At 34.3% G+C, this 72,089-nt stretch overlaps 3 protein-coding genes and 2 long non-coding RNA genes across 6 annotated transcripts in view; 4 read left to right on the forward strand and 1 right to left on the reverse strand.

Annotated features, from left to right (window-relative positions):
• Window positions 1–4,015, forward strand: part of LOC119369158 (uncharacterized) — a 9,532-nt gene extending 5,517 nt beyond the window's left edge. Inside the window, exon 2 of the mRNA XM_089719965.1 lies at window positions 3,741–4,015. Coding sequence (XP_089576091.1) covers window positions 3,741–4,015 — 275 coding nt within the window. The remainder of the gene's footprint in view (window positions 1–3,740) is intronic.
• Window positions 4,016–10,772: 6,757 nt separating this feature from the next.
• Window positions 10,773–13,442, reverse strand: LOC149496929 (uncharacterized). The gene is made up of 2 exons (XR_016320355.1): window positions 12,806–13,442; window positions 10,773–12,054 (listed from the first exon to the last, which is right to left on the reverse strand). It is a non-coding gene; the product is annotated as an uncharacterized LOC149496929 (long non-coding RNA).
• Window positions 13,443–14,517: 1,075 nt separating this feature from the next.
• Window positions 14,518–16,911, forward strand: LOC149496930 (uncharacterized). Its single transcript, XR_016320432.1, has 3 exons — window positions 14,518–14,895; window positions 14,966–15,032; window positions 16,675–16,911. It is a non-coding gene; the product is annotated as an uncharacterized LOC149496930 (long non-coding RNA).
• A 2,536-nt stretch (window positions 16,912–19,447) lies between these two features.
• Window positions 19,448–22,926, forward strand: LOC105638669 (hypothetical protein). 2 transcript variants are annotated; one of them, XM_089720882.1, is made up of 4 exons: window positions 19,448–19,564; window positions 19,783–20,594; window positions 20,726–20,824; window positions 22,638–22,926. In XM_089720882.1, exons 2-3 carry the CDS (start codon window positions 19,848–19,850, stop codon window positions 20,816–20,818), a joined length of 840 nt encoding a protein of 279 aa, XP_089577008.1. In that variant the 5' UTR covers window positions 19,448–19,564; window positions 19,783–19,847; the 3' UTR covers window positions 20,819–20,824; window positions 22,638–22,926. The 2 variants fall into 2 exon arrangements, with proteins under 2 accessions (XP_089577008.1, XP_012077893.1); XM_012222503.4 differs by lacking the exon at window positions 19,448–19,564 and having other exon boundaries at window positions 19,631–20,594.
• A 10,261-nt stretch (window positions 22,927–33,187) lies between these two features.
• LOC119370768 (uncharacterized) lies at window positions 33,188–59,155 on the forward strand. The gene is made up of 9 exons (XM_089719966.1): window positions 33,188–33,753; window positions 33,938–34,387; window positions 34,797–35,010; window positions 35,104–35,203; window positions 35,351–35,419; window positions 35,692–35,981; window positions 36,074–36,349; window positions 36,445–36,744; window positions 58,916–59,155. Exons 1-9 carry the CDS (start codon window positions 33,188–33,190, stop codon window positions 59,153–59,155), a joined length of 2,505 nt encoding a protein of 834 aa, XP_089576092.1.
• The last annotated feature ends 12,934 nt before the right edge of the window (window positions 59,156–72,089 follow it).

A 72,089-nucleotide genomic window follows, 5' to 3' on the forward strand; every position in this document is an offset into this window, starting at 1 on the left:
TCTATGCCAAAGTACAGCTGAGTTATCAATATTCAACTTTCTTTTGGTACCTCTTGTAGTAACATGCAGGGATTCATGATAACTAGTATCAATGTCTAACATATATAGATTATCACATTCATTCAAGCAACCAGTACCCAAAACTTTTGAATTCATAGATAAAGTAAATACACTGTCTCCAAAAGAACAATGAAAACCAGATTTGTCCAAAAAGGAAACAGAAATCAAATTCCTTCTAAAAGAGGGAATAACAAAAGTATCTATAAGATCCAAAAAATAGCCAGTACTTAAACATAATCTAAAATGTCCAATTGCCTCTACTTCAACCAGATCGCCATTTCCCACATAGACGTATCTTTCACCGTCAGTTGGCTTTCTGTAGTTGAGGCAGCCCCCTCTTTGCAAGCCAAATAGCAAATTTAGGACAGTCCTTTCTCAAGTGATCCGTCTTTCCACAAAAGAAGCATTTTGGCACATAAGGCTTCTTTTGTACTGGATCTACAGCAGTAGCAGCAGCAGGTTTCTCAATAGCCTTTTCAACAGTCTTTGCAAAAGGCCTCTTTCTTTTCTTGTTCTTGCCCTTCCCAGCTGAAGAAACAAAATGAGCACTCTCTCTTTTGTTAGAATTCATCTTTTCCTCCTCATCAACACAATGAGAAATGAGCTCGTTAAGAGTCCATTTATTCGGCTGACAATTATAGGAAGTCCTAATTTGTCCATACTGAGAAGGAAGAGAATTCATAACCATATGGACTAAAAGGTCATCTGGTAAAGCCATACCCAGCGCCTTCAGTCTCTTTGCAATCTGAGACATGCTAAGAATATGCTCCCGAACACCACCATTGCCAGCAAACTTCATGGAGGTTAATTTTCCTAAAAGTGTTCCCACTTCGGCTTTGTCATTCTTGACATAAGCCCTCTCCAGCTCGGCAAGATAGTTTTGAGCATTGTTCTTTTCAGCTGAGACAGAGTCTCGAACATGTTTTGGGACTCCTTTCTGCATGATCATTAGACCTAAGCGATTAGAACGCTCCCACTTCTCATACTGAACCCTTTGAACATCAGTGCTCGTATCAGTAAGAGGAGCAGGTTCGTCCATCCTGAATGCAAGATCCAAATCCATACAGCCCAGAAAGATCATAATATCTGATTTCCAAGACTCAAAATTTGATCCCTCAAGTTTAGGGACACAATCAGGATTAAATGACATGTTAGCTGACATCAGAGAAAATAAACAAATAGATAAGTATAAGCTCACAATCCACAAATGAAACAATTCACATAAGTAGAGATTAAAAAATGGAAATAAGATACAGACACAACATTAATATTCTCATCTTTGGATGTAAAACATTAACTTGTAATTAGTATCTCAATGCAGCAATCAAATATTGATAACATAGTCCTGACAAATAATAAATCTTCCTTTGGGCCGATATATCATTGTCATGGAAAATAATCAAACAATTATCACATATTTATTGCCAAACATGTATTCAAAACTCAGCCAGATAGCAACCTTCCTTTGGGCCGATTAACTATCCGCAACGAATTCTAATACACCTGTCTAATATTCTAAAATAAATCAATTCAAGCAATAGAGGTCACTTTGGTGACTTATTGATCAAATCAATTTATTTTAACAAATATCAAACACAATAGGAACTTAATCACTCCAAAATTTAATCTCAAGTCGACAAATTAAATCATTTAATTGTAATTAAAACAAAACAATTGCAATTAAATGAATTGATTGTCTAAATATTTAATAATCTAAAATTATTTAGTCCAAAAAAAATTATAATCTAGTCTTTAAGTCACTAAATTTGAGACTAAATTATAAAATAGGACTAAATATATTTGAATAAATAAAGTTCAGGGTCTAATCGAAAGAAAACAGAAAATTAAAGCCTAATCTGGAGTTACAGAAAATTTAGAGCCTAATCTGAAATTACAGAAAATTTAGGGCCTAATCTGAAATTACAGAAAATTTAGGGACCTAATCTGAAGTTACAGAAAATTTAGGGACCTAATCTGAAGTTACAGAAAATTAAAGGACCTAATCTGAAGTTATAGAAAATTAAGGGACCAATATGAAATTACAAAAAATTAAGGGACTAATACGAAAAAAATATAAAATTAGGGATCTAATATGAAATTTTCCAGGGACCTAACTGTTATTTTCCATCCCTAACCTAAAAAACAAAACGATAAGGGACGGAAAATAACAGGTTCCAGCCCCTTTCCGCCGCCAACAATGGAGGTTTTTTTTTTTTTTTTTTTTTTTTTTTTTTTTTTTTTAACAAGATCCAGCCAGCAAAGAAAAAAAAAAATACCAAACGAACAATTAATCGTTAATGGCGTTAGTTCAAAACCTCTTACCTGTTCTTGGGAATCCGAAGAACAGTGAGAACAAAAATATATATATACATTTTTTTTTTTTATTAAACAAAACCCTCAATGTATAAACAGTAAGGTAAACAAATAAATAAAAAAAAAATACGAAAAACCAATCTAAAATCTAGCAATTATGCACAAGGCTCTGATACCACTTGTAAGAATTAATCTCAAATAATTCAATAATAACCTAGATCGTGCAAACCACTAGATTCAACAAAATAGATTGAATAAGAAAAGGTTGCGTACCTGACATCGTTGTTCGTCGATCTTGATGTATAAAATTAGGTTTGCAGCCTTCCAGAGAATTGAAGAATCGATTTAGCGGAAGCAATACGAAAGGAACGTAAAACTGAATCGTATTCAACTCCTCTGGGGACCACGACCTTTATATACCTGTAGGGTTAGTACAATTCCTATTTCGGTCCTTTAACGAAATAGGAATTATATAATGGTCTCTACACTTAATATCTATAATTAGTTGATACCTCAATAGTCAATTATTCACAATCAAGACCACATTTAAAATTGACTTTACAATTGGACTGCTGTACATATTTAATTTTACATATTAAGCCCACAATAGAAAATTAAATCCAACATCAAATGCATATGCAAGTCATGGCACTCTTTGATCTCTAATAAAACTCAATTTGCCAAAATCCACCTTCAACATGCAAAGCAGGACACCAATGTCAACCGCCACAAGCTCTTTCTCTTCACTCTTCCTCCGAGATCTATAGATCACGAAGCATACTGTAATAATCCCGATGGTGATATTGTAACAAGAGAGCTGAGTCTTCGAACGAGAGAGCTGACTCCAGACAGCGATGTCCAATTTGTGGAATCATGTAATGGCTTGATTTGTATTGCTTTTGACTCTAAAATGATTGTGTGGAATTCATCTACTGGAGAGTCAAAGGATTTGCCTTCGACGATTTCGTTTCCAGATGATAACCTTTTTTTTGATTCCGATATGATTCGCGCCTTGATGATTATAAGATAGTAGGAGGAGTTCATTCTGGTTTGCGGAAGTTGAAATGGAGGTCTTGTCCTTAAAAGGAAACACATGGAGAACAATCCAAGTGTTAGCTCCTACAATTGTTTCACTGCAGGGCGAAGCAACTTCTCTTAACCACAAGGTTTTGCATTGGCCAAGTGAAGTAATGATCCATACAAAAAGTCTGTAATTGTTTCATTTGATTTGGCAAAGGAGAAATTCATGGAGATGACACCAATGCCAGATTATATTCCCCAAAAAATGGGGATATATTTAAAGGTTCTAGGAGGTTGCCTCTGTGTATGTGCTACTACTTATACATTATACTGTGAGGCATGGACAGTGGAGGGAAATGGAACCAGAGCTTCTTGGACTAGACTGTTCAAATTTAGCAGTGACCCATTATCTGGATGTAAATATTGGCTTGAGGTATTATGGGTTTCAAAGAATGGTAATGTTCTATTCAATCTTGATGGATGGGAATTAGTTTTATATAATCCTGAAGAGCAGACTTTAAAACAGTATAGAGTACCTAATGATGGAGACTGGTTTTTGGCGACTACTTACATGAAAACTCTTGTTTCCCCTAATGCTCCTGAAGGCTCAATAATGGAATAAAGCATGTTATACCCTTTCCTTTGTGTTCGAGTGCCTTGTTGGTTTTTATTTTACATTGCAAGCAAATGAATTTACTATAATATAGTGGTTTGCGTATCCATTAGTCAATAGTCATCTGTTGAGTATTTGCTCCGTATTGTCAATAATTCATTGAAATATATTTGTCAAATCATAATAAATTTACCATTATTTTTTGCCAAAAATTTGTATCGCTTTCAACTTCTATTTTAATCTATTAACACTTTAACTTATAAAAGTTCATATCTCTATTTATAGAACCATTCTATTAAAAAATTCTAATTTTAGAAATATAATAGATCCTTGCGAAATTAGAGCTATATAGTTTTTAAAGAAAATCACAGGGTTGAATTTATACCTCTGGCCTAAAATAATTTAATGTATGTGTTTGGTGTAAATACAAATCGGTCTTGTAAGTCTACCTTCTATTAGGCCGCTAAAATGGGTCATGGTGGATCGTTAACCAGAAATGGGCCGCTAAAGTGGCCTAGTTATTTCCTGGACTTTAATCTCATCGCTATCTAGATCACTCTAGCAGTTCCTAGAGACCTCAGACTCAAAATTCTAATGTTGACATCCTTACCATCTACCACCACGCACCACCACAACGCTTCAGGCTCTGATTCACGCGCTAAGGCATCAGCATTTTTTCCTGTGAATTTTCTGACCATTCAAGATACCAGCTAGGGTTATAAATAAGTCGAATTGAACTCAAACCTGTTAGGTTTAAAACTCAGTTCGATAGATTTATTTCAGCTTGAAACTTGACGAGTTTAAAAATTTTATGTTTGAGGCTCGAGTAAGCCTAAACTAAATATTATATATGTGTATATAAAAGCTTGACAAGGCTCGATGAGCTTTCAAGGGAAACATCATTAGGCTTGATTTTGACTCTTTTACTAAGCAAGCTGGTTGGAGCTCGAGTTTGAGATTTATTGAGCCAAATATTTTGAATTTTTTGAGCCAAGCTTGAACAATTTGCAAGCTGGCTTGGCTCAATACTAGTAGAGCCATCATCTTCAGGTAATCACTCCTACCCCTTTCTACAAGAAAATTAGTATTTACCGATAAAATATATTGAAAAAAAGTTTTTGTCGATATTTAGCGAAAGATTACTAACAATTTAACTCTAAAATAAAAAAGATTAGTGACAAATTACCATCAAATTACCGATAAAATTGAATTTTGTCGCTAATAAGGGCGCCTAATATTGGCGCCTAATTTTCCAAAAAATCAGTAACAAATTAGCAATAAAATTTAGTGACAAATATGAATTTTGCCAGTACAACTCGTGCCATAAATATGCCTGTATTTTCAAAGTTTACCATCAAATTATCGACAAATTAGTGATAAATTACCGATGAAATACTAACAAATTAGCAACAAATCTTTAAAAGTTTTAAAATTTTAGGCGAAAAATAATGAAATTTAGCAACAAATTACCAACAAATTAGTGATAATTATCTATAAAATATTTTTGTCGCTAATTTGTTGGTATTTAACGACATAATAGTGACAAAATTTGAAAAATTAAAACTTTACGCAAGATGAATTTTATCATCAAAAATTTTGTTTCTAAATGCCGAAATTTTATTTTTAAATACCAATTCTCTTCCTTTCTCTCATTCACTTTCTTCTTCCATTACTCCTTTTTCCTTCTTCTTCTTCCTTTTCTTCTACCACTCTACTTTTCTTTCTCCTTTTTTTCTTTCTTTCTTTTTTTCCTTCTTCTTCTTCTCTTTTTTTTCTTTTATTTTTACTTTTTTGTGCTTTTTTTTATTAATTTTTCTTTATTTATTTTAGCTATCAAAGTTTAATTAATATAATTATTAAAATATAATTAGTTTATTAATTTAAAAATCAATAATAAAAAATGTGACAAAATACTAATAAATTACCTACAAAATCAATTTATTTTATTAAAATATATATTAAAGTTAATGACAAAATAACAATAAATTAACAATAAAAAATTATATTTTTAAATTTTCATAATTAATTCAGCAACAAAATATTGACAAAACAGCGATAAAATAGCATAAAATACCAATAAAATAGCGACAAATAATTTTATAGATAAAATTTATCTAATTTTTACAACAACGGTAGCGATAAAGAAAAATAAAGTACAAAATTTTAACGCTCATTTACCGATAAAAATTTTTTTGTCACTATTTTTTATTGACAAGGGTTTTTACCAATAAAATTTTTTATTGGTAATACTAAATTAGCGACAACAAATAAGGAATTAGCATAAAATTTTTTGATGGTAATTCTTTTTTTTCTTATAGTGAAATGCAAGAACAATTCAAAAACTCATAACCAAACTCTATAAAGCATGCTAATCTCATAAATAGCTGAAGCCCCAAATCAAATCTATGAACAAAAACTAAACACAAAGAGCATGAAAACTACCTACGGGTTGTAGCTCGGTTGGCAACGTAGGCTGGGCATGTGGAAAGAGCTCTCTGGTTCGATCTCCACTAAACGCACCTGTAGGGAGGGGTAAAGAGTCTTAACCGTGACTAAGCCCCGATCTGAATTAAATAGTTCCTGATAATAATGTCCGGATATAGGTGGTTTACACAAAAAAAAAAAGAGCATGAAAACTTCTAGCTTTTTCTTGGAATTCCTTTAAGTTATGACCCTAAATCCTCTTATATGGCATGAATATTGCAAGAATCAATTTGAGGTTTGAGTATTTAGATGATTTAATGGTAATACATTAAGGAAATCAAGAAGATGAGATGGTGTTATTTTCTCCAATGTGGGCCATGAGAGGGAGAAAGAGAGGAAGAAGGAAGAAAGGGAAATAGCTTTGTAAACACAAAGACAAGACTTTGATTTTTCAACAACTTCCCTTAAAGTTGTTAAATTAAACCACATCATTTTGATCCAAGGGCCATGATTTCTTCACCTACAACTTCCATAAATTAGAATGTTTCCCACATAACTCTTAAACTTTGTTCAATAAATCCAACCTCTACACTTTATAATTTCTAATAAAATCTCCAAAGCACTATTCGCCTACAACTTAAATTCTCATGCGAAAATCACAACTTAGATTTTATTATTCTTAACTATTCATACTAAGTCTAAATCAACTTCATAAATATTATTTATGAATAATACCACTCGGGTCAGATAAAATACCATTTTCTTCTTGAGTGGTACTATACACGATCCAATTATGATGCTATTCATAACTCGAAAATTTTCAGGCGTTATAAGGTAAGAAGGAAAGATGAAGAGAGAGGCGGAAATAGTCGGAGGATTGAAAAAAAAGAGTGTAAAGCAACATTAAGAAATAAAAATAGAAAAAAAGATAGAGAGAAAGTAAATTTTATCTCTTTAATTGTTTTTAGTTTTTAGAATTGAATATGGCAACTATCGTTTCAAGAGTGTCTACCAAGGAGCTGCGTGATATGATTAACAAAACTTTGAGAAGGTAAAAGAAGCCATATATTTTTTTAGCTAAAGAAACCAAAATTGAAGCACTAAAAATATTTTTATGATAATAATAGGTAAAAGCCACGCATTGCGTGGGATTTTGATTTCTTTTAAAAAATAGATTTAGAGGAGTTATTTTATGAGTTTTGAAAATAGATTTTGATGACTTATCAATTATTGTTATCTGTGTTGATAAAATTAAAATTTTATAATTTTTATTAGGCTTTTTTTTTTTAAAAAAAAAACATCAATTATGTTTATTTTTCAATTTTAGAAAATTATAATTTTGGCAATTGATTTTATAATTTTTTTTATTCAAATCTTTTTGCAATTGCAAATAAAAGAAAAACCAAATTTATTTATTATTTTTTAAAATTAAAATCATAAAGTGAATATTAAATAATAAATGATACTTGTACCATATAGTTATTGCTAGAAAATTAAATTAATCATTTTCAAGTATGATGGTGATGATGAATAAAATTATTTTATCAAATATTTTATTTCACCAAATATGAATAAAATTATTTGACATACAAGTTGTTTTTACTAATCAACTTCAAGTATAATGGTGATGAAGATATATAGATATAAAAACAGATAATCATTATAAATAAATGGATATAAAATAAAATTTAAAAAATTCATAATTTAAATATAAATTAGATAATTATTTTGAATAAGTAATAAGTTTAAATTTTAGACTTAAAAAAGTATATTAAGTGATCTAATAAAAAATAAAAAATTTTAAAATTTAAAATTGAAAAATAGATATAGATGATTATTGTAAATGAATATTAATTTTAAAATATGATTATTAGATATAATTTTTTAATATTTAAATAATAAAAATAAAATTTAAAGGATATTTTAAATATAAATGGTATCTAAATTTATTTTTAATTTGATTTTTTTTAATTTATTAAATTTATTTTTTTTAATTTATTAGATGCTATCTTATAAGCACTCTTTGTTATTTTAAATGTATTCATTGAATTTAATATTTTTTTCTTTTAAATCATTTATGCAAATAATAATAATCTCCTACCTAGTAAGCAAAACAGATAAAATAAATGATAAAATAATAATAATAATAATAAATAAATAAATACTAACATTTCATTCATAAGCATAAAAACTACATAGACAAAGAAAAAACCTACTATTAAACATACTCTATATCATATAACTTATTGTACTTAATTGAAGAAGAAGAGTCGTGATATATATCGATTGAAGTTGCTAGTAGCATCATTTTGCAATTCAAAATCTGAAAAATAACAATAACAATATATATTAAAATAAAAAAATAAAAATTTATAGAGCACAATCAAAACTCAAAAAAATGAAAGCAAAAGAATCAAAAGAAACAACAAAGCAATATGAAAATAATTATTGTGAAAAAATCGTTAAAATTGAGAGATATTTATAAATATATGTATATAGCTATATAGATTTAGAAAAAAAAAATTCAAAAATTTTTAAAATTTTAAATTCAAAAGGTTTAAAGTTTTAAAATTTAATAATTTTAGATTTATTATTATTATTATTATTATTACAAAAACATTTAAAAGAATCATCCAATCAAAAATTTCAAAAAATAAGGTAGAAATTCAAAAATTTGTAAAAAAAAGAAATGTTAATGCTTGATCGAGAGTACCAAGTCAGATTCTTATATATTTTTTCTGTTTTAGGATAATATATATGCTAGTCGTGATCCGCGTTTCGTACACTGCATTTTTTTATATTTTATTTAAATAATTATTATTATTATAAAATATTGTATAATTAATTATATTTAAAATCTCAAAAGATACAATTGATTATTTGAAATTTTATAAAAGGATGTACATCAAAAGAAGGATTCTTGAAATTTTAAATATTCAATTTTTTATATAAATTTTAATTACATGTCTTTTTATTTATGTATTATCTCATACTTTTAGTTAATAATTTGTTGCTCACATGAGGTTTATAATCTGTTGTCATCATTAATATACAATACAAAAATATAGTAATTCATAATTTATTTTGCCAATGAACTAAACCTATATACAAAGGTATTAAATTAAATTGATTTGTCTCCGCAATATTTTAAATTCAAATGAATTCCAATAACCACAAATAGTAAGATATACTAGAGTCATATTTGAATACTATAACTACATTTTGTATTTATTTTGATTGATATATTGAAATTTTTTTTTAAAAATTATTTTTATTTTAACATTATAAAAACAAATCTAAAAAGCTCTTATGAATATCCTATTTTATTGGACTTTATCTTAAAATTATCTCAAGTGATCTAATCAAAGTGTAAAGAAAAATAGTCAAAAATTATATATATATGTGTGTGTATTAGATATTTTTCCCCTAAATTAATCATTAAAATAACTATTAGAGCAAACGCAGTGAATCTCTTTCATATTAGATGAATACTTTCATTAAAAAAACCAAATAAATAAACAATTTAGAACATTAGTATTAAACTATTAATATTGAATACAATAATCATTATATACATATTTTGATTTCACGTTTATGTGCATACAAAATTTTATTAATTATCCAATGTTGCATTTTCTCAAAAACATAAATACCAATTTGAAGATAAAGAGGGTAATGTATAACCATGAAAACCAAAAACTTAAAAAGAATAAAGATAACTGAAATTCTTCTAAAACATTTTTCCTCTAATAAATATTACTTAGATATGAAAAGAGTAATCTCACTGCCTCTACTCAAATTTATAGATTGTTCACAAAATAATATCGGTTTCAAATAATACCGTGTTCAATTAAATTTGCTAGATTTTAGAGTAAGTTAAAGTTCTAGTTGGATTAGGTTTCAAAAACTTATTAATTATCCATATCCATATAAATATTAAATTGAAAAATTATTTGAATTGACCAATCAAAATCCAGAAAAATTAGAAAAAATTTCAAATTTTCTAGAAAAAGAAAAATAGAATGCCAAACAAAGAGAACAGCTTTCATATATCTGTACTATATATAAATGTAGGAATAAGAGGAGAATAATGAGATTTTCGATATCATTCTCAATGAAATTTAGAATATTCTAAAATAGCCTTAGTCGTAGCCAATTCAAAAATTATATTTTTATACCAATGAGTGTTTGAATGAGTGGTTTGATACTGTCACGACCCGTTTCCGTGGGCCGGACCGGCACTAGGGCCCAGGTAAGCATAAGGCCCCCGAGGCCCGTAGTTAGCCTAATTACTCAACTATACATTCCATACCATTTAATAGAAACAGTAAGCCCATACAAGTTAAGATATAAATGTAAATAAATATTATACAACCCGGCCCAATTTTAATTATCTCCAATAAAATTTAGTTTGGGCCTAGTCATTATCAATCACGTTCATAATATGGGCATACTGATTCTCCTGTGTCTAATAATACAACCAACCGTTTATAAAACAACGCATACGGCAAGGCCCAATTGGAAATACACGACCCTATAACTGCGGAGTTCAATAATATTCTGATAATAGAATAATTTATACATCCAAAATTAAATGACAGAAATATAAAGTTTACATTTATAACTCTGCGGAGAAGATTGCAGAGCTTCAGTTGAATCCGCTGCTTCCTAGTACCTGAGAGGTTTATTGGGGGGGGTGAGTTTTGCAACTCAGTGAATAATAATAAATAATACACACCACATACATCAAGCAAAATGCACCCTAGTATACTGAATGAACACACAACAGTCAATCATATGGCATCACATCAGCACCCACAAACAATATCACCTTCAAATAATCACATCACGTGGAAATTAGTCAGTGGAGTCACCGAATCCCCGATGAGCCGTCCTCCCACATGGCTCATCCTCTCACATGTGCACCAGGGAGCCGATCCCCCATACTGGCCGACCGGTCTAATCCTCACTTGACCAGCCCTCTCATTGTTTTTCCATTCTCTCTTTTCTGTTCCATACCAACAGGAGGCAACCCGGTCGTCTCCATCAAATCTAGATCATCAGGCACTTACAACAGGAAGCCACCCTGCGGGCTGCGATCAAATCTAGATTATCCGGTGCGCCCAATAAAGAAGCCAACCTGTGGTTAACAGTAACGGTAACGGTAGGTGCACACGGGGGCGCCGATCTCCCATTTACCCGGCTAACAGAAACAGAATCAGGATCCATATAATAGAATCAGAATATAACAGAAATCAGAATCAGGATCCGTATAACAGAAACAGTCTCACAAACCCATGGTGACCCACTTCATCCCAATTCCACACAAACAAATCACAGTATAGTCACAGCACAAATAATCAAACATTTCATTCATCATAATACACCAATTTCATCCAAATGCACAATTATATATAAGTATAATTATAGTGATCGTAACATAATATATATATGATAAAATACTTATAATATATTGTAATATGTAAATAAAAATATAATGTTTATAAATAAATGATATGCAAATGCAGCGTTGATATGCATTATTTATTATTACTCACGGTGGTGGAGAGCGAAATTCTAGCTTTGATGTTGTCCTGGAGGAGCACTAGATGGACCCGGGCGATCTAAGCAAAGTAAGAATGACACAAAAAGAAATAACTCTATCAGACAAAATATTTCTTTACCCTTCTAATATTTTTATTTTATATTCTAAATTTTTCTACGTAATTTAATCTCGATATTTAATTTCTTTTCTGTAATAAATTTTTTTATTTCTCTAACTTTATTTCATTTATTTTCTTCTGAATTCTATTTTATTTCCTACTAAAATCTATTTTAATTTCTACCGAAATTTATTTTATTTTTCTATCGAAAGTTATTTTGTTTTCTACCGAAATTTATTTTATTTTCTGCCGAAATTTCGGCAGCATCTCCCCTAAAAATTGGACTATCTACCTGTTAAAATATCAACAATATACCAATAATTCCAAACCACACAGCCCATCCATCGGGCAATCAATCAATTCAATTTTTTCCATCCTCCATCCGAATAACAATATCAACATTACTTTCAACTCTTAATTTCTCATTTCATTCCACTCATAATATTATTATCAAAATTCCTCAATAAATTATTTAATACTGAATTTAAGTTTAACTAACTATTGTTTTTATTAATCAATAGTTACTTCACATTAATTAATCAATAACTATTTTGAATTAATTTTAACTAACTAAATAACTAAAATTACTAACTAAATATTTTTATTAATCAACAAATTAATACTACTTAAATTAATTTCACTACATAAAATTTAATTAACTACAATAATAAAATTAATTCAAGTAACTAAAATTATTAAAATTGATTTTTACCCCAAAATATAATTTTTGTCGAATTTTGCTAGATCGAGGATCGGAGCTACGCGCGCTGGAACTGCAAGCAAATGGCCGGATCTGACTGGCAGTGGCAGAGAGAGAATGAGGCGGCGCGATGAAGCTTGACAGACCCGTTCCTGGTGGTCGGAGGCGCGCTGGAGCGATGGCAGGGCAGTGGCGCGATAGATCGACTGTGGTGCTGCTCCTGTCAACTGTGCTCGCCTGAACGGGAACTGAGGAACGGTGCTGGCGGAGCTACTGCGACGGCGAGCGGCAGCGAGGTGGCGCGATCGACCTGGTGCCGCTGCTGCTGCTCTGTTTCTCGCCAGAAACGCAACGCAGGTGAAGAGAAAGGAGAAGGAAAGAAAGAAAAGAAGAGAAAGGAGGAAGAGAAGAAGAGGAGGTGGCAGTGGTGGCGCTGCTGGAGGTGTTGCAGAAATGGTGAGGGGAGGGTGAAGTTTGCGCTGGATATAGAGGGGAGAGGCTTCTAGAAGTGGTTTGGGCTGATTCGATTTGATTTCGATTCGATTCGGCCCAAATCTTGGTTTTTGTTTGATTTTTCAATTTTCAATTGGTTTTCGATTCGGTTTATCACTGTACAAATTATTAATTCACGTTTAAGTATTTAAATACATTTTCCACGCTGTCAGTTTATTAAATTTAAACGAAAAATCTTTGAAAATAAAAATTCTGGTTATTTCAGATACTCTTCTTCCTTAGATAGGTCAAGGTTTCGATCTTCATGGATTGACCAAATACTCGATGAGAGTGCTTTATCCTTTCTTGGGTCGACCTGGTACAAGCAGCATTTAGTTTTAGCCAAATAAGCTCGGGCTACCTGTGGTTAAGACGAAAAAAAGAAAAATTATAGTTTATTATTTGATTGGATATAATTTCTAAAAATTATTTTTTAAATAAATATATATATATATATATATATATATATATATATATATATATAAAATAAAAAAGAAAAAAATATGCTGTTCTTTTTTTTTTTTTTATGGTTGTAAGAAAAATTGTGGGTTTATTTGGAGAGGATGTAACATTTCTTTTATGTAATCTTTTTCTTATTACTTAATCAACTTATTTATTTATTTTAAATTTGCAACTTAGAACAATAGAGAAACAAAATACTTGAACAAACTCATTAACCAATCAATATTGGATCCTAGCATGATATGCGTTGTACTTTTTATTTATTGACTTGGCATTTTTTGGTCAATCAAAATCAAATTTAATTAAATTATAGCATTTTCAAAGTTATTTTTGAAATTGAAACTAGTAATTTTTTTAATATAATTTATTTCTTGTTATATGTTGAGTTCTTAAAAGAGTTTTATTATTAATAAAAATTTGTTATTTTTATTTTGTTTTTCGTTATTGAATTAATTTGTAACCACTGTCACTTTAATTTAGCAAGAGACTTATATCTCTCTTGCAAGAAATAGATGGCGTCCTGATTAAATATTTTTATTTTCTTAAAAGTTTTTCTTTTATATCCTAAATATATTTGACTTAAAAGAAAATAGTATTTATGAAATTAAAAAAAATTAGAGCTATATATTTTTATTTTGGATCATTTTTTGGGTTTCAAGAGTTTGATTATATGTTCATATATTCCTTTTTCTAATGTGTAACATCCTACTGAATCGAATCGTTGCATAGAGTCGAGTCGAGTTGGGCCGAACAAGAACCCGGTTCGAGCCATTTAAATCCAGAGTGGGGTAGAATGGGATGTAACTTAAATAAGTAAAAGAAGTGGACTTACTTGAATGAAACAAAAAGATCAAAGTATAAGGAGTAGGACTTACTTGCACTAAAATATAAAGTTTAGGTATTAAAATGTAACATATGGAAAATATAGGTACTATTTGGTAATTTTTAACACACAATCAAAGATAAATTTGGACTACACGAGACTTCCATTTCAGTTTGCCTTCTTCATTTTCTTCATCTTCATCTTCAACGTCTTCTTCATCTTCATCTTCCTCTTCATCTCCTTTCATCTTTCTCTTCATCTCCTTCCTTTCTCCATCCATTTTCATGTGATTTAAACACTAAATTCAACCTAGAACTCTATCCAAGTAAGTAGCCCTTCTTGATTTTCATACTTTTGTGATTTTTTAGATGATTTCTAAGAGTTATTATGTATAGGAGAGGGGAACTCAAAGTTGGAAGAAAAGGAAGCTAAGAAGAGGATTTAAAGCTCTTTTGGTTGAAGGTTTGATATCTCTTTTAGTTTTTCACATTTTCTTGCATGAAAACTTGTGTAGTGTGTTGATAATGAAAACATATATTGCTGAATGTTGAATTAGAGGTCTGTAAATGGTGATAAAGCATGGGATGAATTGAATGAATGAAGTAGATATTGATTTCATGCTGAACCCAGTTTGTTGGACCATTGACCAGAAACTTCACCCTGATTTTGACTCTGTTTAACGATGGAATTAGGAAGTGGTATAGAAGAGTTATTTGTTCCTCTATGTTTTATCTATCCATGAGTTTTTGAATCACCTAATTTGGAGTTATAAATTGAGAGATATGACCAAAATAGTACAGACTATGCAGGCTCGAAATCAACAGTCTGGACGGACTGGAAGTTGCTCATTTCGGTAAATATTTGCCTACCTTACCAACGTAATTAAGAGATGTGGTAGAAGACAAATTTGTATCCTAATGTGTTAGCTAACTATAGAAGGAAGAATCACCTAAATTGGAGTTATATATTGAGATCTGTGACCAAAATAGTATAACTTGTGCAGGCTGGAACCCAACAGCAGGGCAGACTGACAGTTGCTACTTGAGCTCAATGTTTGACTACCTTACCAACGTAATTAAGAGATGTGGTAGAAGACAAATTTGTAGCCTAATGTGTTATCTAACCATAGAATGTAGAATCACCTAAATTGGAGTTATAAATTGAGAGATATGACCAAAATAGTATAAACTGGGCAGGCTGGAAACCAACAGCAGGGCAGACTGGCAGTTGCTACTTGAGCTCAATATGTGACTACCTTGCCAACATAATTAAGAGATGTGATAGAAGAAAACTTTGTACCTTAAGATGTTAGCTAACCATAGAATTTAGAATAACCTAAATTGGACGTATACAGAAAGAGTTATGATAGGATTTGTGAAACATGTACAGGCTGTCTGGCAGATTTCAAGAACACATTAGAAATGATGTTGGAATGCATATGTAGATTCATTCACCCGAAAATTATTACTGCATTTTACCTTCTAAGTGAACTTAATTCAAACTAAGAATTTCCTTAATCTGAATGGTATAATTTAGTTACATAAATATTAGTAAGAATTGCATCGCGGGTGCAATAGCTAGAGTATTTCCATGCAAGTTACTTTATACATTATCAATGGTATGCATTATTCCTCATTAGATATTTTCTAAATAATTCTTGTATTATCACAATACACATAATATGCTCCATTAAGGTTAGGCAGAAACCACGTAGATAAGACTATGTCGCGACATAGGATAGCAGATCTGCGCCCCATACAGTTTGGTACTCCAGCTACAGGCTGTTGAGTGGATATGATTTATATACGGGCCATAACAGCCCAGCCATACAGTATTCATCCAGTTTTATACAGTTCATACAGTTTTTCTTATCACTTTGGTTTCACTATAACCTTATGGAGCCATGCAGTTATGTGATTTATTATTTATAAAGTATATACGATGGTTAATAAAAGTTGCAAAATTTATACAGCATCATGAACAGCAGGTAAAATCATGAAAGTATAATGATATGTGTGCTTATATGTTTATTGTTTTATTTCTTATTAAATTGAGATATCCACTGAGCATTATTTGCTCAGCGAGTTATTTATTTAACTCGTAGGTTTCGAGACTGGACCGTAGAGAATCAGCTTACAACTGCTGCAGTTCATCTGTGGAAGACTCAGTCTTCAGGGTAGCTATTCATTTGGATATTTTGATTCTTTCTATCCTTATCATGGCATGTACAGGGCACACAGTTGAGCCCATTTCATTTTGAAAATTAGTATCATGTCTTGTAAAAATATTAAGTACATATCTATATTTTCCTAATGTAAAAAGCAACAGCTTGACATCATAATCAGCATACAACATGATATTAGCATGAAAGGACATAGGTTCAACCAGATTGTAGCATCTCAGCTCGGTTCATTTGAGTTAACGGGTGAACCGGGAAGCGATGTTACATAATGCACTGGATAAAAAATACTATCATTACAGCCAAAATGATTACCATTATTAATGCATATCATCGTCTCATTTCTTTTCTTTTACTTATCAGTAAAAAAAAATTATTATTGTTTTTCATTATAGCTGTATATAGATATTGATTTGGGATTGAGGGCAAGAGTTGGAGATTGAGTGATAACTTGAGTTTCTTTTTGAGCACGTATCATAGTTTTAAGAGTCTGTATTTATAAACTAGAGACTAAATGATTAGTTATAAGGATTGCATTAAACTTTACTTTGAGACCACTTCATAACATAAAAATAGAATTAAGTACATAAGAAATAATATTGCAAGTAGTTTATACGGCAAAGTATAATACAAATTAACCAATTATATTTATTGTTATCTAAACAAAAACTTATGCTTTAATATTATATAGATAAAAAATTAAAAGAGTACAAAAAATGAAAATATAATGAGTATTGTCAACGTGTAACGCACGTCATAAAAAAGACTCTATATATATATGTGTGTGCACGCGCGCGTGTGTTAGCAGCTAGAATTTATTTATTTTTAATAAATGTAAAACAAAATGTTAGTTAAGCTAGAAAAATAAATCAATAAAAAGACATCAATGTCAACTACTTGCTTGAATATATAATATCACCCTTCAATTTGAATTGTGGATCAACTAAAATTTATTTGAATTGTGGATCAGTGCTGAACAATTCATATTTTATGGTAGTCAATTATTTTTTTTAATTTATTAAATTTAGTCAATTCTTTATTCTTTTTTAAAGATTATTTAGTCTTTTTTTATTCATATCTTAAAAAAAATATATTTAATACTATTATATACAAAAAGAATCCGATTTCCGGTTCAGTGAAACTATTTTTAACACATATTATATAAAACTTCCACATGCATACAAGATATTAAAAATATATTTAACAATATTATATAAAACTATTATATATAAAAAAATAGTCATTTCAAAATCATAAATTTTTATTTGACTATATAAATAAATAAAATTAAATAGAATATTTTATTTTCTAACATCATTATTATTATTATTATTATTATATATTTTTCAAAAATGGTTTATTATCATAATTACAATTCATAAAATTTTTAACTATATTTGTTAAATTAAATTTAAACATTGCAAATTATAAAGTTATTTATCTACAAATCAATTTAATATAAATTGAGATAAAGAAATTCTAATTAAATATTAAAAATTAATATTTATTAAATTATCTACACATAGCACAAATATATAATTATAGAACCAAAAAGGATTGCATCTTTTAATTGTCTATTAGTTGTAATTGATTTACATAAATAATTATCCCAATCAGTATATAATAAATGATTAATTATTATAAATATATTTATCATCATTTGAAATTGTTAATAATAAAAACTATTAATAAAAATTTAATTAAACAAAGGACTAAATGTTTTGATTTCAATTCAAGTCATTTAAAATTAATTTAAATAAATATTTTGCACAATAAACCACTTAGTAAATGTGATGAATGATATAATATATATAACAACATTTTAAATATAGTTTTTAAATAACTATAGTCAGAATATATTTTTCACAATGAGAGTTTCATAATACATTTTATTTTATTGTAAATTTTTAAATTGCAATTCACTAAATAGTTTTAAAGTTGAAACATTTATGATATGGTTTAGATTAGTTGAATTTTAACTGTGATTTGAATAATATAAAAAAAAAAAATTCAAATATAGCTTTGAAACAAATATAGTTGGAAAAAAATTATCACAATTAGTGTTTTATACTAAAAATGCATCTAACATTGTTTTAAATGTACTTTAACGAGAAAGAAAAAAAAAGAAAAAAAATACATATTCTAGACAAATAGAGCAATAAATTGGAATACAATTACACAATATGTTACAATAATAAGAAATCATTAATAATATTATAATTGATAAAATTTAAAATTAATAAAAAAATTATATATTAAAACCATGCATAGAATGGGTATAACGCTAGTGATTATTATTTCTTACTATATTCTTGATTATTGTGTCTTAGCATTTATGTTTGTATTTATTTACAAATTAAAGCATTTTGGAATCCTATCTAGCATAATTTAATTTTTCTAATCCTATGTGACAATAAGTAGCAATTTCACCACGTGGCAATACATAGCAATTTGACATAGCACTTTCTACAGAAAAGATGTCTGCTTTTTATATATTGATTAGCTTCATTTTCCTCCTGCTGGCCGAATAGCCGTTTGTATTTCAAGGCCAACGCATCATCAAAATATTAAAGACAGAAACGTGCCGACATGATTTCAGTTATAATATCTACCATTCTACAGGGCATGGTACGATAGTGGCGGTCTTCTCCAAGTTTAAAGTTTCCATATGCATACAACAAACAGTCTAAGAGACTTTATAGCGGAGACATGCTTCCACGTTCAAAGGGAATTATGTATCTGTCAAACAATTTAATAACCAACTAATATAGACAAAATAACTCCCAGTCTCCTCCATCTACCTTTCAACTTCAAGGTATTTCATCTTTTAATTCTCATATCACCTTTTCCTGTGGTTTAGATTACCGTATTTGTGATTTTTTTAGTGGGTAGTTACTCACTTGTCCTTATTTGACTTGTTTCCCTCTTTGTTGAGGAACTGGTATTGGGATTACTGATCTGAAATTCTAAAAGAAAGTAACAGTGGTGAAACTAATTCCTTGTGGTTATTATTGTTATTATTTTCATGTATAGGTATTTCTAGGAAGAGAAAGAGGGAGAGACATTCCTTTTCTTGCTGAATCAACAATTTCATAACCATGGAGGAATCTTCAAATGGGAAAATTGAGGAGACCCAGAAAGTGGAGGCAGAGGAAGAAGGTAACATAGCAGCGATCGAAGATGTTGAATCTGTGAGAGAAATTATTGTTCATGGGATTTCTGAGTGTCTGACAGAATTTTCTGAGGGAAATGATTTAAGTTCTGGTAATAACATAAGTCCAGAGGAAGAGGAAGAAGTAGTAGAGAAGAGTCCTCGAGGGATATTGGAAGAGGTAGAGAAAGAGGTTAATAACTCAACAGATGAGTCAGTCGAGCTTAATGTTCCTTTGCCGCAAGAACTGTCTACTCCTGTAGAATCATCAATTGAGGAATCAAGGGACTCAGATGTTGCTGAAGTAGAACCAAAAGAAACTGAAGAGAAAATCTCCTCTTCTTCAAATGAGAGCAATGTAGCAGATGGTGAATTTAATGGAATAAAGGAAACAGAAATTCCAGCTTCTGATGATAAAGATAGTTTGTCTGCAATCTTTACATATATTATGTCCAAAGAAGTTGAGGAGGAAGTGTTGCCGTCTTTGGATGATAATGGCAGGGTTTCTTCAGGTTTAACAGTTGTGGTGTCAAGAGGGATTGAAGAAGTAAACGTATCAGCTTTGGAGGGGAATAATGGAGAGCCCTATAGCATTGTTGATAAGGAATCTGCAGAAAATGATTCGTTGAATCCATCAACAAATGCTACTATTGTCTCAAGCAGTGATGCTTTTCCTGAGAGCACAGGAAATCCTGTCAGTAACTTTCTTTGAGATCTAATGGTCGAAATTCCTTTATTTTGTGCAAGTTCGTCCCTGCCCCCACAATTTTTGTCGGAACTTTTACTGAAAGGATATTGCTTTTTTGTTTTGACCTTGGTTTGCAGCAAGTCATATCTCTAGGTCAGCGCACAGTGCAACCTACGTCCTGGAAGAGTTGCTGTGGCCTTTTTGAAGTTCTCCGACGCTCAGATAGGTAACACAAGGTAAGCCATAATTATTTTCTGCACAAGGAACTGTGGGAATTCTGAAATTAGTTCAAAATGTTTCTTTTAAATTTTAGTCTGCGTTTGCTTCAATTGATTGGAAATTAGGTATGATCAGCGGCAATTGTATTGCTCGGCAATAATTAGAAGAATATTCTAGTTTTTTAATTGTTGCATTGAGTTTTGAATCTGCAAAACACACATCATTGATATCTTTTAACACTTGAATACAAAAGAGTTTACTTAATCTAGGCACAAAGCGATGGTTGTTGGTCACCATACTCTGCTTTTCTAATTTTACAAGAAATCTTAATTTTCACCTAACCCAACTGACAGACTTGCTGCAGCAACCTCTGTAGCAAAAAATCCAAACACAAATTTCCCTCCAAAAACTAATAACTAGAATGGTTGAAACAGATTCTCAATCTTCAACTGAAAAAGGTTAGGTGAGGGCGATTGAGATTTAACTGCATACGCTTGACTATCCAATCTAGTCTTTTATAGGTTTTGAGATTTCTCTAGTTTTGTAAACTCATCAACCGAGTAATAGACATTTACCATGTGAAAATTTCTAGTCAAGCAAAAAGGCCAAGAAGAATCTTTCACTCTTTAACTTTTTGATTATTGAAATTTGTGTTAGTAGATTCCTTAATTAGCACTATAGCATTAGATGAGCTTTGACATCCTGCTGCTTCTGTAATCTTAAATGAACTTTGCTGTCGCAGAAATTCATAGGCTGATAGTTACTGAGTAATCTTCATAATAATATTATTCACTCAAGTTGCTCCAAATTTACCCATATGTATTCCTCACTCAATTTTATTAAGTTTCATCAAAGACCAACTGAGAAACCATATGCATATGTTGAGGCAACTCGTACATTCTACCTAGCCACGCGCTCAATGATTGGATGCGGGAGATGTAGTTGTTAATAAATTGACTGTATAGCATTCTTGGATATGAGTTTTAGATACCCATACCGATTTTCCATGCTTATGTTTATTTGAGATATGAAAACAATGGGACAGGTAGATAAAAGACTAGCAGCAATAAACCAATAACATCAATGATAGAATTGAGTGAACATGTAAAATTAAAACTGGGAGGTTGAGGGGAACTAACCAAAATAACATTTTCTACAATGCTAGGAAATGTAGGATATGGGAGGGGCATAAATGATATGCAAAAAACACTTGAAGGAACAATAGAAAACATGGTTGAAAGTAGGCTTTTCTACATCCTTAGTTTAGCTTAAGTTGATTGCCATTCACACCAATTGGTAAATAAATACATTGGAAACTTCTAGCAACTAGAACCGCATATGAAAGGTGCTGCATATCCAAAGTTAACTATGATTGGAATTTGGGAAGATATTTGGCATGAATTGGCTTTTCAGAAGGCACAGCTTTAGCAGTTCTTCCTGGATTAGGATGTCTAGGAGCTGAGTAGATTATAAAAGTAAATGGCCATTATAGATAGGTATAGTTCGTCATGATTTCTGATGATTTATGTTGCGAAAGTAGCAGTTGCATTGGAGTTTCTCCTTGATGTTGTTCTTGATATTCTGTTTGGTCAGAGAAATCTTTCAGAAAAGGATTTCTTTTGGTAAAGGTTTTCGACCAAATTATCCCCAAACTATAAATAAAATATGTTGGTTGGTTTGGTTGGAAGCTTTTCGAGAAAGATTCACTTTTAGGGAATTCTAGAACAATGCACGGTCCTTTTCTATATGACTTGCTTTTGGTTTTCTCATATAGTCTTCTATTTAAGATTCGATCCCAACATTTATTTCTGTTTCCTACCTGATATACAGGTGTCTTGTGACGTTCAAAATGTTACTGAGCTACTGTGAAGCTAGCAAAGTGTTCAATTTTCCCTGTATTACAAGGTAGAAGAAGAAGAAGATTATCTGCGTGGTGTGTTTTTTGTGGTCTCTTGTTGGATTGTTTGCTTCCACTGAACTTTTTTTTTTTTCGGTTGACTGCGTTTAGCGGATGCTTACTTGTATTAAAACGACCAAAATCAAGAAAAATTACTTTCTTTATGTATATATTTAATACTATTATTTATTCGATTAAAACGAGTATGATTACATCTTAAAAGAGGTTTGGCTTATCACATTTCTATTAAATCTATGACTCATTCTCTAATCCTGACCTTGGACGCATTCTGTCAATGCTGTTATAAGTTCCTGGGATTCAACAGTCATTTTGTTATGAACAGAACAAAAGGATTGATAAAAAAGCAGCAGCCATAAAGTCCAATTTGCCCCCATCAACTTGTTATTCAGCAGAAATAGTAATAATAATAAAAACTGTAAAATCAGCATTTTGGTTCAATTTACCTTCTCAACTTGTAATTCATGCACAATTTATTCAATAAACCTTTCAATTTTCTCAAATTCTCCTGCAATTTACTCAAATTCTTGCAAGATTTTGGGTTCTTTTTTTTGTTTTAACTAATTGTCTTCCACTATTTCGAGTGCGGATGTTATATAATGTGTAAAAATAAAAATGTTATTTTTGTTATAATGAATAATTATTTTCAAGAATTCAAATATTCAATAAATTATACTTACTAATATCCAAAAAAAAATAAAAAATAATTCTTTCTCAGATTCTTGCAAAAAGATCAATATATTAACATATGGATACATAAATCAAGTTTATAATTAAGCTTAAAATCTTTAATTTCTAAAAATATTTTAATAGATTTTAAAATAGTCTTTATAAATATTATTTATTTGAATTCATTTTGAATAAATATCTAAAATCCAAGCATAATTCAATAAACATTAAAAATTAAAAAAAAATTCATCAAAGTTTGCCTTGATTTGGAATAGATCGAGTAGTATAGCCATCTTCTTTCACAGAACAAAACATAAACATCAATTCTGTCATAAAATATTTCTCTATTACACATAATAAGAAAAGAAAACGAATTTTATTCTAATAGTTATAGAATAATTTATAAATTACAAAATCATACTATAATTGATAAAAAAAAAAAAATTGAATACACTCTGTAATTCCATCGTCATTCCATATTGATCAAACTCACATCAATAAAATATCATAAAATAGTGTTATATTGTTTGCAAAGAATTTTTTTTTTCTTGAAAGTATGATTTGATTTTATTTATGATTTCATTTATATTGAAATAAGCATCAATACAAATTCTGTAACTGTGGAGAAAAGAAAATAAAGAGAATAAATATTAATGATATTGTTAATGATTTGAAAAAGAAAGTGAAAAGTTTTTAAAATATTAATGATGTTATTAGTTTTATTAATTATTTAAAAACTGAAGATAGTATTAATGATATTAATTAATTTGTCTATTAATTATAATAAAAATAATTTTTAAAAATATAAAAATTATTTCTAACTCAATAGAGTAATACTTTGCCACATAAGCATTTTGACACTCTAAAATTATGCCACGTAAATTTTTAGGCTCATGTATTTATATATTTATATAGATTTTTCAATTACAAATTTATAATGTAACTAGTTGGAAAATTATACTTCGCGCGTGGATATTTAAATATTATTTTGCTAACATTATTGTACTATTATGAATTATCGAACTATTTAAGAAGAACAATTAAAATCCTATTTCAATAATTAATAATAGTAATTAAAATGATTTGCAATAAGAAAAATTATAGTATTGTTTACAATAATATAACATTATAAATTCATAATATTGCAATCAAGTTTCATTATCAAAATAATCCCATAGTGAAGAAATTAATTACGTGTTGAAACTCGACAAAAGAATTTGGAGAGTTCCACTCTTTAATATGTTTAGGTATTTAGAAGTGATGTTAAATAATAACAAAGCAAAAATTTCAAATAGAATTCTATAGAAACAAGTCATTAAATATGAGAGCACCTAACCATGTAATCATGCAAAGCAAAAAAAGGTAAAATTTAAACTGACATAATTTTGATAATTAAAAAAAAGATACTAAAATGTAATATATCATTTGGTTGCGTTGAGGGTCTCGGGTGAAGATTTCGTTGTTCTGCAAACTATGGAATAGTTCAAATAATGCACTGTATGGCGAGATGAGGTGCAAGATTTCTTGGGCTCTGGCTCAGTCTATGGAATAAAACATGAATATAAAAATGCATGAAAGCAAAAGTCGAATGCCAGAGTGGGCAAATTCTGATTTCTCAATCACATGGGACAATGTGTGATTATTTGGAATCTGTGTCTTTTTTGAATTAAGCACTATCAATAGTTCGCCCGTGACTCTTAGCCTAGATGGTTAAGGTGAGGTGATGTCCCAATATTTAATGTAATTTGTAATATATTCTCTTTATGGGTTGAGGCCTTGGGGGGTTGGACTGCCCTAATAGGCTTTAATGCATGCCTTCCCCAGTCTTTTAATTGTTATTTGTGATATCCCCTTATGGATTACGCTGCCCTTAATGACTTTAATGTAATTTATTACATTTGAAATTGTCAATTGTTTAAGTTTTCTTGAATTGCAGCACTGCTTATGAAAACTTGATTGAATTCATCTTATTGAATAAAAAGATAGAGAGAATTACAAGGAATTGAGAAAACAACAGATACAAGAAAAGAACTGAAAAACAGAGCGAGATTACGGTTTTGAAAAGAATAAAAGAAACTCTCAAAACTACTGTACACAAGATACTTATATAGTTATTTATATACCTTCCATGGACTCCACTGACACATCAAATTTAGCTCTTAAGATCTGTTACAACTCAACTTTCTCTCTCTTTATTTTATGTAACAAACTGGCAACTCCTCAACAGTTTTTCGTTATGAGTAAGAAGAAGATATACAGCATGTGTTTTGCCACCTGTCTTCATTAACCGTGCGACGTCGTTTTTCCCTTCTTTTAATCTCATTATTTCTTTTATAATGAAACGACATCATTGGCTGATACTGACCGTTATTAACAACGGCTACCTGCTTCAAATCATCAGCATCTCCAGCATCACCAAAATCTTTGTCATTCTTCACATCCTCTGTTACCCCCCCCCCCCCCCCCCCCGCAAGCTAGGCCATGGATGTTAGACATGCCCAGTTTGGACATGAGAAACTTAAAGCGAGAAGGGGAAAGAGATTTGGTATACAAATCAGCAAGCTGCAGCTCTGTAGAAATAGGCATAAGATGAACAAGGCCAGAATTAACTTTTTCTTGAATAAAATGGTAATCTATCTCTATATGCTTCGACCGCTCATGAAAGGCAGGGTTAGCTGTGAGATAAATTGCAAATTGATTATCACAAAAGATACTGATGGGTGCAGATAAATCATGATCAAGATCTGACAACATATAGCTCAGCCGTTGAAGCTCACAGGTTGTGATAGCAAGAGCTTGATACTCTGCTTCTGAAGAGGATATGGACACAGTCACCTGCTCCTTCGATCTCCAGCTGATCAAGGAATCTCCCGGGTAAATCGTATAACCTGTTATAGATCGCCTTGTGTCAGGGCAACCGGCCTAATCAGAGTCACTAAAGGTAGTTAGCTTTGGTGCTGAACTAGCCTTATAGAATAAACCATTACCATGACTAGATTTAACATATCTGAGAACCTTAAGCAATGCCTGATAATGAGATGTTCTTGGTGTAGATAGAAATTGACTCAAGGTATTGACAGCATAAGAGATATCTGGCCTTGTGATAGTGAGATATAATAGTTGCCCCACTAGTTTTCTATAACTTGTTACATCAGTCAACTATAGAACCATCTGACTTCAATTTTGTTTTATACACCCATTTACAGCCAATAGGTACCCTGTTTGGTGGAAGAGGAACCACGGTCCATGTATTATTTAAAGCCAAAGCTTCAAGCTCCTTATCCATAGCTTCCCTCCATAAAAGATGCTTAACAGCTTGTTTATAGGTTTTTGGTTCTTGAAGACAAGAAACATTTAAAATAAAATGTTTGTAGGAAGGAGACAACTGAGAATATGTAAGCACTTGGGAAATAGAATGCTATGTAAAATCAATAGGTGTAGTTTGATTATGATATGCCAAATTACAATGGTAATCCTGCAACTATTGAGGAGCCCTCTTTATCCTTGTGGATCTTCTTGAGCCATCATTTTGTATAGGAGCATCAACTACATCTGCTGCAGGTGACATAGGAATAAAGTCTGCATCTACATATGTGTCATTAAGTTGAGGCAATAGTGGTTGAAGCTGTTTTTCTGAATAAGGAAAAATAGTTTCATAGAATATGACATTCCTTGAAACCAGCAATCCTCTAGTATGCAAATTCAGCATTAAATACCCTTTGGTACCCTCTTTGTAGCCTAAAAACACACACTTTTGAGCTCTTGGCTCTAACTTAGTTCTCCCAGCCTGTAATGTATTTGCATAACATAAGCTCCCGAACATCAGGAATCTCCTATGTATCAAAGGGATGTACAGATGTTGGAATCTCTTGAGGCCTTTTTATTGTTTGATCGGTAGTCGAGCTAATTGAAGTTGAACTAAACGGCTCAGCCTGAATAAGAACCGTGGAAGGAGTGGTAGTAGAAGCGGGGGGTCCACTGGGTCTTCTTGGACGAGCCCTCCCCCTCTGCTTACTTCTTCATCACGTATGCTATTTTTGAAATATTGAACCAACCTAGGAGCCATCCCTACACAAATAAAATAGAAAAATTAAAAAGTTTTAGTAAAATTAACTAAGAGCAAGAAAACATAACAGGCCTACTAGAAGGAGATGGGTTCAGTCTCATGGGTCTACTGGGAGAGTAAATAGGATATCCCTGAGCAATCACTTGCTTCAGGTCCATTGATCCCTAGCCTGAGCCTTGATAAGTCCAACACATCACTCATCCTAGAAGTAGACACCCTTGGCAAATGGCTGGTAGGAGTTTCGACCATCTGTTCAGGATACCAAATCCCCCAGGATGCCGCACAATAAAGTATTTTTGCTTCCAATTCTTTAGAGCAGAAATCTTGGATTTCTTGCTGAGCACATTATACTTTGGCCTTGCCTGGAGGAAATAATGTTTTTTGTTAGAGTGATTATGAAGCATGTAAAGGTGCCGAACTCCCTAAGCAGTAAGCACAATCCCATCCCGGCGAGCCAATTCCACAATGGCACATAGAAACCTCAAGCCATTAGGATGGAGCTAATGTATGGTAATTTGGTATTCATTAAAGAAAGACTTGAGAGGCTCAATTAGCAGCAATCAAACTCCGGAGCGGAAATCCTCCCCATATAGCATTATGGAATCGCTATCCAGGGCTTCATTCGCTCTCATAAATTCCAAAGGCCGAGTTAGCTTACATTCTAGAGAAAAGTTATAAATAAAAGAAATGTTTAGCTGCTCACCCTCGTCAATATCAGAAGGAATGTGCGATCCTAACATTCTCCTTTCTAGACTTTGCCTCAGGGGTAGTAGTCTCAGCATGTTCGCTATCATCGTTGTTGTGTTTGGAATAGAGACTTCTGATTACTCAGTTAAGACTCGAACATCCTCATCACTAAATGAACCCATGATCTCGATGACAGTAAAAAAAAACGTAAATAGGAAAAGGAAAGAAAAATTACACAAAAATATAAAACTGACAAAGAACAGGCGTAAAGAGTTTTAGAGGGAGAAGGAGGAAATTCTAGAGAGGGAAGGAGGCAATTCTAGAGAGAGACACTTTGAAGGTTGAAAGTGAATATAAACGAAGGAGAAAGGGACGTTCATATAAGGGTTGCGACATCCGAAAGGTCTCCTCAATTAAAAGATGTGACTTTTGATATCCCCTGCGAGAACTCAAGCAACGACACTCTACCATTATGATTTCTCACTGACATAGAGGGCTCAGACACTAAATAATAAATAATAACTGGAAAGAGAATTGTATGGAAAATTAAGTAGACCCTTGAAACTCGCAAAAAGTATACATTTGGACATAATGACTAAACAAGTTAGGGGACTACTGATAATATCATCAAAATATATTCATTTCTAAATAATATAATTATCCCTAACCTCCATATCTCCCCTAGAATCCCTCCAAATCGCCCAAATAACGGAGTCATACCCTCCACTGCTTGGTCCCTACAACCACCCAAGTCCCTGCAACCACCCAACCTTAGCTATAATAGAGAGACTCATCAATCCTAAAGATACACATCTCTTTGGATAATTAACTCCACTTTTGCTCATCTTGAAATACTAAAATAACCATATTAATTATTAAGACTAACAGTAACTAATTAATTAGTATCAAAGACAATATTTTCATTTAAATTGAATATTAAATGATCATTAATTTGAGTTTGAATTTTAATTGATTGTGTTTTTAAGATAAAGGGAGACTAACAAGCTACATTAATAAAATGAGAATTGTTTTTAAAGAGGCCAAAAGAGTAGATGGTATTGCACGCAATGTAAAAAAAGCAGAAAATGACATCATCAGATACAAAAGATTTGGCTTTTTTCTAGGTTTATAATTTTTCATGTCAAATCAAATTCTCAATGGATTTGCATTTGATTGTTTGTATGCTTGTGGAACTAATTATGAAAAATTTACTATATGGATGACTCCTTGTACTTTCTACTTGCTTTTTGACTTTATTATTAGTGCACGTCTATTATTAATTATTAATACTTGATAGTTAAATAATAAAAATTATTTATATTTTCTATGAATTTATCTTTAGCCCAAACTTTAATATAGTTACTGTGTTTAAATATGATTCTAATACATTCTATTAATTAAATTCTAATCAATAATCTCTTGAATTTGAACTTTAAATATGACTCTAATGCATTCTATTAATTAAATTTTAATCAATACTCTTTTGAATTTGAAATATTTATAGTTATTGAAACACATTTAAATTTAAAGTGTTGTGCAAACAAATCAATTTAATTTAAATTTTTATTAAAATACAGACAAAAAATATTATTAAAATATTATATATATATAATCCTGAAGTAAAAAAGAATTTTACTGACATGGTACTCTCTTCTTTCAGAATTTGTTGTTTTCTCTTTTTTACAAATTTTTGAGCTTTTCTTTTTTGATTTTTCTTTGTTTTGATTAGGCTATATAAGACATAATGTTTTGATTGGACCATTTAAGGAACAATACTTAATAATAATAAATTTTAAAATTTTAAATTATCATCTTTTATCTCTTACCATTATTACTATCATCGTTATCTAGATTTTCAAATTCTAATGAGAAGCTTATTCGACTAAAGAAGAGTTGAAAACTTTAAAACAGTTTCAGATTTTATAAAGTTTAGTTCTGATGCAACATCGTCCTTTTTTTTTTTCTTCTTGAGGAAATATTAGCTCTTAATTTTTTTTTTTTTTTTTTTTTTGAGGAATAGCTCTTTAATCTTTTTTTTCTTCTTCTTTTATTTTTTATGTTTTCGTTCATGGTTGTTTGATTTTTGAGTTTTTGAATGAATTTCATTTACATGTTTAGATTTCATATTTTGTTAATCTTGTGGGTATTTTTCTTTGTATTGCTTTAAGAAATTTTCTAAAAAATAATTTTTGCTAAGTTGTAAAATTTTTTTCCCTTTTTAGTGGCAGCTTACTCTCGGTCACCTTCACCAACCAGGCACTACTCCACGTTTGATTATATATGCCGGAAGCCTTTGCAATTTGTGTTTTTTGTTTGTATTATTGGCATTTTTTTTTTTATCTCTTCTTAGTGTTTGTGGCATTTGCTTTATTGTTTATAATGATCTGTCTATATTTGGATGTTTAGTGAGATGTTGAAAATGGAAAACCATGACGTATATTGGCAAATATCATATCTAATTGTCATATGTAAAAAACTATTATGATAGAATTAAATTCTTGATTTCTATGATTTTTGATTTTTTTTGTAAATTAGACATTAGATTATATATATTTTATTATATTTGCCTTTCATGCTGTAATTTTCATTTTTCTCTCATCTTCTAGTAAATTTGTTTGTGGGCTTTAAGTAAAGGATGTTTAAAATAAAATTTGTCTTGTGGCTGATGTCATATCTTTTAGTTTAATTTGCTTTGTGATCTTAATTTAGATACAGAAAAAAATTTCTTATTGTTCAATTTTACAATGTAGGTGTTATCGAGCTTACTGCATTCAAATTGTTTGAATAAATTCTTGTATATAACATTTCAATAATGGAATGAAGTTTTAAAATTTTAAAAGTTTTTTGTCATTTTTATTTTGGGTCATGCTTTCTTAAAAAAATAAATAAGGATTAATTTAATATATGGGAGATTAATAAGAAAAGAATCAGCATAAAAATTATGATAATTATAAGGAATTTATGAGAATTGATATTTGTATTATTGGTTGAAGAAAAAAGTAGAGATTTATGATAATTTATGGTAAATTAGTTTAAGAAATAAAATTAGTACAAAATTTATGATAATTACTAGAGACTAATGATAATTAGTATTTGGATTATTTATTTAATGGCATCATCTGTATTCCGACAAAACATTTATAATAGTAGGGTTATAAAATGAAAAATAATAAAAGAATTCAAAATATATGAAATAATTATAATCTATGTATTATAAATTGTAAACTACAAAATATAATGCATAGTAACTAAAAAACCACGCAAAGCGCGGACTTTTATCTAGTTAAATCATTAATATCACATGAGTAATAAGATTAATTAAAATAATGAGACAATATATAAATAAAAATATAGATTTTTATAATTAAAATTTATATTAAAATATTGAATAAAAAAATTTCAAGAATTTTATTTTATTATATAACATTTTTCTAATTTTCAAATAATCAAGGAATAAGGCTCAATTTACCGTTAAACTTGGGCACAACATACAATTTGCTTAAAAACTAACTTTTCATGCAATTTATACATTGAATTTATACCTTGAACTTGCACAAAAAATACAAAATGTCAATTTTTATTTCAAAAAATAAATTAATTGATATAAATCAAATATTTTTAAAAAGTAATTAAATATTTAATCTAAATCAAATATAATTAAATAATAATCCAACAAGAAAATAATAAATAATTTTCTAACTAAATATTTCAATATAATCAAATCTTTTTCTAATTCTATATTTTTTTTAAATCAAATACTTGTTAAATTAAATTTAAATCAAATACTGTAAACCTTTATAATTATTATTATATTTTTAAATAATTTTTATTTTCCAATTTTAAATTTTTAACTCTTATTAGTTAAACTATATAAAAAAAATTTCTTAAAAATTTAAGGATTTTGTTCTTTTGGTACAAATTCAATGAGCAAATTGTATAAAAAGTTAATTTCTGATCAAATTGTATGTTGTGTCCAAATTCAAAAGGCAAAATGAGCCTTATTCCAATAATCAATTATATTTTTTGAGATTTTAGATACATTCAATTATAAAATATTTAATAATAAGAATCATTCAACTAAAATAATAAAAATCCGAGCGTGAAGCTTAGAATCACGAATAGTATATATAATCCTAAAACAAAAAGAAAATTCAAAAGCTGACTTGGAATTTTATATATAGAAAATAATTATTTTATCTCGAAGATTTTATAAATTTAGTTAATTCATCCTCGCATTAGTCCTCGAAGTTTGGTTTTATCTCATTGAAGGGTCCTTTTGTTTGAAAGGAGAGATTTTTTCTATTAAATACTACTAAAAAGTCAAAAAGACAAAGCCCCTCTCTTTGGCTTGCTTTGACATAAAAGCTTGGAATTTTTTATATACTCTTATTCTCTTCACCGCCACCACATCACTAGCGTACATTTCCATCCAAATTCCAATTCCATCTTCAAAAATTGCTTTCTTAAAAGTTCAATCTTCATCTCCATCAAATTTTAGTCACCATAGGCCACCGATTTCCTAGCAATAACACCAAAGAAAAATGAAAGTAAACATTATTAATTTCAAAATAAATCACAAACAAAATGTAAATACAACTCAAAACTGGGATACAGTAAAGCAACCATTATAAATTTCACAACTTTAATTCTCCTCCATATAACTGGTTCTAGAAATCTAGTTTGTAACCTCCATTTCACCACGTGGATCTAGTAAAGAAATCTTTTGCAAACATCTACATATCGGGAGTTGATGAAAGTATATTGATATGTATTCAGTTTTGATCTCGTGGCTCTAATTTATTTTTAATAATTAGCCAGCTGGCAGTGACGGTTACTTTTCTTAGTTTAAGAGTGATAGAGACCTCAATGAGAGAAACTCTCTTTGTATTTTGTATTTTTGATTCTCTCTCAATAAAATGATTTGATTTTCTCAGTTGATTTCTTCTTCTTGACTATGATTGCCATGAATTAGCTCATCATGGTATCAGAGCATTAGGTTACTGAAATTTGATCTTAAGTTTTTCTCTGCATCAATCAGAGTATATGACGAATCCTAATGATTTGGAGCCAAACAGATCTCAAATTGCAAGATCCGAATCTGAATTGACTAATGATCCTCTGAATTTAACTAATTCAGATCATCCTGGACTGAATCTAGTCAGTGTACCTTTGAATGGAAGCAATTATCATTCTTGGAGCAGATCCATAACTATAGCTCTCAGAGCGAAGAATAAGTTGGATTTCATTAATGGAAGGTATGAGAAACCTAACTCAAATTCTCCTGTGTATGAGAGATGGAAGAGAACAGACAATATGGTAGTTTCATGGCTTTTGAACTCGATATCGAAAGATATCGTTAAAGCTTTTTTATATTCAAATTCAACCAAAGAACTTTGGGATGAATTATTTCAAAGATATGGTGACAGTAATGGACCTCTTCTCTACCAGATCACAAGGGAGATTTGTAGTTTTAGCCAAGGAAATTACTCAATAATAGTGTATTTCACGAAACTTAAACAAAAGTGGGATGAATTGGCTAGTTTAAAGAAGTTTCCTGTTTGCGGTTGCGGTGCAGCAAAATTCTTTGTGGATTTTGAGAACCATGCAAGGTTGAATCAATTTCTTATAGGCCTAAATGATAGTTATGATCACGTGAGGAATCAAATTTTACTGATGGATCCTTTGCCATCAGTTAACAAAGCTTATCCAATGGTCTTGCATGTGGAGAAGCAAAGAGAAATGAACCATTTTACTGTTGAATATAGTGAATCTTCTGCAATTATGCTTGCTCAGGGTAATTCAATACAAGAAAAGCAATTTTAAGGATAACAAGAACAATTATAAGAGAAGAGAGAGTACTGGAAAGGAGAACCAGTTTTGTGACAATTGTAGAACCAAAGGCCATACAAGGGAGACATGTTTCAAGATTATAGGATATCCTGATTGGTATTATGAGTTAAAGCATAAGAAGGGTCAGTCACAGGCTCATATTTTTGATAATATAGGAGAAACTCCTTTTGATGTCCAAAATGAAAATTCAAAGGGACCTACAACTGAATGGAGTGAGAATCTCACTAAGATCATTCAACAAGAAGTTATGAAAGCCATGAAGGGCAAGCAAATGATAACTGTAACTGATGAGAATGCATATGTGAACAATTGTTCTTTTGCAGGTACTGCATCTAACAAGATTTTTAAAGGTATTGATGATAAGAACATAGATGAATGGATCATTGACACAAGGTGTACTGACCATATGACCTATAACATTTTTTTTTGACACATTACACAAATTAGCCAAGCCAAAATCTATGAAATTACCTGATGGAGCCATAAAACTAGTTCATTATATAGGAACAATAAAGCTAAATGACAGAATTATTTTGACCAATGTCCTTTATATACCTTCTTTCAAATGTAATCTGATCTCGGTAACATCATTAACCAAAACAAATAAAATTACAGTTAAATCCTTACCAAATTGTTCTATTTTTTAGGATTTGCAGAGTAACGAGAAGATTGCCATTGGTTATGAGTAAGATGGGTTATATTTGTTGAATAAGTAGTCTTTTGATATTGTAAGTAGTAAATGTATGGTTACTTGTACTGCAAACAGTAGAAAAATACAAAAGTTTAAACTTTGGCATTCTAGGCTAGGACATGTTTCTAATCAAAGATTGAAATATGCTGGTGTACTTGACCATGATGAATTGTGTGACATTGTATGCTCAATATGTCCTATTTCTAAGCAATCAAGAGTTCCTTTTCCTAGAAATGTTACAAAATCAGATAAATTGTTCCAATTAATACACATAGATCTATGGGGTCCTTACGGTGTGCAGTCTATAACTGGAGCAAAATTCATGGTAACTATAATGGAAGATAAATCTAGGTATACATGGGCGTATATGATAAACACTAAGCATCAAGTTTGTTTAGTTTTAAGCCATTACTTGCAGTTAATTGAAACACAATTTGGAGTTAAAGTGCAAAAGGTCAGAACCGACAATGGAGCTGAGTTCTCGAATACTCAATGTAGGGAATTATTTCAATCTAAAGGTATAATGCATCAAAGATCTTGCATATACACTCCCCAACAAAATGGGGTGGTAGAGAGAAAACATAGGAGTTTGTTACGGATAGCAAGGGCATTTATGTTCCAAGGTCATTTTCCTAAAAATTTCTGGTCTGAATGTCTATTGGCAGCAACTCATGTTATAAATAGAATACCTACTGTGGTTTTAGATTGGAAGTCTCCTTATGAGGAATTAAATGGTAAACCTCCTGATATCTCATATTTCAGAACTATTGGTTGCCTTTGTTTGGCAACAAATACAAACCCTTACAAACAAAATTTTATCATAGAGCACAACCTGCAGTTTTACTTGGTTACTCCCAAAACCATAAAGCATATAAATTGTTCAATATCAACTCTAAAACCATTTTTCATTCTCGAGATGTACTTTTTCATGAACAACAATTTCCTTTCCAAATTTCCCACTCCATTACCAATGATACACCTATTTTACCAAATATACTATAACCAGTTAATGATTTTCATCATGATCTTGAAAATAATTCATCTTTATCAAATTCCCCTTCTTCTGAACCTTCAAACTTGCTTACCCAATTACATGATTCATTAGATATTCAGGAGAGGCATATTATATCAGATGTACATAGTCATTCAGATCATGAAACTAGATTAGAACATACAAATTCTCAACCAGTCATTAGAAGGAGTAAAAGAGTGAACAAAAACAATCTTGGCTTTAAGATTTTGTGGCAGCAGCACATATCAACGGCACATCATCTGTTACTCAGCAATCTATCTCAGGTATTTCTACTCTCCATCCCTCTTCTGCACTTTTACCTACATCCTTATGCATTAGTCGATCATATACTTCTTTTGTATCCAATGTGTCAAAGATTCCAGAGCCTATTTCTTTTCATCAAGCTAATAAAGACCTTAATTGGGTGCAAGCCATGCAAAAGGAACTTGCAGCCTTAGAGAACAAGACTTGGGTTCTAACTGATTTACCAAAGGGTAAGAAACCTATTGGTTCTAAATGGGTGTACAGGGTAAAGTACAAATCAGATGGGGTTGTTGATCGGTATAAGGCACGTTTAGTTGCCAAGGGTTATACACAATTATTGGGATTGGATTATACTAAAACTTTTTCCCCTGTGGCTAAACTAGTGACTGTTAGAATATTTTTGGCAGTTGTTGCTTCTAAAGGGTGGTCCTTGCATCAAATTAGATATCAATAATGCATATCTCCACGGTTTTCTTGATGAAGATATATATGATACCTCCAGCAGGTTACACAAAAGCCATTCCAGGACAGGTCTGCAAGTTACAGAGATCTTTGTATGGCTTGAAGCAAGCAGGCCGTCAATGGAATAAAGAACTTACCAAGCATTTAGGAGAGTATGGGTTTCAACAGTCCCAAAATGATCATTGTCTTTTTACAAAAGGTACAAACAATGATTTTTTGGCTTTATTATTATACGTAGATGATATTTTGATTACTGGATTTGATGACAAGTTGATTGTTGATGTCAAACAGTTTTTACATGACAAATTTACTATCAAAGATGTAATATCCCTTCCCGGTCCACCCGTTAACCCGAATGAACCGAGCCGAAACGCTACAATCTGGTTGAACTTATGTCTTGTCATGCTGATATCATCCTGTATGCTAAATATGAATATAAAACACTCCCAATTAAACTTCAAACTTTCAATATCTCCAACTAATCATCATAACACAACAACACTTTATATATATAGTCATAACTGTATAAATCCTCAATAGCATTTAATATCCAGCAATTAATTGCATTCATGATCTATATCAAGTCTTCATGACCTAATCATACCAACTATAGTAAAATATTTCAATCATTTCCTCCAAATACTTACACCACAATAATTACATGCTTCAATTATATTTCCAATCACATAAGCTCTAACAAATGTAATAATTATACATGCCATAAATCTTAATACATGTCATAATTCTTAATATTACAACTCTCAATCTACTATGACCAAGTTAGTCACTTCTGCTTTGAAAGTACTCCTCAAGTCTTCACGTACCAACCACGATCTTCAACCTACGCGTGATAAAAATCGACGCGCTGAGTATAAAACTCAGTGGTGCTCATAATTCACATACTTAATAAAGTGCGATGGCAACTTACTTAAAATACAAAGTTCATAAAAGCATTGAAAATCATAGATTCAGTAAATTTCAACATCCATGCATCTTTATAGCAAAGAATAAACTTCTAATTCACACCATAAATAATTTAATTCTAATTATCTCATAACTCCTTCACATGAACCTTTAATCACACATTATGATACTATCATGATCTTACCTACTGTTCATTGTGTTGTATGAATGAAATCAATAAACATGTAAGAATACATAACAGTATATGTTCATTGTCTTATTTGCTATTCATTATGCCGTATGACTTATGCACTTTTAGTCACATCATATAAGTTATGATTAATAACATCTCATGACTGTATGGCTCCTTAAAGATTCAATAAATAAACTTGTAAGCATATATAGCATTATACTTTCATGATCTTACCTGATGTTCTTTATGCTGTATGAACTCTGCAACTTTGATTAAACTCAGTGAATATCACAATGAATAAAGAAACATATAAGCCCATACATATGTAGAAATAAACTTGTACTCACATATGGAATGTAAGCACACATATCATAATACTTTCAGTTTACCTTGATGATCTTTCTTGCTGTTTAGTATACTGTATGATTCATGCAATGTTATGTCAAGATATCTGTATGGCTCCATAAGGTTATAGTGAAACCGAAGTGATAAGAAAAACTGTATGAAACTGGATGAAACTGTATGCTTGGCTGCTACGGCCTATATAATCATATCCACTCAACGGCCTGTAGCCGGAGTACCAAACTGTATGGGGCGCAGATCTGCTATTCTATGTCGCGACATAGCCTTATCTACATGGTTTCTACCTAACCTCAATGGAGCATATTAATGGAATGACAATAGATAAAACAAAAGCATAGTAATTGTGTCATAATTTGCATGCTTGTGTCATGTTATTTTCACATGCTTGTGTCATAAAATTAACTGCTTCATCATTTCATAAAATTTACTGCTTACCTGTGTGCTGATAGCCTCGCCAAGCAGGCAACTTGTGTCATGTTAGTTTCACACCATTTGCATGCTTGCATTTTGTGTTTATACATGTGTTCATGTTGTCTTTTTGCTTTAAAATGGTTGAAGACATACAAGTTGAGAAAAGGAATACAATTGCATAGAATTCATAACTTCATACACCATTTCACATCATTTCACAATTGCATAGAATATAATTACAAGTTGTGTTTACCTCATTTCACATCATTTGCATGCTTGCATGTTGTTTTGATGCATGTTATAATGTTGTCTTTTTGTTTTAAAATGATTGGAGGCATATAAGTTGAGCAAAGGAATACAATTGCATTGAAAATGAAGTCAAAAGAGCATAAAAACATAAGTCGCGAGCGCGCAAATGAAAGTCGCGAGCGCTCAAAGCACCAAAAGAGAGTCAGTGAGTTTACAGGCCAAGTCGCGAGCGCGCAAATGAAATTCGCGAGCGCGCGACGTGTTTTCCAGCCTGCGCAGTCTGTACTCTTTTGGTCATATCTCTCAATTACAACTCCGATTTGGGTGATTCAAAAACCCATGTAAAGCTAACACATAGAGGAACAAATAACTCTTCTATGACACTTCCTAATTCCATCGTTAAATGGGGTAAAAATCAAGGTGAAGTTACTGGTAACTTTTCCAGCAAAACCTGTTTCAGCATGAACTCAATATCTACTTCATTTATTCATTTCATCTCATGCTTTTTCACCATTTTCAGTCATCTTACTCAACATGAAACAACATATTTTCTCATTATCAACACACCACACAAATTCTCATGCAAGGAAATTAATTAAACGAAAAGAGATAGCACACCTTCACTCCAAAAAGCTTAAGCTCTTCTTTTTAGCTTCCTTTTTCTTCTACCTTTGAGCTCACCTCTCCTATACATGAGAATTCTTATGAATACTCTACAATATCACCAAATGATTCAAGTATGAAATTCAAGAAGGTTTACTTACTTGGATAGAATAGAAGTTGAATATAATGCTTGAATCCCTTAAAAATTGATGGAGAAAGGAAGGTGAACTAAGGGAAAGGAAGTAGATGAAGGAGATGAAGAAGATAAAGATGAAAAATGGGAAAGTGAATGGAAGTCTCGGTACATCTCCAAAAATATCATGATTTTGTGTGTAAAATTACCAAATGGTACCTCAAGTGTCAAAATGGTACAACTCAATACCTCAACTTTATACTTTAGTGCAAGCAAGTCCTAATCCTTATACTTTGATCTTTTGGTTTCCTTTAAGTAAGTCCACTTCTTTTCCTTATTTCAATTACATCCCATTCTAGCCCACTCTAGACTCTAATGGATCGAACCGGGTTTTGAATCAGCCCGACTCGACTCTAAGCAACGACTCGATTCAATAGAAAAATGGGACGTTACAGTTCTACCCCCCTTAAAGAATTTCGTCCTCGAAATTCACTTACATTAAACACTCACAACTCTCATAATAGTTTCCAACTCAATTTTATTCTTCGTTAATCGGCTAGCACTTACTAGCTTTATGTCCTCCACGTGATTCTCCTAAATGAACATCCATACTAGCTAATATATCCAATCCATATCAGCACTCAATCCAAAGACCTATATACCGCCCATACCAAACATATCAGCATATCATAGACATATCATATCATCATATCATATCATCATATCATATACATATCAAGGCATTTCATTGCAATAGCCTATTCAAAGATTTGCATAAAGTCAATTGTCATAAAGCATGATAAGATTATAGAAACATATCCTGAGATCATATAATTTATGTTCATAACTGTATGAATAACTTTATGTCGTCATGGTACTTAATTTCATCATGGTACTTCTTCTCATCCACTGTCATGCATATATACATATAGTCATACATGCATCCTTGCAAGTTCCACTCAAGAACAAAACAAGATGAAACCAAAGTTCCAAATGTCAATACATGAAAGTAATTATACACACTCACAAAGTTATGCAAATCATGCAATGTGCCATATAGATTATCTCAACTTGACCATTTATCCATAATGCTTTGGTAGTTCCATCCAAATAGAATTCACTAAGTGATAGCAATTCCACCTTTCTTTTGTTTTTTTTTTTTTTTTTTTTTTGAATCATAGATAGCTCACATAAATCCATAAATCATCCATGACTTATAAATACTTCTATTAGCGTTTAACCAATCTTTTCTGTCTGAAGAATGATCACTTATAAAATCTTGATCATTTTGGCTTAGAATTTATTCTCATATAAACATAGTGAGATCAACACGAACCACAATTTGTACATATTCATGAACTCTCAAAGTATAGTAAGTCTGATCTTGTATATACTCTGATGCATCATTACTTTATGTCCATCGAATCTTAATAACCATGATTCCTAATTTGTCACAAAAACTCTGAATGATTATCATCTCATTGAAATCATCCTAATTCATACTTCTTCACCTCTGTAATTGATGCTTTTCTTAATCTTACTTCAATGACATGACTAGATCCATTCTTACTTACCTAATTTCTTGGTATAACATCAATTCAATAGTTGGACAACAATCTCTCCATGTCCAATGTCATTCATCATTTCACTTAAGCATCATGGTCCAATATTTATATAACATAATTATCTTCATTTGGTGTTTAGGAGCCGTTTACCTTTTTCCTCAGATCATAGACTCTCTCAATAAACACAAATCCTTATGTATAACTTACATAACATCTAGAATTCACCAAATACTTTAAACCTCAAAAGACTAAATTTTGTTGAATATAATTCATACTTATATCATATTAACCCACAAGGTGCCACAATTCATACAGATCCACTACTAGGCTCATCAAGATTTAAGTAATTTACTTCTTCCTAAGAATCACCATACTTTTCTTATAACCATAGTACTTTATATTATTCCTGATAGTCATACATTTGCAAAATAGCTGATGAACACCACAATATACTTGACTCCACCAAATAGTAAGTAGTTCTCATAAATATAAATCACTTCTCATAAATGACTTGAAATAATGACAGTAGTTCTTATGAAAAATACTCATCACCCATTCTTAGAGCAAATCACATCAAATCATTCATCATTAAGATCATTTATGTAACTACACCAATGAATATATGTATATGTGTATTCTATCCAGCAAAATGCTTATCTCAATAGTCATAATAGATTCCATTAACCACAATCATGTAAACATCAATACTCGTAAATAGATTCTAATGTTCTTAAATCCGAATCAGTTTGTTTTCTTATTAGATAATACTAGCAACTCATCCTCAACATACTCCTTCCATAGGCACATGTACACACATTCATGCATTTTATGCATACATTTCACAGTCACATCATGCATACCTTAACATAGCTTTTTGCGTACACAACCATACAAGGTTACACTACATCTTACATCTGTATATACATATATGTTATTTTCTTGTTTAAGTCATAAACCAATGTACTTCATAACTCAGTTATGAATTTATACAAGTGACTTCATTGTCATTTATAAAACAATCCTTCCATGTATCAAAACTTTAGAAAACCACACTTGAAAATTTACAATACATTTTTTTTTCCAAGTGTTCAGAGAAAAGAAGAATTCTCATAGAAAAATCAGTTGTTCATAAGCAACATAAACTATGCTTCTTTTGGATTCAAAATGAACAAACCTTGTTACAAGTCACTCATGCTATCACTATCATGGATAAAAACAATCAGATGCAAAATACATCTCATAATACTTATAACAGGTAGAACTCATATCAACTCACGAAAGTACACAAATCCTTAATACCTCAATAATATTTCATCTCCAATAACCACTACATCGAATTCCCTATCCAATATTCTCTAAGCATATCCTCCATGCATAATGGTCCAGAAGGATATAACCATTAATCATCAATAGTAACCTCAATATATACTCCGCTTACCACAACACCATTCTCCAATGGCTGGTTGTTTCCAGTCAAACCAATATGGCATGTCTTTAACTTCAATTACTCATGCTCTCACTGCATGTCTTTAACCTACATAGATACACCTATAGTCTGAGAACCGCCTAAACCTAGGCTCTGATACCAAAAATTGTAACATCCCTTCCCGGTCCACCCGTTAACCCGAATGAACCGAGCCGAAACGCTACAATCTGGTTGAACTTATGTCTTGTCATGCTGATATCATCCTGTATGCTAAATATGAATATAAAACACTCCCAATTAAACTTCAAACTTTCAATATCTCCAACTAATCATCATAACACAACAACACTTTATATATATAGTCATAACTGTATAAATCCTCAATAGCATTTAATATCCAGCAATTAATTGCATTCATGATCTATATCAAGTCTTCATGACCTAATCATACCAACTATAGTAAAATATTTCAATCATTTCCTCCAAATACTTACACCACAATAATTACATGCTTCAATTATATTTCCAATCACATAAGCTCAAACAAATGTAATAATTATACATGCCATAAATCTTAATACATGCCATAATTCTTAATATTACAACTCTCAATCTACTATGACCAAGTTAGTCACTTCTGCTTTGAAAGTACTCCTCAAGTCTTCAAGTACCAACCACGATCTTCAACCTACGCGTGATAAAAATCGACGCGCTGAGTATAAAACTCAGTGGTGCTCATAATTCACATACTTAATAAAGTGCGATGGCAACTTACTTAAAATACAAAGTTCATAAAAGCATTGAAAATCATAGATTCAGTAAATTTCAACATCCATGCATCTTTATAGCAAAGAATAAACTTCTAATTCACACCATAAATAATTTAATTCTAATTATCTCATAACTCCTTTACATGAACCTTTAATCACACATTATGATACTATCATGATCTTACCTGCTGTTCATTATGTTGTATGAATGAAATCAATAAACATGTAAGAATACATAACAGTATATGTTCATTGTCTTATTTGCTATTCATTATACCGCATGACTTATGCACTTTTAGTCACATCATATAAGTTATGATTAATAACATCTCATGACTGTATGGCTCCTTAAAGATTCAATAAATAAACTTGTAAGCATATATAGCATTATACTTTCATGATCTTACCTGATGTTCTTTGTGCTATATGAACTCTGCAACTTTGATTAAACTCAGTGAATATCACAATGAATAAAGAAACATATAAGCCCATACATATGTAGAAATAAACATGTACTCACATATGGAATGTAAGCACACATATCATGATACTTTCAGTTTACCTTGATGATCTTTCTTGCTGTTTAGTATACTGTATGATTCATGCAATGTTATGTCAAGATATCTGTATGGCTCCATAAGGTTATAGTGAAACCGAAGTGATAAGAAAAACTGTATGAAACTGGATGAAACTGTATGCTTGGCTGCTATGGCCTATATAATCATATCCACTCAACGGCCTGTAGCCGGAGTACCAAACTGTATGGGGCGCAGATCTGCTATTCTATGTCGCGACATAGCCTTATCTACATGGTTTCTACCTAACCTCAATGGAGCATATTAATGGAATGACAATAGATAAAACAAAAGCATAGTAATTGTGTCATAATTTGCATGCTTGTGTCATGTTATTTTCACATGCTTGTGTCATAAAATTAACTGCTTCATCATTTCATAAAATTTACTGCTTACCTGTATGCTGATAGCCTCGCCAAGCGGGCAACTTGTGTCATGTTAGTTTCACACCATTTGCATGCTTGCATTTTGTGTTTATACATGTGTTCATGTTGTCTTTTTGCTTTAAAATGGTTGAAGACATACAAGTTGAGAAAAGGAATACAATTGCATAGAATTCATAACTTCATACACCATTTCACATCATTTCACAATTGCATAGAATACAATTACAAGTTGTGTTTACCTCATTTCACATCATTTGCATGCTTGCATGTTGTTTTGATGCATGTTCTAATGTTGTCTTTTTGTTTTAAAATGATTGGAGGCATATAAGTTGAGCAAAGGAATACAATTGCATTGAAAATGAAGTCAAAAGAGCATAAAAACATAAGTCGCGAGCGCGCAAATGAAAGTCGCGAGCGCGCAAAGCACCAAAAGAGAGTCAGTGAGTTTACAGGCCAAGTCGCGAGCGCGCAAATGAAATTCGCGAGCGCGCGACGTGTTTTCCAGCCTGCGCAGTCTGTACTCTTTTGGTCATATCTCTCAATTACAACTCCGATTTGGGTGATTCAAAAACCCATGTAAAGCTAACACATAGAGGAACAAATAACTCTTCTATGACACTTCCTAATTCCATCGTTAAATGGGGTAAAAATCAAGGTGAAGTTACTGGTAACTTTTCCAGCAAAACCTGTTTCAGCATGAACTCAATATCTACTTCATTTATTCATTTCATCTCATGCTTTTTCACCATTTTCAGTCATCTTACTCAACATGAAACAACATATTTTCTCATTATCAACACACCACACAAATTCTCATGCAAGGAAATTAATTAAACGAAAAGAGATAGCACACCTTCACTCCAAAAAGCTTAAGCTCTTCTTTTTAGCTTCCTTTTTCTTCTACCTTTGAGCTCACCTCTCCTATACATGAGAATTCTTATGAATACTCTACAATATCACCAAATGATTCAAGTATGAAATTCAAGAAGGTTTACTTACTTGGATAGAATAGAAGTTGAATATAATGCTTGAATCCCTTAAAAATTGATGGAGAAAGGAAGGTGAACTAAGGGAAAGGAAGTAGATGAAGGAGATGAAGAAGATAAAGATGAAAAATGGGAAAGTGAATGGAAGTCTCGGTACATCTCCAAAAATATCATGATTTTGTGTGTAAAATTACCAAATGGTACCTCAAGTGTCAAAATGGTACAACTCAATACCTCAACTTTATACTTTAGTGTAAGCAAGTCCTAATCCTTATACTTTGATCTTTTTGTTTCCTTCAAGTAAGTCCACTTCTTTTCCTTATTTCAATTACATCCCATTCTAGCCCACTCTAGACTCTAATGGATCGAACCGGGTTTTGGATCAGCCCGACTCGACTCTAAGCAACGACTCGATTCAATAGAAAATTGGGACGTTACAAAAGATCTAGGCTATGCTAAGTTTTTGTTAGGTTTGGAGATAGCTAGATCAGAAACGGGCATGTGTGTTACATAAAGAAAATATATAATGGATTTGGTACAGGAGGTTGGTATACAAGATGCCACAACAGTACATACTCCTTTAATCCAGGGTCTAAAACTTAAACCAGATGACGGTGCTTTATTGAAGGATCCTGAACAATATCGAAGTTTAGTGGGCCGCTTACTCTATCTCAATTTGACAAGGCCAAATGTAACTTACTCAGTTCAGCAACTGAGTCAATTCATGCAAGTCCCTACTACAACACACTTAAAAGCTGCTATTCATTTGTTGAAGTACTTGAAAACTTATCCAACAACAGGATTGTTTTTTCCTGCCACCAATTCTTTTCAACTACAAACTTTCTGTGATGTTGATTGGGCCTCTTGCCTCACCACTAGAAAGTCTCTTACTGGATATTGCATTTACTTGGAGAATTCTTTAGTTTCATGGAAAACAAACAAGCAAAACTGTAACACCCCTTCCCGGTCCACTCGTAAACCCAAATTAACCGAGTCAAGATGCTACAAACTGGTTGACTGTATGGTCTGACATGCTGAAAACATACTATATATTGAATATAATAACATGCTGGTACTGTTTACAATAATAATGTAATTTATATTTACAAAACATGATACTAGTTTACAAAATGAAATGGGCCCAACTGAGTGCCCTGTACATGCCATAAAAAGGGTAGACAAAGATACATATTAAAATGAGTAGCTACCCTGAAGACTGAGTCTTCTACAGATGAACTGCAGCAGTTGTACGCGGACTCTCTATGGACCAGTCTCAAAACCTGCGAGTTAAACAGGTAACTCGCTGAGCAAATAATGCTCAGTGGATATCTCAACAAATAAAGAAACAATTAAACACATACATATATAGAAAGAACCATGGAAACATATATGGCACATATAAGCTCATACATTATGATACTTTCATGATATCTTGATTATCTTTTGTACTGTTTATAATACTGTATAATTCATGAAATGTTATGTCAAGATATCTGTATGGCTCCATAAGGTTATAGTGAAACCGAAGTGATAAGAAAAACTGTATGAAACTGGATGAATACTGTATGCTTGGCTGCTATGGCCCATATAATCATATCCACTCAACGGCCTGTAGCCGGAGTAACAAACTGTATGAGGCGCAGATCTGCTATCCTATGTCGCGACATGGTCTTATCTACATGGTTTCTACCTAACCTCAATGGAGCATAATGTTGGTGTAGCAATAATATAACATAACATCACATTAATAGTTCATAACTTCATGATTCATAATGTTCATATGATTTCACATCATTTGCATGCTTGGATGTTGTTTTGATCCATGTTCTAATGTTGTCTTTGATGTTAAAATGATTGGAGGCATATAAGTGAAGCAAAGAAATACAATTGCATTGCAAAAGAAATCCAAAAGTGCATGAAAACACAAGTCGCGAGCGCGTACTTCAAAGTCGCGAGCGCGTAGAATGCAAAATAAGAGACAGTGAGTTATCGGGCACAAGTCGCGAGCGCGTACTTGAAAGTCGCGAGCGCGTAGTGTGCCACTTGAGAGACAGTGAGTTCTCAGGTAAAAGTCGCGATCGCGTACTTGAGAGTCGCGAGCGCGTAATGTGCCAAATGAGAGTCAGAGAGTTTTCATGCCAACTACGCGAGCGCGCAATGCAAGTCGCGAGCGCTTCCAGGCCAAGGGCCAACTTCGCGAGCGCGTCTTGCAAGGTCACGAGCGCGAGAAGAGCAAAATGAGAGTCAGAGAGTTTCAGGTGAAAGTCGCGGGCGCGTAGTTTGAATTCGCGAGCGCGAGATGTGCAACGCGAACTTGTCATGCAAGTCGCGCGCGCGCTTCCAGCCTGCACTGTCTGTACTCTTTTGGTCATATCTCTCAATATACAACTCCGATTTGGATGATTCAAAAACCCATGTTAAGCTAACACATAGAGGAACAAATAACGCTTCTATGACACTTTCTAATTCCATCATTAAATGGGGTCAAAATCAAAATGAAATTACTGGTAAAATTTCCAGCAAGCCCTGTTTCAACATAAACCAATTTTTACTTCATTTGTTCAATACCTCCCCTGTTTTCCCCTGTTTCCAGTCCTCCCACTCAACATGAAGCAATATATTGTCTCACTAGCAACACACCACACAATTCTCATACAAAGAAAAATGGAAAATAACAAGAGATATCAAACCTTTACTCCAAAAAGCTTGAGTTCTTCTTTAGCTTCTTCTCTCTACAATCTTAGAACTCCCTTCACCTATAAATAAGAATCCTCATAACTTATCTACAATATAGCTCAATTAGAGGTTGAATAACATAAAGCTTCAAGAAATTCTACTTACTTGGAGAAAATAGAGGTTGCCTTAAGCTTAAGTACCAGAAAAATGGGATGGAGCAAGGAGAAAGGAAGGGAAACAAAGGAGATGAAGAAGATGAAGAAGATGATGATAAAGAAGACGTTGAAGATGAAGATGAAGAAAATGAAGAAAGCAAATTAAAATGGAAGTTTCGTATACTTCCCAACTGTCTCTTTAATTGTATGGTACAAATACCAAAGAAGACCTACAGTTTCTACATGTTACATTCTAATACCTCAACTTTATTATCTCTTTATACCTTGATCTTTTTCTCTTACTCAAGTAAGTCCACTTATAAACCCCTTTCTACCCCAACCGGGTTTGGTTCAACTCGACTCAACTCGACTACTCGACTCTAAGACTCGACTCGGAAGGATGTCACAATTCTCCCCTCCTAAATAAAAACTTCGTCCCGAAGTTTACCTGTTGTGAACAACTGCGGATACTGTTGTCGCATGGTGTCTTCAGATTCCCAAGTTGCTTCTTCTGTCTTATGATTCCTCCAAAGAACTTTAACCAATGCTATCTTCTTGTTCCGCAATTCCTTAACTTCTCTGGCTAGGATTTGAACAGGTTCTTCTTCATAAGTGAGATCCGGCTGAATTTCAATCTCTTCTGCTGATAACACATGTGATGGGTCTGATCTGTATCTCCTGGGTCCGACACGTTCAACAATCTCGTATGGACCAATGAACCTAGGGCTAAGCTTACCCTTTCGTCCAAACCTTAGGATCTTTTTCCATGGTGAAACTTTCAGAAAGACTTTATCACCGACCGAGTACTCAATATCCTTTCTCTTTAAATCGGCATAAGACTTCTGTCGATCACTTGCTTCTTTCAACCGTTTTCTGATGATCTCCACTTTCTCTTCAGTTTCTCTAACCAAATCTGGACCCAAAATCTTCTTCTCACTCAGTTCTGTCCAACACACAGGTGTCCTGCATTGTCTACCATACAATGCTTCATATGGTGCCATCTTGATGCTTGATTGGTAACTGTTGTTGTAGGCAAACTCCATGAGAGGTACATATCGTTCCCAACTGCCTTCAAATTCTATGACACATGCTCTCATCATGTCTTCTAGAATTTGAATGACTCTCTCTGATTGGCCATCTGTTTGAGGATGAAATGCAGTGCTGAAATGCAATCTCGTCCCTAATGCTTCCTGCAGTTTACCCCAAAACTTCGATGTAAATCTTGGATCACGATCAGATATAATGGATGATGGAACTCCATGTAGTCGAACTATTTCTCTAACATAAATTTCTGCTAACTTGTCTAGAGAATAGTCCATCTTGACTGGTAGAAAGTGTGCGGACTTAGTTAATCTGTCTACAATCACCCATACTGCATCATGCTTCCGCTGTGTCTGAGGTAATCCAGTAACAAAATCCATCGTGATCTGATCCCACTTCCATGTTGGCACTGTTATTGGATGAAGTAGACCAGCTGGCATTTGATGCTCTGCCTTTACTTGTTGACATGTTAAACATCTTGTTACAACATTTACAATATCGTTCTTCATGCCCGGCCACCAATAGCCTTTCTTCAAATCTTGATACATCTTGGTACTACCGGGATGCATTGTATATGAACTGTTATGAGCTTCATGCAGAATCTTTTGTCTAAGCTCTCCTGTCTGCGGTACAACAACTCTGTCTTCATAGAATAAGACTCCACTGTTATCCAATCTGAATTTCCCACCATGATCTTCTTGTACTTGCTTCACCCATAGTGCTGTTTGTGCATCTTTCTTCTGTGCCTCTGCAACTTCCTGAACCCAAGATGGCTGTACTTGCATCTGTGCTAGAATAACTCCCTGCTATTGCATCTCCATGCGAATTCTCATTGCTCTCAAAGCAAACAATGATTTCCGGCTAAGGGCATCAGCTACCACATTAGCTTTGCCAGGATGGTAATTAATGACATAATCATAATTAGCCAGAAGCTGCATCCATTTCCGTTGTCTTGAATTCAAGTCTTTCTGTGTTGGTAAATACTTTAAACTCTGATGATCTGTGTAAATGTAACACTTCTCACCGTACAAATAATGCCGCCATACTTTAAATGCTAGAACAATGGCTGCCAGTTCTAACTCATGGGTTGGATAATTCAATTCATGTGGCTTTAACTGTCTGGAGACATAAGCTACCACTTTCCTTTCTTGCATAAGTACACATCCTAACCCAATATGAGAGGCATCACTGTAAATCTCAAAGTCTTTACCTGACACTGGCTGGGTCAACACTGGTGCTCAGTCAACTTTTTCTTCAAAGTGTCAAAACTCTGCTGACATCTATCATCCCATTGGAATACAACTGCTTTCTTCAATAATTTTGTTAAAGGTGATGAAATGATAGAGAATCCCTTTACGAACCTTCTGTAATAACCGGCTAAACCCAGAAAACTGCGAACTTCTGTAACATTTCTGGGTGGTCTCCAATTAACAATAGCTTCAATCTTCTTAGGATCCACTCTGATACCCTCAGATGATACCACATGTCCTAAGAAAGAAACTTCTTCCAGCCAAAACTCACACTTACTGAGCTTGGCATACAGCTGTTTATCCCTCAGTGTCTGAAGTACAATCAACTAGAGCCTGATGTCTAGATAGCCAATCCATACCCAGAATAACATCAAATTCTCTAAATGGCAACTCCATAAGATCTCCTGGAAACTCTTTTCCCTGAATAACAATTGGACATCCTTCGATCACTGTATCGGTTTTTACTACATCACCTAGTGGATTAGTAACTACCAGACCCTGACTCACATATACAACTTCTAACCCTTTAACCCAAGGTTTAGGCACACTAATGTATGAATGAGATGAGCCAAGATCAATTAAAGCATAAACTGTATGATCACATAGAGAAAACTCACCAACTATAACATCTGGAGCTTCCTCATCTTCTCTGGCTCGCATAGCATAAACCCTGGCTGGACCTCTAGTATCAGGTCTGTCCACAGTCTCTGACTGCTGTCTCTGCCCTCCGGAGCTCTCACCTCTTCCTCTGCCTGCTATGAACTGTGTAGGAACTCTTGCCCTCTTAGGACAGTCTTTCTTCTGATGGTCTGATGCTCCGCATAGCCAACATTTACCAGTCATCAACCAACAATCTCCACCATGCCGTCTGCCACAATGCTCACAAGGTGGAAAAGTATAACCGGCTGACTCTGCACCTCTACCGGTGCCTCTACCAATTCCTCTGCCTGAACCTCGACTACCACCGGCAGAACTAGCCACAACTGATACCGCTGGCATGTTAGCACCCCTAGCTATGCCTTGGCTAAAGGAAGGTCTAGCACTAGCTGAACTACTAGCACCTCTGAATCTCTTGCTTTCTGACTGGGATATACTGGGTGCACTCTGAGTCTGGTCTCTCCTCTGCTGAGACCGCTGGTGTCTGGTACGCTGACTAGTCTGAATGCGCTCTATATTTTGAGCTGCCTCTACCAAGGCTGAGAACTCTCTGAATCTGGAAGCTACCACTCCCATCTGAATCTCATCATTCAGGCCTTCCTGAAACTTTTTACACCTTTCGGCTTCTGTAGCCACTATCCCCTTACCATACCTGCTAAGCCTGGTAAATTCTCGCTCATATTCTGAAACTGACAGTCTGTTCTGTCTCAAGTATAAAAATTCTTTTCTTCTCGCATCTAGATAAGCCTCTGTGATGAACTTCTTCTTGAATTCATCCAAGAAGAATTGCCAAGTCTGCTGCTCTGTTGATACTCGCCGTTGAACAGTAGTCCACCATGTGTAGGCTTCATCTATGAGCAATGATGTGGCACAAACCAACTTATCCTCGGGTGTACATTGTACTTGGTCCAGAACCCTCAATGTCCCATCTAACCAGTACTCAGCTATTTCTGGACTATCATCCTTACTGGCACTGAATTCTTTCGCCCCATACTTCCGAAGCTTCTCTAGTAGGGGCTTTCTTTCTCTTTCTATTACTATTGGTGCTTGAGGCATCACCCCTGCAATCTGGCGAAAAGTATCTGCAAGTTGCTTTAATAATGCCTCTTGACCTGGTGCTGCTGGAGCCTCACCCTCCCCTGCTCTGGAGGCGTATGACTCACTCGTACCTTCTTGTGAGATCCTCCTAAAGAACAACAACTGCTTAGTTCATCAGGGTAGACATGGCATGTACACTATACTGACTTATGAATGCAAACCCCGGGCAAACTAAACCTAGGGCTCTGATACCAAAATTTGTAACACCCCTTCCCGGTCCACTCGTAAACCCGAATTAACCGAGTCGAGATGCTACAAACTGGTTGACTGTATGGTCTGACATGCTGAAAACATACTATATATTGAATATAATAACATGCTGGTACTGTTTACAATAATAATGTAATTTATATTTACAAAACATGATACTAGTTTACAAAATGAAATGGGCCCAACTGAGTGCCCTGTACATGCCATAAAAAGGGTAGACAAAGATACATATTAAAATGAGTAGCTACCCTGAAGACTGAGTCTTCTACAGATGAACTGCAGCAGTTGTACGCGGACTCTCTATGGACCAGTCTCAAAACCTGCGAGTTAAACAGGTAACTCGCTGAGCAAATAATGCTCAGTGGATATCTCAACAAATAAAGAAACAATTAAACACATACATATATAGAAAGAACCATGGAAACATATATGGCACATATAAGCTCATACATTATGATACTTTCATGATATCTTGATTATCTTTTGTACTGTTTATAATACTGTATAATTCATGAAATGTTATGTCAAGATATCTGTATGGCTCCATAAGGTTATAGTGAAACCGAAGTGATAAGAAAAACTGTATGAAACTGGATGAATACTGTATGCTTGGCTGCTATGGCCCATATAATCATATCCACTCAACGGCCTGTAGCCGGAGTAACAAACTGTATGAGGCGCAGATCTGCTATCCTATGTCGCGACATGGTCTTATCTACATGGTTTCTACCTAACCTCAATGGAGCATAATGTTGGTGTAGCAATAATATAACATAACATCACATTAATAGTTCATAACTTCATGATTCATAATGTTCATATGATTTCACATCATTTGCATGCTTGGATGTTATTTTGATCCATGTTCTAATGTTGTCTTTGATGTTAAAATGATTGGAGGCATATAAGTGAAGCAAAGAAATACAATTGCATTGCAAAAGAAATCCAAAAGTGCATGAAAACACAAGTCGCGAGCGCGTACTTCAAAGTCGCGAGCGCGTAGAATGCAAAATAAGAGACAGTGAGTTATCGGGCACAAGTCGCGAGCGCGTACTTGAAAGTCGCGAGCGCGTAGTGTGCCACTTGAGAGACAGTGAGTTCTCAGGTAAAAGTCGCGATCGCGTACTTGAGAGTCGCGAGCGCGTAATGTGCCAAATGAGAGTCAGAGAGTTTTCATGCCAACTACGCGATCGCGCAATGCAAGTCGCGAGCGCTTCCAGGCCAAGGGCCAACTTCGCGAGCACGTCTTGCAAGGTCGCGAGCGCGAGAAGAGCAAAATGAGAGTCAGAGAGTTTTAGGTGAAAGTCGCGGGCGCGTAGTTTGAATTCGCGAGCGCGAGATGTGCAACGCGAACTTGTCATGCAAGTCGCGCGCGCGCTTCCAGCCTGCACTATCTGTACTCTTTTGGTCATATCTCTCAATATACAACTCCGATTTGGATGATTCAAAAACCCATGTTAAGCTAACACATAGGGGAACAAATAACTCTTCTATGACACTTCCTAATTCCATCATTAAATGGGGTCAAAATCAAGATGAAGTTACTGGTAAAATTTCCAGCAAGCCCTGTTTCAACATAAACCAATTTTTACTTCATTTGTTCAATACCTCCCCTGTTTTCCCCTGTTTCCAGTCCTCCCACTCAACATGAAGCAATATATTGTCTCACTAGCAACACACCACACAATTCTCATACAAAGAAAAATGGAAAATAACAAGAGATATCAAACCTTTACTCCAAAAAGCTTGAGTTCTTCTTTAGCTTCTTCTCTCTACAATCTTAGAACTCCCTTCACCTATAAATAAGAATCCTCATAACTTATCTACAATATAGCTCAATTAGAGGTTGAATAACATAAAGCTTCAAGAAATTCTACTTACTTGGAGAAAATAGAGGTTGCCTTAAGCTTAAGTACCAGAAAAATGGGATGGAGCAAGAAGAAAGGAAGGGAAACAAAGGAGATGAAGAAGATGAAGAAGATGATGATAAAGAAGACGTTGAAGATGAAGATGAAGAAAATGAAGAAAGCAAATTGAAATGGAAGTTTCGTATACTTCCCAACTGTCTCTTTAATTGTATGGTACAAATACCAAAGAAGACCTACAGTTTCTACATGTTACATTCTAATACCTCAACTTTATTATCTCTTTATACCTTGATCTTTTTCTCTTACTCAAGTAAGTCCACTTATAAACCCCTTTCTACCCCAACCGGGTTTGGTTCAACTCGACTCAACTCGACTACTCGACTCTAAGACTCGACTCGGAAGGATGTCACAAAAACACTGTTAGTAGATCTACTGCAGAGGCTGAGTATCGAGCCATGGCTGTTACTGTGTGTGAGTTGAAGTGGATTTCTTATGTGCTTCAAGATCTCCAATTACCTTTGTATCTTCCCATTCCATTATTTTGTGACAACCAGGCTGCTTTACACATAGCAGCAAATCCCATGTTCTATGAAAGAACGAAACATATTGACATTGATTGTCATGTGGTTCTTAATCAGCTTTAAAATGGGTTCATTACCACTGCTCATGTGCCGTCAAAACACCAATTAACATATGTGTTTACAAAGAATTTGAGTTCTTCTCTATTCTCTCATCTCCTTTCCAAGATTGGGTTGGTTGATTTCTGTTTACAAAGAATTTGAGTTCTTCTCTGTTCTCTCGTCTCCTTTCCAAGATTGGGTTGGTTGATTTCTCACCAACTCCATCTTGAAGGGGGTGGGGGGGGGTGAAAGTACATTGATATGTATTCAGTTTTGATCTCGTGGCTCTAATTTATTTTCAATAATTTGCCAGTTGGCAATGACGGTTACTTTTCTTAGGTTAAGAGTCATAGAGACCTCAATGAGAAACTCTCTTTGTATTTTGTATTTTTGATTCTCTCTTAAGAAAATGATTTGATTTTCTCAATTGATTTCTTCTTCTTGACTATGATTACCATGAATTAGCTCATCAGTTGATCTAGATTGAGCTAGAAGATACCATTAAAGCCACAAGGCCCAATTCTTTTAATTATAGTATTGACACTCTTACTGCCTTAGGTGATGATGTCCCTTAATGCTCTCGCAACATCTTCAGCACTCAGGACCATGCTATCGCCGCCGTTGTTTTGGTTCGCAAACCACCTCAGTCTTTAGCTAGAATGGTAAGACTCTCCAGGAGTGATGGTGGTGAGCGCGCTCTTGACTGGAGTATGGTGGTGGTCCAAATCTGATCTTTTGATGATGGCGATCAAGGCTGTAGAGACCTATGAGAGACTGTCAGCTTCTTAATCCATCTTAATGCAGAGTTCTAGATCTATTGGGGATATGCAGAGTCCCATATATGTTGGGGGATTATTAGAGTAGGCGTGACATTGGAGATGACAAAGAAATATCAAATAAAAGGGAAAGAATAAAAATTAAATTTCATAAGGGATAATTTCGTCTTTTCATGGAAATATCTTTTTGTCTCATCCTATTAAGGGTATATTTTTCTTTTTAAAATATTTCTCTCTCATCTCTCTTGCTTTTTAATAATATTTCACATAAAAAACCTCTCGTTTCGAACGGAATGACTTTTTAATGAGACGAAACCGAATCTCGGAGACTAAATACCTCATATTAAAAAATGCGATGATGAGTTAATTAATTTTGTAAAATCTTAGGATGAAATAATTATTTTTCCTTTTATACATTTAGCATTCTCTTTTATCCTTTTTTTTAAAAAAAAAATTGAAATTTTTATTTATTTTTATGTTTTGTTATTAGACCATTAAGCTTTTTTTCTTCTTAAATTCACTTTCACTAATAGATATAATAAATATTCCCAACTATCTGAATTATAAATCTAGCTAAAACCTATCTTTTATCTAGAATTAATTGGATTGTAAAATTTGAAATTCAATGTGATAAATGATAGATATATGCTATTAACCATGCAAATGTGATAATATAAGATTTGGATGTTTTTATTTGAACAATTATTTAATTGTATGTCTTTGGAGATCTACATTAAATGAATAATTTTTTCAGCATATTTAATGCTAATTGTGTTAGTACATTTCATATGTATTAAACTATACCAAGTAGAGAATGATTGTTTTATATTGACTATTAAAAACATATTCTCTAGGACATTAGAAATAAGATTTATATTCTTAATCTTGATTTAATTATTATGAGCAAATGTACATTGTCTTATGCTTTGATTTATAAAGAGAGAGTTTCATTTATCAGGACAATATAACTCGATGAATTCGGCAAAGGCAATATGCATTAGTTAAATATTAATTAATGATAAAATTCATGCCTTGGTATAGAGAATGATGATGCCCTTTAATTAAGCTTATAAGGTTTTATTGTGTAAATCCTGCTGGTGGATTTTGTATCCGACACATGAAATAAGTTAAGCGATAATTTTAAAGATTAAAATTATCATTTAAATAAATTTTTCAGTAATTTATTTTATTTGACAGGCATATGTAATCTTAACATGGGATATAAATTATTAAGTTGTGGAAAGTTAAAATTAATAAGGAGTTCAATCATATATTTTTAGTGGAACAATGATTAATTATAATAAAAATATACTGGACCTATATAAATCCTTATTATAATTTGTAGCCTTATTTAATTTATTTATGCGGTCCTGTTGTGCCTTAATTGTTTGGACCTTGGGTGGGCTTTTAATTTATTAATGGATTATTTTAATTAAAATTAGATTTATTATTATTTTAATTAAGAAAAATAATTTGTTAATAATTTTTAAATTCTAAATGGCGTAGGTAACAGAGCGATAAGTTTTATTGTTCGCTTCCCATGCGGACAAGAGGTGAATACGAGTTTAAATTATAATCTTTCTATCGAAGAGGGGATTAAAAAAAAAAAAAAAAACGTATTCACAAAAACCTCGGTACCCCATGTTTTAGCCTTCTGCAACATGGAAAGCTTTGGTTCCTAATACAGTCTAAGGTCACACAATATAAGATTGTAGGGTGACTTGAACATTAACTGGAAAGAAGACCAGTGAGCGATTCTGCGCTTCAAGAGGTCAGTTTATTGGTATTATTGTGTTTATGGTTTACCTTCATGCTTGTTTTGTTCCTAGTTTACTTCCACTGTATATAAACTCCTGCTCCCTTTATGGTATCAGAGCCTATGAAACTCATATGAAGGTGCCCTGTTTTACCTTAAATTCGTTTTTCATGTACATGTTGTACATGATGTTGTTTTCTTTGCATATATATGTATTTTCTGAGAACATGTTTAAATATATATGTGATTTGTTCTGCTGGATGTTGCCATGAAAATGTATATTTATGTGTATGAAGTTTTGAAAAATTTTTTTGTAGTTAGGTCATGAAATCGTCTTTCAAGATAGGATGAAATAAAGTTTTCGTTTCCATTCGTATTTTTTCATTTCTTTTCGTTTCCTGTGAAAAATAATTTTGTATGAATTTCTGTTCAAATCGTTTTTCCAAACCATATTTCATTTTGGTTAGATTTTTTTTTTTTGTTCAAATCATTTTACAATAAACAAAAATGATTTTGTTTCCTTTCGTTTTTGTTAAAATGTTTTCTGTAAAAAAAGATTTCATTTTTTTCTTCTATTGAAATCGTTTTAGTCTTTAGTGGTTCTCTATTTTTTTTTTTCATTTTTTTTTACTAAAGGCAATAGCGATTTTAAGCAAAATATATTTTTTACAATTATCTTTTAGAAGCAGAATAGATTCGTTATGAGAGTTTTTTTTTTCTCTCTAGATTTAGTTTTGCTTCTGTATTAAGTGTACAATTCATTTTTTTTACATAAAAAAAATGTTTTAATTGAATGTGGCTTTAGAAGTTTCCTAGACTCAAATTTCAAAATCGATAGATTTTTTTCCACATAAGGTAAACTTTCTCTGATTGATCTGAAATTTGGTGGAGAAATCAGAAACGGCCTTTTGAGCAACATTCACTGCTTATGTTGTGATGTTTGTCGTTTTTCGGCCATCCAAGGTTGTTTAGATGGGTTTTTGGCCATTTTTCTATTTTTAACTAATTTTTTCAAATTTTTTTATTTTTTAAAAATGTTTCTAGTGACAAATTCTTTTGGAGATTAGTTGTTTTTATGTTAATTAGATTCCAATGATTCAAATTTTAAAAAATAAAAAAAAAATTTTAGGTGTTTCCATTACTTGTTAGTTGTGACTACTTGCATATCCTTCCCTATCGGAGATGATATGTTTTATGTGATCACTGAATCTGATGTTGGTGTTGTTTATATTATTTTTTAACTCTCCATCTAAGTAAATTAATTAGGGGCATGGACTAGTTGTAAATGTTTCTCACTTATAATTGTTTTAAAACATGTTTCTCCCATCGAGTAGTGTTTCTCTAGTTTCAGAATTTATGCACGACACTATGTTAGTTTATTTCTCACATCGAGAATGTTGTTCATGTATGCTGTTAGAAATGCATAAGTGAATTTTAATGTCATTCTTGTTTTATGCAATTGTGATCTAAATTCAATTAATTATTGTTATTGATATGCTATTTTTTTAATGCATCATCTTCTAAAGAAATGGCATCCTTCAATCCCTTTACGAACCTCCTTACCCAAAACAAGCTTGAGGATTCGAACTATATGGACTGGAAAAGAAATTTGGCTATTGTGTTTACTGCTGAAGAGTACAAGTTTTTACTCACTGAGCTGTGTCCTGAGAAACCTGGTGATGGTGCCTCTGAACAGGACACCAATGCTTACCAAAAATAGGTTAAGGCTGTTGAGATGACGCGATATTAGATTTTGGCATCCATGTAAAATGTTTTGCAACATTAGCATCTGTCAATGGACATTGTTTATGACATTTTGTAGAATCTCAAAGAGATGTTTAGAGACCAAACTAGGGTTGCCAAGAAAAATGCACTTAGGGAGCTTCTTACTTCAAAAATGGAGGAAGGAACTCTTGTGAGGGACCATGTCTTGAGGATGATGAGTCTTCTGAATGACATAGAGGTCCTTGGTGTTGAGGCTAACAAGGAATCTCAAGTTGAGATGGTTTTGCACACGCTGCTAGCCAGTTTTCAACAGTTTCGTCTGAACCATATAATATGAATAAGATGGATTTTACTCTATCTAAGTTGCTAAACAAGCTGTAGACTGCTTAATCAATTATTAAGCAAAATGCTGCACCTATTGTGCTTAATGCTGAGCGAGGTACTTCTTCTGCCCAAAAACAAGGCAGGAAGAAGAAAAGGCTTTCAAGCCCAAAATAGTTACTGGAGCTAGTGGTGCTGTGAAAAAGCCTAAGGGCAAGTTTTTCCACTGGAAGCAACAATGTCCAACTTGGATTGCCATGTAGAATAAGAAGCAAGGTACATCTCTTTTCCATTTAATGGTCATTGGAACTTGTTTAACGGTGTTGACTACACTTCAATGGTGTGTAGACTTAGGAGCCACTAATCATGTCTGCAATTCTTTGTAGAGGTTTCAAGTTAAGCACCAACTAAGTGAAGGAGAAGTCAGCATCTTTCTAGGAGATAACACGGAAGTTGCAGTTTTAGCTGCAAGGAATGTTACCTTAAATTTTAAGAATAATAGAAACATTGGTTTTGATGGATGTTTTATATGTGCCTTCAATTAGAAGGAATTTAATTTATGTTCCTAATTTAAGTAAGAACAGTTATTCGATTTGTTAATGAATTTTATGATGATTATGTTGTTATTAAATTTAGAAAAAAAATCATTTGTTCTAGCACATTGATGGATGATTTATTTATTCTTAAAGTTTCACCTAAACTGCAACTTAATTCTGAAGTTAATAGCTTAGATATTGTGCCATTTAAGAGAAAACGTCTTATTGAATTAAATCAAACTTATCTTTGGCATTTAAGTTTTAGTCATATTAATTTAGATAAAATTTTTAAGTTGGTCAAAGATGGACATTTGAGTTCATTAGAAGTGGAGGCATATTAATCACACCTGTGAATCCTGTCTAAAAGGTAAAATAACTAAGAGGCATCTTCCATTAAAGGATAATAGGGCCAATGAAGTTTTAGAACTAATTCATTTTGATTTGTGTGGCCCAATGAGTGTCCAAGCTAGGGTGGTTTGAGTGTTTTGTGACTTTTGCAGATGACTACTCAAGGTATGGGTATATTTACTTGTTATCCTGTAAGTCTGAATGCTTTGAAAAATTCAAAGAATTTAAGGCAGAAATGGAAAAGCGACATGGTAAATATATCAAGTCACTAGGATCTGATTGTGGTGGCAAATACCTCTTTAGAAAATGCATTGCTTATTTGTCAGAATAAGGAATTACTTCACATTTGTCTGCACCTAGTATGCCACAATAGAATGGTGTAGCATAAAGGAGAAATAGGACACTTATGGAGATGGTTAGATCAATGATGAGTTATTCGGATTTGCTACTTTCTTTCTGGGGACATGCAATTGAGAAAACATCATACATTTTGAATTTAGTTCCTTTTAAGTTGGTACCTTTAACTCCTACAAAGCAAGCCTAGCCTAAGACATGTTTAGATGTGGGGTTGCCCAGCTTACGTGCTGAAAGGAGGTTTATTAGATAGAATCAAAAATAGAATTATGCTTCTTTATTAGATATTCTATACGAATGAAAGGTGGTTTATTTTATAGTCCTAAGGATAAGAAGACCATTGTTAGCACCAATGCTTATTACCTTGAGTAGGACTATATTCTAAATATATTCCTAAAAGGTTCTGTTTCACCGATCATATACTTGCCGGCTTTACAGCCACAACATAGACTTTTTGCTTTCAGGTTCTTACTCCTTATCTTTCTCTAGTTCTTCTTCATCACTAAATTCTAATTTTTCAATTTCAAGCTCATGTACTTTTGGAGTTTCATCTCCTCTTTTTTCTTCTGTTGGCTCCTCTGCTTCTACTCCACCAAAATCTCCAAAGTCCCTCTATCGTCACTTTCCTTCTTCTGCTGCTGCATCTTTTCCTTTCTCTTTTTCGTTTTCTTCTCCTTGATCTTCTTCTTTTTTTCTTCTATTTTCTCTTTTTCTAACTCTGCTTCTTCTAGCTTTTCTTCTTCCTTGTCTTTTTCTTTTTCTTTTTCTAATCCTTCTTTTTCTAATCTCTCCTCCTCTGCCTTCTTCTTTCCTTTTTCTTTTTCTATTTGCTCCTTTTCTACTTTCTCCTTTTCCTTTTCTTTTTCTACAACTACTTCTTGTAATTTCTCCTCTTCTTTTTTTATTTCTGCCTCTTCTTCTTATCCTATTTCCTCTTTGTTTTTTAGAGAGCTATTATCCAATTTAGAAACATTGTAACGTTTGCCTTCTAATTTCACACCAAGAAACTCAAAATAGGAGTCAAAATCATTCCATAGGGCAACTTCTACTTTGTTACATTTTGCTTCTTATCAAACAAAGCATAACAGAGATTGTAAGGCTTCATTTCCATAAGATGACACATTAACCACCTCTCTACTTGGTTGACATATGTAAGTGACCCACTCTTAGGCTACAAATAATGAACTACAATTTTGTATAGCCACTTCATGTTCTCATGCAAATCAGAACAGTCAACCACTGCTTTCTATTTGTTAGCAGAAAGCCTCTTAGAAATTTTTCTAACAAACTCATCCCAATCATAACCTACAAACTTGGTGTGCTCTCTAATTTTTGTTGCTCTAGCTCCTTCATGTGGAATCTTATAAATTTTACTCAGATTCTTTAGAGAAATTAATCTAACCTCCCCTTCCATTTTCATTGACAGAACTCAATCTTGCCACCGCTTATAGAACCATAAAATTCTCTAACTAAATCTTCATAGCAGGGTTTATCTAATGACAGAAAATCCATCCAACCCTGAGCGTCAAACTATTCTTTAAAAGGAAATCTATCTTTTCCAAAATAGCCCCAATTAACAACATGAGATCTCATTAATGTGAACCCCTTCCCCAAAATGTCATAGGCATGTGATGCATATGATGAATGAGAAGAAATACACGTGATGTGTGTGAGTCGCCACCTTGTTTAATTATTTTAGGGTAAACTAGGAAAAAACCCTAAGTGACTCCATTTTTAATTAACCTAGTTACTAGATTAATTATCCCAATGATTAAGGCACAATCTACGAACCCGAGATGGATCCCGAGACTATGTCATGCTGATAAACTAACCGATGAATGAATGTTTTGCAAGGTGAATGATGGATTAATGAAATGTTTGAGTGATTTTGACTTGCCACCCGGGGTGAAATCCCGAACGTGCCTACGTACTTCCGTTTGAATGGAAGATCAAAGTCAACGTAGTTCGATAGGCCTCTTTTAGAGGGCTTTGAATGATATGCTTAATGCATGGGTGTGTGTATGCTTAGTGCATGATTTTGTGTATGCTTTGTGCATTTTGTGTGTATGCTTTGTGCATGATTTTGTGTATGCTTTGTGCATGATTTTGTATGCTTTGTGCATGCTTTTGTATGCTTTGTGCATAAGTGTGTATGCTTTGTGCATGATTTTGTGTATGCTTTGTGCATTTTTGTGTGTATGCTTTGTGCATGATTGTGTGTATGCTTCGTGCATTTTTGTTTAGGCATTTCGCCAAAGATTGATTGATTTTTAGGCATGTTGCCAAAAATGTTGATTTTAATGGCTTTTAGCCAAAATGATTTGATTTAGGCAATTGTTGCCAAAATGTGCGAATTAGGCGATTGTCGCCAAAATGGTTGATTTTACGGTTTTAAGCCGAAAATGTTGATTTTAAGACATTTTGCCAAAAGATTGATTTTAAGCGATTTGTTGCTAAAAATGGTTGATTTTAGGCCTTTGGCCAAAAGGTGTTGTTTTAGGCAATTAGTTTGCCAAAATGTGCGATTTAGGCTTTAATGCCACGATTATCAATTAATCGGGCGTTCGAGCTTAATCACAATTTATTGTCGAAACGTGATTGATTAAGGCTTTTAGCCACAATTATTGATTAATTGGACTTAAGCCGGATTTGTTCGAAATAAGGCAATTGAACCGTAGTTATTAATTAACTAGGCTCTTTTAGCCAATATTGTCGGATTTAAACTTTAATACCACGATTATTGATTAACCGGGCATTTAAGCTTAATCAAATTAATTAAGGCAGTTTATTTACCAAAAATAATGACGTGGATGCATTTATGCAATTGTAGAATTATTAAGAGTAGAAGAGAAATATGCATGAAGTGCTAAAATTAAATAGGCAGAGTTTTGTTTACATACCTGATTTAATCGACGACCGCTTCTTAACTCCCGATTAAGCTCCTCGCTTAGGAAATATTAATTAATTTTAATTTGTTTAATTTTAATGTCCAAATATCACAATAAAAATGCAATAAAAATTAAATTAAATGCAAAAAGCGATAAAGAAAACGCAAGGAGCGTGAGAGAGAGAAGGATTCGTCCGTCAACACAGACCGGGGTGCCAAAATTGGACTGAAAATGGCCTATTTATAGGCCATTTTCGGGTCCAGGGCGGCAGGTACCGCCTGGCTCGGCGGCAGCTGCCGCCCAAGAGGCTGGACGGCAGGTGCCGCCCAGTCGGTGGGGCGGCAGGAGCCGCCGTGTCCGGCGGCCGGCACCGCCGTAGTTGGTGGTGGCCACCATGTCTCGCTCCGGGAGCTTTTTTGGGAGTTTCCGACCTCCAAAAATCATTTCGGGACCGGTTCTGCGATCCTCGTGAAATTCCGGACGTTTCAAGTACCATATTGACATATTTCCAGTAAATGTCCAAAATGGCCTCCGGTCCGGCCGGACTGTTTGCACAGTTGCTGCAGCAAAGTCAAATTTACTGTAGCAAAGTCAAACTAATTGGCATGGCACTGTAGCAGCGTGTTTTCCTCCATTTAAAGAGTTTCACATGCCACCAACAACATGAGAAGCCTCAAAATTTGAGTATTCACAGTTGCCCCCCACTGGCTATCATAAAAATGATTTATGAGAGCCAGTGGTTGTCTGATGGAGCAAATTTTGAAGGCGAAAACTCGGACCTTGGGCCAAATTGGGATTGTGGGGCCTTGGTCTGAGTTGTGAATTTTCGGACCCTAGGCCGAGTTTTGAATTTCGGGCCTCTGTGGCCTGAATGTGAATTTTCGGGCCTCTGGGGCCTGAATTGTGATTTTTCGGGCCTCTGGGGCCTGATTGCGATTTTTCGGGCCACTTTGGCCTGATTGTGATTTTTCGGGCCACTTTGGCCTGAATGTGATTTTTCGGGCCACTTTGGCCTGAATGTGATTCTTCGGGCCACTTTGGCCTGAATGTGATTTTTCGGGCCTCTGGGGCCTGAATGTGATTTTTCAGGCCTCTGTGGCCTGATTGTGAATTTTCGGGCCTCTGTGGCCTGATTGTGATTTTTCGGGCCACTGCGGCCTGAATGTGATTTTTCGGGCCTCTGGGGCCTGAATGTGATTTTTTCGGGCCTCTGTGGCCTGAATTGTGATTTTTCGGGCCTCTGCGGCCTGAATGTGATTTTTCGGGCCTCTGTGGCCTGAATTGTGATTTTTCGGGCCACTGCGGCCTGAATGTGATTTTTCGGGCCTCTGGGGCCTGATTGTGATTTTTCGGGCCACTGCGGCCTGAATTGTGATTTTTCGGGCCTCTGGGGCCTGATTGTGATTTTTCGAGCCACTGCGGCCTGAATGTGATTTTTCGGGCCTCTGGGGCCTGAATGTGATTTTTCGGGCCTCTGGGGCCTGATTGTGAATTTTGTGGGGGCCGTTGCTGTCATTATTCGGCGGCTGCTGCCGCCGTTATTCGGTGGCAATTCGGCGGCTGCTGCCGCCATCATTTCGGCGGCTGCTGCTGCTGCCGCCATCATTTCGGCGGCTGCTGCTGCCCTTATTCGATGCATTTTCTCCTATAAAAGCTTGTTCTTTGTTTTGGTTCTTCACTCATTCCTTATCTTCTCTCTTCTTCTTTTCTCTCTGTGTTTATCTTTTCCAAAGAATGAATCCTTCTTTCAATCATAGCATGCACAGCTGGGCTAGGAGTCTCTCCAAAGTTGAAAAGATCAACTTGAAGAGGTATGGCCTCTCTCCTATCATTACCCTTAGGGGGGTAGTGATCGACTGGAACTTTTTATGGGCCTGTATCAGATTCTGGGACCCTGAGGCCCACGTTTTTCGGTTCGGGGCCATGATGGAGGAGATGTGTCCTCTTTTCGAGGAGTTTTGTGCTATCATAGGGTGTGACCCTAATGCCCCTTTAGTCAGGCATGAGGTTAAAGTTGGGTATGTTCGGTCATTTGAAATTTTATTTCAATTCAGCCGGCCACAAGCTAAGGCCATGATTGTTGACGACCAAAAGGCAATTCTGCTGCCCCTGATTGATGAATTTTCAGAGGTTCTTTCAGATGACCCAGACCGGATGAGGCTGAGGATGCGGGCTTTTGTATTTTGCTTATTATCTGGTTTCTTGTTTAACAAGGACCCAGGCTTCGGGGATCTGCGATTTTGCCCTATGATTCGACAAATGGAGGACATGGGTTGCATTGGTGGCATTGTGCTAGCAGAAACTATCAGGAGCCTTGACAGAGCTGCTTTAGGCTTCGAGGACTGGACGGTTTCCCCGATTATTCTCCAGGTACTTCTTTTCTTCTCATCGTTTTTTTTTTTTTGGTTCATCCCTTTGTAATAGAAAGGATCCATTACCCAGGTTTGGTTGAAGGACCACCTTCAAGTGGTTGCTGCTCCTACCCGTTTGCCTTACAACCCTTCTCAGTATCGTATGCGGAGGATTCTGATCACATACCCGTCTGCTGATGCATGGACTTCATGGCTAATGGAATTGGGTCCAAATGAGGTGCAGTGGTTTGTACCCTGGTATGACATCATCCGCTTTATCCAGGTTAGCTTTCGTCATACTCAGGTTTACCTTTTGGGCCTTACACATTGTACCTGGTACTGCGCTTCGCGCGTTTTGAGGCAGATGGGGATAGATCAGACTGTACCGATCGTGGATGACTCATTATCTGATTCAACCATTACTCCGGGAGTTACCCGTGCTGTCCTTAGAGCTTGGGTTAGAGACCATCAGATGGTTAGGCCTTTACCTAATCCTGCTGGTGTTCAGACTTCTTCTGAGTATCGGGCCTGGTCCATGACCGTTGTCTGGCCAGTTGAAAAGCTAAGGAGGAACGCATTGCTGAGTGCACTCGAGGGTTGGACTCAGGCTGACGCTGGTGATGGGATTAGGACTGATGAGGAGATCATGTTGGCTCCTCGGACAGACGAGGCTGGAGGGAGTTCAGCAACTGGAGATGACTCGGAGGACGTTGCCCCACGGAGGCGACGGGGTACCTAGACTCTGATAGGCTTTTGGACTTTTGATGTTTTGGCTTTGTTTTAACTCTTTTGACTTTTTGTTGGGGACTTTGGCTTTGGATTTTGGGTGTTATTTGGAATTTTGGATGTATGTTCCTTTGGATTTGGACTTTATTATTTATTTTTCTTGGTCTCTTTAGTTTTCTGCTTGACTTTGGACTGTTTGACTTTATTGCTTTCAATTGGGCATGTCATTAAGCTTTCCAAGCATTTTCCAACTTCATTTATTCAAGCTCTGATTTTTGCCTAAGCCGCCCTCTCGGGTTTTCAACTTAGCGAGCTACCCATTTTTGCCTAAGCCGCCCTTTTCAGGTTTTCAACTTAGCGGGCCCCGATTTTTGCCTAAGCCGCCCTTTTCGGGTTTTCGACTTAGCGGGTTTTTCTCTTCTTCTTTTTTTTTTTTTTTTATCCTTTTTTTTTATTATTATTGTTATTATTATTTTTTTTATTGTTGGCAAAGAGGAAAGAATTATGGAATGATTTTCATTAATGTTTAGACCGTACCCAATGAGGGTTGCCTACATATCTCCGATACATAATTTCTTTTTTCCAAAGAGAATCAAGTCTAGTGTAGTTCATTTTACATTATGCAATGCTTATTACACAAAATATCTTTTTAACTGATCTAAATTACATGGATTCGTGAATTCCAAACCATCTAAATCAGTCAAGATGACGGCTCCACCGGACAATACTTTCTTCAACACATAGGGTCCAGCCCAATGAGGGCGAAACTTCCCACGTGGGTCTATGATTGGCTGTCTAATCTCCTTCAGGACCAAGCAACCTTCTTCCAGCTTCCGGTCTTTGACCCTCTTATTAAAATGTCGTGCCATTCTCCTCTGGTAGACTTGAGTTTGGTGGATTGCTTGCAGTCGCTTTTCGTCCATACCCAAAAGTTGCAAGTGATAATTCTTAGTCCAATCCGCTTCGCTGATCTGGCTTTCCTGAATGATCCGTGCCGACTGAACTTCCAGCTCAATAGGCAATACTACTTCCATACCATGTACTAAAGAATACGGAGTTGCTCCGGTGGGCGTTCTGATTGAAGTCCTATATCCCCATAGAGCATTCGGTAACTGTTCATGCCAGGCTTTATGCTTTTTAACTGTCTTCTGCAAAATGACTTTTATAGTCTTATTTGCAGCTTCTACAGCCCCGTTTGTTTGTGGACGATAGGGCGAGGACTTATGATGTTGAATTCTTGTTTCTTTCAACAAATTAGAAAATTCACTCTGAAAGTGAGACCCATTATCTGTGATGATCTCGAAAGGCGTTCCGTATCGACAAAGGATGTTAGTACGAACGAACTGTGCTGCCTTCTTGGCATTTAAAATCGAATAAGAGGCTGCTTCGATCCATTTAGTGAAATAATCTACAGCAACCAGGATGAATTGATGACCGTTAGAAGCCTTCGGGTGGATTTTTCCGATCACATCTATGCCCCAAGTTGCGAAAGGCCATGGTGAGGTGATAGGATTCAAATTGACTGGAGGCTGCTTTTGCAGCTTAGCGAAAATTTGACATTCGTGGCACTTCTGCGCGTGCCTCACGCAATCTGCAGTCATGGTTGACCAGTAATAACCCAGGTTCACAATTTTTCGAGCCAAGGCTATCCCATGCATGTGTGGGCCAGACTCCCCGTTATGTAAGGAATCCATGATGGTTTGAGCTTCTTCCTCATCAACGCACCTTAGGTGCAGGCCATTCCAACTTCTTTTGTACAGAATTCCCCCAGTAAGGAAATATCCGGATGCTAGTTGTCTCAATGTCCGTTGATCAGTTTTGGTGGATCCCTCTGGGTAAACTTCGTTCTGAAGATAATTCTGTATATCCCAATACCAGGGCTTATCGTCGACCAAATTCATGATATGTGCTGGCTGTTTCTGTAGCCGCACTATCAAGGGTCGAATGATTCGATCCTCTTCTACATTGACCATGGAGGCTGAAGTAGCCAGAGCATCTGCGAACTGATTTTTTGGCTCGCGGCAAGTAGTGGAAGGATAAATCCTCAAATTGCTGAGCCAATTCGTCCAAGCGTCGTAGGTAAGGAACCAAACGCTCTTCTTTGATTTTCCATTTCCTTAAAGCTTGGGAGACTATTAAGTTAGAATCTTCGAAAACCTTGAGGACTTTTATCTCTTTTCCTAGGGCTGCTTCTAACCCCTTTATGCAAGCTTCATACTCGGCTTCATTGTTGGTGCAGTCGAAATCTAATTTGACGGTGATAGGAATGTATTCTCCACAAGGAGTTTTGAATACAACTCCAACCCCATTTCCATGGTAGTTCGAAGCTCCATCAAAGTACATTTCCCAGACTTCACTTTCCAAGTTCACCAAGTCTTCATCAGGAAATTCTACCTCCGGCATTTGTTCTTCGACCGGTAATTCTGCTAGTTGATCAGCCAAGGCTCCGCCTTTCACCGCCTTTCGTTGTACAAATTTTAAATCATAAGCTGCGAGCACCGACACCCACTTAGCCATTTTACAGTCAAGAACCGGCCTCTCCATAAGGAATTTCAAGGGGTTCGATTCAGAAAAGACGTAGGTGGTGTAAGACGAGAGGTAGTGCTGCAGCTTTGTACAAGCCCATACCAGAGCCAAACACAACTTTTCTATCTTATTGTATTTTAGCTCATATTCTAGCATCCTCTTGATAAGGTAATACACGGCATTTTCTACCCTCGTATCTTCTGCTTGTTGAGCTAGCATTGCACCCATAGCTTCTTCCGTGACTGATAGGTACAATAGCAAAGGTTTCCCTAGCCTTGGTGGCTGTAAAACCGGCGGGGATAGCAGATATTGTTTGACTTGGTCGAAAGCTTCCTGACAATCCTCATTCCACTTGACTGCTACTCCTTTCCTAAGTAACTTGAACATAGGACCACAAGTGTCTGCCAGTTGATTGATGAACCGGCTGATATACTGTAGTCTTCCCAGGAAACCCCGGACTTCTTTTTCCGTCCTCGGAGCTGGCATTTCCAGAATGGCTTTGGCTTTTGAAGGGTCAATCTCTATGCCCTTCCGGCTGACCATATGCCCCAGAAATACTCCGGATGTAGCTCCGAACAGACACTTTGCTGGGTTGAGCTTCAGATTATACTTTCGAAGTCTAAGGAAGAACTTCTCGAGCGCTGTTGTATGTTCTTCAGCTGTTTTTGATTTAACAACCATATCGTCCACGTACACTTCTACTTCTTCGTGAATCATGTCATGGAAGATGGTCGTCGCCATTCTTTGATAGGTTGCCCCGGCATTTTTGAGCCCAAAAGGCATGACCCTGTAGCAGTAGGTTCCCCACTCCGTGATGAATGCCGTTTTCTCTTTGTCTGGCACATGCATCATTATTTGGTTGTACCCGATAGCAAGATCGGTCAAGGAGACCATCTCGTGTCCCGCCATTCGGTCTACCAACAAGTCGATATGCAGCAGGGGGAAGTCGTCCTTCGGACATGCTCTATTCAAATCCCGATAGTCCACACACATTCTGACTTTGCCATCTTTCTTCGGCACTGGCACAATATTTGCTAACCATGTCGGGTAGGCAATGGGTTCTATGAATCTGTTCTCCAGTTGCTTGGCTACCTCCTCCTTGATTTTCAAGGACCATTCGGTCTTCAGCCTTCTTAGCTTCTGCTTCACTGGCTTAACCTCGGGATATACTGGAATCTTGTGCACCACTATTGCTGGGTCAATTCCCGTGATGTCACTTGCCTTCCACATGAAACAATTGGCAAACTTCCTCAAGCATTCACTGACCTGTCCCTTGTTCACACAGTCAAATGCAATGTATGTATGTTCATTTTCTTCTTTGCCAATTATTACTTTTTTCTTTTTCATTTTTTATTTCATTTATATGATTATTTTTGCTTGGAAATGCTTGGAAAGATAGACACGCGGGGTAGTCAATAATTTGCAAGCCTTTATTGATCATGACAGAATTGTCTTCAAAGATTACATCAAATTTGAAATCTGGATTTTCAAAATCCGACACAGATGACTCAAGACTGGAACTGGACTCTGACTCGATTTCAGACTCGGGGTCAGACTCAAACTCAATACAAGACTTGATTACAGATTTTGGCTCTAGGTTTGACTCGGGAGGGGGTTTATCAGCAGCGCGCTCCTCCTTGACGTACCAATTGGTGAGAGGTCCTTCATTTGGCTTGATCAGGCTCAGCAGATCTTGGTCCCCCTCATTTCCTGTGATAATTGCAATTTCGTCAAGGAGACTAGGTTGCATGAAGTCTTCCACTTCGAGTTCGGTTGTTACCTCTTCGGATAAGTCATTCAAGTCCAGGACACAGGTGTCATTCATTTCTAGGAATAGCTCGAAAGGATCGATCAATTCCTGGTCAGAAATAATAGCATTTACCCCGTGATTTGGTAAGGGATTAGTGCTAATGTTTGACTCACTTCTTGGGATGATTGAACCATCGTCTACCAGGTCTTGGATGTGGTTCTTAAGCGTCCATCACGCTTCAGTCTCGTGCCCATGACCTTGATGATATTCACAGTATTCATTGGTTCGGTAGTTTCTTGGTAAAGGGTAGGGTGGCGGCCTTGCTTCCAAGGGCTTGATGTAGTTGGCCTTGACAGCCTCTCGGAAAACCAAAAGGATTGGCATCCCGAGATCAGTATATGTCCTTCTTGACCGATTGCCATTTCTCATATTGCCCACACGTAAAGGATTCGTGGGGGTGATGCTTGCCATTTCATGGACTTTGCCAGCTTGGCTAGGCTTCTCGTATTTTGAGGAACCCGAGTCTTCTTTCAGTTGCCCCATTTGAATTAAATCCTCTACCTTTGTAGCAGTGGCAATGAGTGACTGGAAGGTTGGTAAGTATTGGGTTTGTAACTGTTGTTGGTAGACAGACTGCAGGTTCTTTATGATTATGTCTACCTGTTCTTGTTCACAAGACCGGTTGATCATTTGAGCGACCTTGCTCCTTTTCCTTGTAAGGAACGAGGGAAAAGGTTCATTGTTTTTCTGTTTGGTGGTGTCCAGTTTTTTTCTCATTTTCTGAGCTTCTGGCTCAGAAGCAGGCATGTCATCCAGGTTAAGGGTAGGATTTGTCGGTTCTGCGGCAGGTCCTTGATTGGAAGCAGCAGGTCCACTTCCCTCACCGGAAGCCCCACTTCCATTACCATTACCCAATTCAGCTATCAGGGCAATCCTTTGGGCAGCCAATGCCTCATTCATTCTGGCCTCCATTCTGGCCTCGAGTTGTTCTATAAGGTTTTTGATGTCAGAAAGTGATGCCATTGGTGCAGTTGAGATTGGTGAGGTCGGTGATAGCACAGTAGGTGTGGTTGGCACTAATGTTGGCACTTGAACAGGGGGTACCTGTAAGTATGAGGGTAACTGGATTAAGGGTATAGTAGTATCAGGGTAGCTGATATGAGAGAGAATGACTCTTTGTCCAACTGTGCATGACTGACAAACAGAAGGATATTTTTGTGTCCCTCCACTCTCTTCTCTCTTTTTTTTTTTTTAATGCTTATGGTATGTCATGAATGCGCACAACAACACGTCATAATTTATTTTAATGAGATGATTCGTACCATTGGGTGCATATAGTCCTAAAGGATAGGTTCTATAGGCTATGACACAAATAGAGAATCGGCTTATTAAGGGACCCTTGAACCTTGAGTATGGATATACCTAACCACATGTGAAACAAGGAGTTTCGCGTGGGTCCAACGGTACGCAT

The sequence above is a fragment of the Jatropha curcas genome, chromosome 4 (genome assembly GCF_041381405.1).
Source record: "Jatropha curcas cultivar XTBG-Jc1 chromosome 4, XTBG_Jcur_1.0, whole genome shotgun sequence".
Classification (NCBI taxonomy): domain Eukaryota; kingdom Viridiplantae; phylum Streptophyta; class Magnoliopsida; order Malpighiales; family Euphorbiaceae; genus Jatropha; species Jatropha curcas.

Coding starts and splice junctions, on each gene's coding strand:
- LOC105638669 (XM_089720882.1), top strand. CDS start 19,848: ATGGAGGAATCTTCAAATGGGAAAATTGAGGAGACCCAGAAAGTGGAG. Junction 20,595..20,725: donor CTGAGAGCACAGGAAATCCT/GTCAGTAACTTT, acceptor CTTGGTTTGCAG/CAAGTCATATCTCTAGGTCA.
- LOC119370768 (XM_089719966.1), top strand. CDS start 33,188: ATGACGAATCCTAATGATTTGGAGCCAAACAGATCTCAAATTGCAAGA. Junction 33,754..33,937: donor GATTTTGAGAACCATGCAAG/GTTGAATCAATT, acceptor ATGCTTGCTCAG/GGTAATTCAATACAAGAAAA. Junction 34,388..34,796: donor GAATGGATCATTGACACAAG/GTGTACTGACCA, acceptor TTGGCATTCTAG/GCTAGGACATGTTTCTAATC.